At 43.7% G+C, this 72089-nt stretch overlaps 1 protein-coding gene across 1 annotated transcript; it reads right to left on the reverse strand.

The window, feature by feature from the left end:
- Positions 1-8182: 8182 nt before the first annotated feature.
- LOC147679682 (uncharacterized) lies at positions 8183-33765 on the reverse strand. Its single transcript, XM_086942464.1, has 4 exons — positions 33465-33765; positions 11187-11288; positions 9950-10081; positions 8183-8619 (listed from the first exon to the last, which is right to left on the reverse strand). Exons 1-4 carry the CDS (start codon positions 33763-33765, stop codon positions 8183-8185), a joined length of 972 nt encoding a protein of 323 aa, XP_086798590.1.
- Positions 33766-72089: the final 38324 nt, after the last annotated feature.

Consider the following 72089-nt stretch of genomic DNA (forward strand, 5'->3'; position numbering starts at 1 on the left):
GATGATGTCGGCGAGGAGGCAATGGAAATGGAATCATTAGATTTGGAGTTAAGTAGTACACCAAAACCTACCGCTTCCATATTTCTTCGCAAGAAGGTACCCACCTCGTCCTCGACCTCAATTCGTGGTGGTGAAAGTGCAAAACGTACTGAAGTTCGGCAATCCACATCCTCCACTTCATCTGTCATTAGCAGCAGGACCACCACCACCAGTATCGCCACCTCCTCCGGCCCCCGAAGACATTTCAAGTCTCCAGTTTGGGACTTATTTAGTGTTTGCCCCAAAAAGGAAAACGTAGCCATTTGTAGCCTTTGTAAGCTTCGATTTAGTCGTGGTAAGCTTGGTTCTAACTATGGTACCGGAGGCCAGAGAGGTCATCTTGAGAGAAGGCACGCTGTCCAATGGTTTCCGCACCTAGAGGCGGTCAAGAAAGCCGGAATTGCACGTAATGAAAACGTTGATTTGTCATCTGCTGATGACGAGGAGGTAGAAGAAGACGATTCAAACACTTCACTTACACCCAGTTCCCATGTCAGCAGCACACCCCATGGGAGCCACACTAAGAGTGTGGGAGAGAGTGAGACATCAATGCGGAAAAGTTCATCAGCGAGCGTAACTGGGTCGAAGAGATCATCATCATCCCGTAAATCATTGGTCCAGGGCAACATTAAAAAGATGTTGTTTACAGAAGCGCAATATGAACGCAACCACCCAATGACCCGTCTGTATAACACTAAGCTGGCTAAAATGCTAGCTCTGGACCTTCTCCCTTTTTCTTTTGTAGAAGGGGTTGGTTTTCTAGAATTAGTGACAGCGCTCTGCCCTAAATGGAAGGTTCCTAGCAGGTTCTATTTTGCCCGAGTTGCGGTTCCAGCACTACATGAAGATGTTCTGAAGGTGATTGGGGCAGCTTTGCAGAAGAGTGCTGTTCACACTATACATCTGACAACAGACATGTGGACCAGTGGCGCAGGCGCTGATTACATGTGCATCACTGCACACTGGGTCTCTTTTTCAGCGGCTAAAGCAAAGCTAAACTCAGGTGTTGACACTAACATTGTTTTTAAAGGTGCTCGGAAACATGCAACACTAGCCATGTTTGGTTTGGAGAAACGTCACACAGCAGAAAACATTTTGGATGTCTTTAACACAAAGGTCCTTAACTGTCTGTCCCCACTAAAACGCAAGGTTGGTTATGTTTCCACGGACAATGGCTCCAATATAGTTAAGGCCATGAGGGACGGTTACTATTTCAGAGTGCCGTGTTTGGCGCACTGTATAAACCTGGTTGTCCAAAAATTCTTGGGTAATAAACGCAGTGCAGCGTACAGTGTATTGGAGAACTGCCGAAAAATTTGCAAGCATTTCAGGCATTCTTTTAAGGCCCGGAAGCAGCTGAGGAGCATGCTATATCAATGTCAAATGCCAGTGAAAGCACTCATCCAGGAGGTGGTAACACGTTGGAACTCAACCTTCTACATGCTTGAGCGTCTGTATGAGCAGTATACGCAACTCGATCAATATTTCTTGAAAGAGGGTATAGAGGAGCTGAGGATGGGTGGGCCGCAATGGAACATAGTTGAAAGCCTAACACGCATGCTTCGTCCTTTTGAGGTCTTCACGCGTGCAGTCAGCAAGGAGGACTCTAATTTGGGAAAAGCTATCCCATTGTTGTACATGCTGGAGGACCAACTGAAGGAGGTGTGTTCTGTGTTTGGAAAAGATGACAAAAAGAAAGACTCTTTGCTTCTGGCTGAGCAATTATTAGAGCTCCTACAAGGTGATGAACGTCTTAAAAAGATCCACTCAGAACAGCATTACATTTGTGCTACTATTCTGGATCCACGCTACAAAAAGGCGCTGGCAGGCAGAGCATTCTTTCCTTTTGGTGATGAAGATGTTACAAAGTACAAACGTTGGCTAGCCTTGTCAGCCAAGAAGTTTGAAACAGAACGGCTGGAAATTGAAGGAAATGGCAGTACATCAGCAGGCCATCCCCAGTCAAAACAATCCACTTCTGCACCTGTGGCTGTGGCACAAGTGACCTCTCAGCCGTTAAAGACACCGGCAACCGGATCATCTGCACGAAAGACAACAGAAACATTGGAGGCTGAAGAGGATTGGCTAGCTCTGCGTGGGTTTGGTTCTCAAAAGGTCAGAGGCACAGCAAGAGCTACGCAAAGTGGAGGAACCTTGGAGGAGGACCTTGAGTCGATGGTGAAGGACTATCTGAATGACTTCACAGAGGTCTATGTTAATTCTGACCCATTGGCGTATTGGCATGGGAAAAAAGAATTGTGGCCACAGCTCACCAACCTGGCTTTAAACTACTTGTCTTGCCCACTCGCAAGTGTGTCTTCTGAACGGGTTTTCAGTGCGGCTGGTGGGATTGTAACTCCCAAACGGAGCCGCCTCTCGCCCAAAAATGTGGAGAGGTTAACAATGATCAAGATGAATCAGCACCTCATACCACCAGATATAAGAGTACGAGAGAGCGTGCCGGATGAAGAGGAGGTGGCCAGCAACATAGATGAGGGAATTTCTACTCTGTCAGGTGGCACTGACCTCACCCTGGCTGAATTCGCAGAGTATGATGACGAAGCCTTATTCTTATTCCTGGACCGTGATACCGACTTCGAGCCCTGAAAATGAGACAACGAATCAATAACTTTCTTTTTCATCCTTATTCACTTTTATTCCTGTGTGTCTGTCTTTCTTTGTTGTGCACAGTTAATATAATTCAAACTTTAATCAGATAATCACAAAAACAAGCCCATCAGCAGAACTGTCTTCACTTGTTTGCTAATTTATTTGAAGGTGCCGCAGTCTGCATTCCTCAGGTTCACAAGTTCAGAAGAACATGCTCCTCTATCCTCCAGACTCCTATTTCCATCAAAGCAGAGGGCTGGTTTACGCCCAATGAAGAAAGACTCAGCACTTGTGGGGGTGTTGTTCTACCTCTTTGCAGGTGAGTTGACGGGTCTGGGGCCATTGCTGGGAAGCACTAAAAGTGGTTTGGACCAAATCCGAGGCGGAAAATTTTTTGTGTTTTTGATGACTTGCTTGCCTTTGAGGTGCTCTTAGGGGGGGTTCCGTCTGTTTGTGGGTGAGTTTCGTGGTCTGAGAGCATTGCTGGGACACTCTAATCTTGATTGCATTTGCTTTTCAGGAAATCCGTCGTGCCAACCCCGACTTATGGCCTAGCTACGCAGCGCGTTTGGACCGAAGGCCCAGAAATATTGCAAGTATGAGATTTTGCTTTTGACCTGTTTGGGGGTGTTATGCTTCTTGGCGGGTGGGTTGCCGGGTCTTGGGGCATTCCTGGGAAGGTCTAATACCGGGTAGAAGTGGTTGGGACAAAATCCAGGCCGATTTTTTTTTTGGCTATTTCTGACATTTTGCTCTATGTAGCGTTTTCGGGGGCCTGTTTGGGGGGCTTCCTGGTGTTTGCGGGTGAGTTTCGTGGTCTGGGAGCACTGCTGGGACACTCTAATCTTGATTGCATTTGCTTTTCAGGAAATCCGTCGTGCCAACCCCGACTTATGGCCTAGCTACGCAGCGCGTTTGGACCGAAGGCCCAGAAATATTGCAAGTATGAGATTTTGCTTTTGGCCTGTTTGGGGGTGTTATGCTTCTTGGTGGGTGGGTTGACGGGTCTTGGGGCATTCCTGGGAAGGTCTAATACCGGGTAGAAGTGGTTGGGACAAAATCCAGGCCGATTTTTTTTTGGCTATTTCTGACATTTTGCTCTATGTAGCGTTTTCGGGGGCCTGTTTGGGGGGCTTCCTGGTGTTTGTGGGTGAGTTTCGTGGTCTGGGAGCACTGCTGGCTATATATACTTTACTTTGCAAGAGGTTTGAAGCAAATCCATGGTGGCAGAGGGGACTTTGGGCCTAGCTGCAGAGCGCGCGCGGAGTGATTTGGGAAATTTGTGAAAAATTGACTAAGTCCCCATTTTTGTACTTTTGCTCTTTGGCTGTTTGGGGGTCTTCTACTCGTTTTCTCCTGGGTTGACGGCGCTGGGGCCATTGCTGGGAAGCTCTAATACCGGATAAAAGTGTTTTGGACCAAATCCCAGGCGGAATTTTTTTTGTGTTTTTGATGACTTGCTTGCCTTTGAGGTGCTCTTAGGGGGGGTTCCGTCTGTTTGCGGGTGAGTTTCGTGGTCTGGGAGCACTGCTGGGACACTCTAATCTTGATTGCATTTGCTTTTCAGGAAATCCGTCGTGCCAACCCCGACTTATGGCCTAGCTACGCAGCGCGTTTGGACCGAAGGCCCAGAAATATTGCAAGTATGAGATTTTGCTTTTGGCCTGTTTGGGGGTGTTACGCTTCTTGGCGGGTGGGTTGCCGGGTCTTGGGGCATTCCTGGGAAGGTCTAATACCGGGTAGAAGTGGTTGGGACAAAATCCAGGCCGATTTTTTTTTTGGCTATTTCTGACATTTTGCTCTATGTAGCGTTTTCGGGGGCCTGTTTGGGGGGCTTCCTGGTGTTTGCGGGTGAGTTTCGTGGTCTGGGAGCACTGCTGGGACACTCTAATCTTGATTGCATTTGCTTTTCAGGAAATCCGTCGTGCCAACCCCGACTTATGGCCTAGCTACGCAGCGCGTTTGGACCGAAGGCCCAGAAATATTGCAAGTATGAGATTTTGCTTTTGGCCTGTTTGGGGGTGTTACGCTTCTTGGCGGGTGGGTTGACGGGTCTTGGGGCATTCCTGGGAAGGTCTAATACCGGGTAGAAGTGGTTGGGACAAAATCCGCCCGGAAAAGCCTTTAGTTTTGGCACTTTTTGTAACTTAGGGTTCGTTAGGGTTAGCCCTAGCAGCAGGATTGCATGTGTTTCGGGGTGTTCTAGATTTTTCAAACTGAGTTCTGGGGTCTTAGAGCACTCGTGAGAATGTGTAATTTTGGTTGCAAGTCATTTGAAGAAAATCCATGGTGGGAAAGGGGGGATTTGGCATAGTTAAAGAAAGCCTTTGCCACTATTCTTAACTTAGGGTTCGTTAGGGTTAGCAGTATTTCTATTGCATGTGTTTGAGTGGGGGGGATTTCGAGTCTTGGAGCGATGCTGGCTATGGCTACTTTTGCTTGTTTGCTTGCAAGTGGTTTGAATGCAATCCACGGTGGGTAATGGGTAATTAGGGTACTTCGGCCTACTTTTACTTTCAAAGTAAGTTTTGTCACCAGTTTTCTGCTAGGCCTCGTTTTTTGAGATTTGATTGGGGGTCTTCTACATTTTTGCGACTGGCTTTAGTAAGGGTCTGGGTGGGAGCACTGCTAGGAAGATCTAATTTTGTTCTAAAACACAGTTTACAGTACACCTAGCTTGAGGGGCAAGATCCGCTACATTAATTTGCCCATACTTATTTATCCTTCAAAAGGTGACTCAGAGTACGCACTTTCAAAAACATTGTACTGTCTACTAGGAAAAACAAATTGTGACTTTTTGCACTCCACAGCCTACATACCTTATATTTATTTATCAGTGGTGTTGTAATATTATATCACTTCCTGTTTTTCGTTGAATAATTACAGGCCGGGTTTCAGTCTCTGCAATGGGGAAAAAAGGATGGAGTCAGGCTTCACAGTAGCGAGCCACAATTCAGCATCAGGCAGGCAGTGGACAGGGTGTCTTCTGGTGACCAACATCGATGGACGAAGCGTCGGCTGCAATGGAGGAGTGCCGCTAATAGGAGGATTTTTTTTCTGCGGGCAACTTACTTACCACTTCCAACAGGACCACTACAACCACATAGATACAGTATCCCTTGCCTTTTTCTCTGACTGTGACTGCATTTCTTGGCTCTCTCTCGGCTTCTACATTGATCCCTTAACACATCACTTAGTCCACTCCACTATCACATCTGCACCACACATAGTCATTTGTAAGTGCTCCTACGTAATTCGCAAGTCGCAGCACGCCCCAGCCCGTAGAGGACTGGGATGGCCCCAATGATGAAGCATGTCACCAAGGGGCAACCCTGGTGAGTGAGGGGACACCTAGAAAAAAAGCAATTTCTCCTTTTCTATCTACTATACCTTCTGTCAGGTTACGCAGCCCCTAAGCGCCTACCGTACTATGAAACTACATTTCCCATGAGTAGGCGGGAGACTTGCAGACTATTTAGTGAGACTATATGAGAGTACCCTTGTATGTTAGGACAGCACTTCACTGATGCCTGTCTTGTCTTCTGTTACAGGTATCCTTTCCCTGCTGACCCTACCTTTACCCATCCCACATTTTTTATTTTAGTTTGTTATTTTTCTCCCCCGCCTAATGCCTCGAACACCCTGTGTTTACACTTCTGGGTGTTGGTGACATTTGGAGGTGGAACCATATTTGCATCAACTGGATCACGGGGAGTAAACCTGACACCTTCCAGACCAACCCCATTGAGTGTTTTTGTGAATGGATTTATAGTGACCAGCAAGGCTCTCGGGTATCTGGCTACAGAGACCTTATGTTGAATATCGTTATCAATAATTCCACACAGGCCCTGTACTGTCGCATTCTTTCTTCCACAGTTGTCGAATGTACTACTTACTTTTCACTGACATGCATGCAGTAGTGCATGCACTTTCAAAGACTGATGGATAGGTTTGTACCCAAAGAATTGTTTATGTTCCATTGTTTGTGTATGCTGTGCTTTTTTTTTACAGGGTGTCTTCTGGTGACCAACATCGATGGACGAAGCGTCGGCTGCAATGGAGGAGTGCCGCTAAAAGGAGGATTTTTTTTCTGCAGGCAACTTACTTACCACTTCCAACAGGACCACTACAACCACATAGATACAGTATCCCTTGCCTTTTTCTCTGACTGTGACTGCATTTCTTGGATCTCTCTCTGCTTCTAAATTGATCCCTTAACACATCACTTAGTCCACTCCACTATCACATCTGCACCACACATAGTCATTTGTAAGTGCTCCTACGTAATTCGCAAGTCGCAGCACGCCCCAGCCCGTAGAGGACTGGGATGGCCCCAATGATGAAGCATGTCACCAAGGGGCAACCCTGGTGAGTGAGGGGACACCTAGAAAAAAAGCAATTTCTCCTTTTCTATCTACTATACCTTCCAGACCAACCCCATTGAGTGTTGTTGTGAATGGATTTATAGTGACCAGCAAGGCTCTCAGGTATCTGGCTACAGAGACCTTATGTTGAATATAGTTATCAATATTTCCACCCACGCCCTGTACTGTCGCATTCTTTCTTCCACAGTTGTCGAAAGTACTACTTACTTTTAACTGACATGCATGCAGTAGTGTATGCACTTTCAAAGATTGATGGATAGGTTTGTACCCAAAGATTTGTTTATGTTCACAATTGTTCGTCCATGCTGTGCTACTTTTTCTTGTCTCCCAAAACCTTTCCCAAAAACCCCCGTACCCATCCATTTTTCAAACCCTAACCCTCTTCCCCCGGGCTGTGTGGTTTTGATTGATGTGTGACTAAATTACAGCAATAAATCCACACACTTGCTGGGGAGGATAAGGTGATAGCAACAGGCTGGTGAAGAAATCCGAGGATATATTCTTACTCTGCTTGACAAAGACCCATGGCTAATGTCAAAGAACTTCAACCGAATTAGTTATACTTTAACATTTGTTAGGCTACAACGTGGCACTGTTCTAGTGTACTTCTGTCACCTGCTATATTCTGTATTGTACCTTTGTATTGCTCAGGAGGACAAACCAGATTTCATTTTCTTTTTTTTCATAGGCAAGCAACTGCCACTGTGTCACACCACTAGTACCACCGCTATGAGGAAATTTTATCCGCCCAGGATTGCCAACCTTATTTTCTGTTTCCCGTGGAGCCAGCCCTGGGCCTAGCCCTACTTGCAAACAGAAATTACAGGTAAGATAGGCGTTTGGTTGGAGGTAGTATAATGGAGTATTAGGAGAGACGAGAGATTTGATTGACGGTAGTACTACTAAAGTCCTAGGACTATTCAGGAAAACAAACTTACTGTTATGTTAAACCCCCACCCACCAGACTCAAAAGCAGTAAAAAACAGGTATGGTCAGATAAAGTTTCAAAAAGTATATTTTTATAGCCCTAACAAAAGAATCTCCCGCAAGACCCTCCCTAACCCCAACGATTGTCCTTCAAAAGTCCCCAAAAATCACAACTCCCAATTCCCACCCCCCAAAAGTCTCTAAAAAAGGGGCAAGGGACACTATGGCAGGGTGCTGTTGGAATTAGCAGCCAGGGCATCATGCTCCTTGCGGAGGGTGGCAAGTTCGAAGCGGAGGCCCTCCACCACGTTCTTATAATTATGGACCTCCTGCTCCAGGTAGGACAGTCTGAGGGATAAGCGGCGCCGGTGTGCCTTGCAAATCCTGTGAGGGGCAGCTGCTTTCTTTGCTGCTGGGCGGTGGTGTTTGGCTTTGGTAGCCCGGCTCCGTACCGCTGGAGCACTGCGCTGGCTGGCAGCCCGCACGGAGGAGGATGCAGCTGTCCCAGTGGACGTTGTTGTTGTTCCAGACTGCGTCTCCTCCTCCTCCAGGGCCACCAGCCGCCGATATTCAGCAACAGTGGCATCCAGCCTCCGTTGCCGGGCCATTCGAGCCAGCTCCTTCCTCCTTGATGGTGTCTTGGATTTGGAAGGAGCAACTACATGAAAAAAGAAAGACATAGTCTGTAACCAATGCTCCTTAAGATTAACACAAAATGATTGAGCAGAAAGTTTTCACAGTACAAGTAGCAAATTGAAAGCACAGTGCATAACTATTGAGAACAGTATCTATGTAACCTCCGACTTCTTCATCCTTGCTCTAACATTAGTGGGAGTTTAAGGAACAAATTCTACGAGCACTATGGACTTCTATTACAGTCGACTATGACAGTACACCACTCTTATTCTTCTTCTTCTCTCTTGTTTAGGAAAATTGGTATGTTATCTTATGCAAGCCGGCATAATGCCAGCGCAGTGAACTTGCACCCGAGAAAAACAGACGCACACCATGGTGAGTGAGACAGACTTGCGTTACTGTACCGGTCCAGTACATGCAGGTGGTGAAGCTCTTACTTTTCTATTACGGGTGGCACTGAGAATACTCTGTTAAAAGGGCTACTGCTTAATTAATTTAGCTTTCACCCTACTGTGCAAATGAGTATTAGAAAAGGAAAATGAAGAAGCTAAATTATCTGATTATCTATCACTTCACATGGGATGTATTTGATGACATATGGGATGACTTTAGGTGCTTTGCTTATTATTGAGTGAACAGTGATACCCCCACACATGAATGACGTACTACTACTAAACTAAAGTTATTAAGGGAGGTAGGGAGTGTCCACCGTAATAACTGGATATATGCTGTGCTTGCAGTGGCAATACAAACTACTGCTACTATTCATGGTAGTCTTTGGACAACGTTACAACTTCTTTTCCTTGCCTTTCCTACACTGGAACGGACGTGCGGGTGCGGTGTTACATGCTCTTCAAAGTAACACTTAGTTCATCCAGTGACCGTCTACTCTCTCTAGATTCACATATGCTATCTAAGAGTCAGATAGTACCATGAATGATCCAGGCATCCATCCATTCAAAGTATATTGCACACATACAGTTTCTGTCTCACCCACCCAGGCTGTTCTCCTTCCACCCATCCTTGCTTCATCATTCACCCAGCCATGCACCATACCATTTTCTTACCTTCCCAGCCACCTCGGGGACCAAGCAAACACATATCATTCTTCTTTGCCAGTCATCATTACATTTCTCGTGCTTCCACACTTACTTACACCCTTCTTTCGCTTTTCGTTCATCCCATCCATCAAGTTCACCTCAGATCTGATTGGGATTCTTCTCGCCAAAAACTTCACAGCTAAGTCGAAGTACATTTAGAGGAGGCTACTACCTGCTTTTTTTATAATACACCCGTGCAGAAAGCACACTCTGCAGTCTTCAATCTCAATGAGTAAGGAATGTATAGCTTACCTCTGCCCGCCACCACCGTTTGAACCCTCACAGGCATGTCCTTTTCCGGCACTTGCACCGCCTCCTCCCCAGAGTTGTCCTCCTCGTCCAATGCCACCACCTCCGCGCTGGCCCCGTCTCCAGATGTTCCACCTACAAAGTACATTTAATAATGTTAGAATACACCACTCACTACTATATAATATTTGGTCTAGGAGGAAGAAAGAAATGTGAAAAAAAGTGTACAATTTAATAATTTTTGACTGTGTACTCTAGAGTAAAAATGTCCCTTTTTCCAGGGAAGGCTGTTGTCTTGCTGCACTTTTTGGCACAACTGATGAATGTTTGCTTTTTACTTTTTAACACGCACCACTTTTTCTCCTAACAGACAGAACCTTGACTTCTAAGAACACGAGCAGGATCAAGTTCAAACCAGGTGAGAGCTCGGCTCGACCACAAGAAATGTGTCCAATTAATCGTCAGCACTAAGCACTTTTCCATTTTCAGTTACACGTTCACTTTTATGACAAACTTGAATTTAATAAATGTGTTTACTTTTAATAAAGCTTTTAAACTTAAATAGACTCTGTGGTTTTTGGTCCTCCAGACTAGAGTGGATGAGCTAAAGGTTTTCGAATTTTTGCAAGCATGAGTCCGTGCCTCTGCCATCGGTGACTTTGGGAGCTAAATGACTCTGCCACACTATCTAGTCAGTAAGGAGATTGGGGGTTCAACTACAAAGTCTGTTATCACTGAGGTATGTGGAAAGTCTAACAGTTACAGCACCTATTATAATTGATAAGCTAAGCGATGCATTATTTAGTGTCCATAGTTCTGTTTGTGCAGATTTGTCCCTGCAACAGTAGTAGAATGGATTGTCCTCCTATCCAAACCAAAAGTAAAGTAGTATCTTATTATTTCTTGGTGGTGGTCATTCACCTTTTTATTGTTGGCAATGGTCAAAGCATAAACATTTAGAATACTTGAAAAGACATTATGGACAATCCCAGAGGACTACACTCAGTGCATAGAGCTATTGCTGACTAGAATGGGAGTCCAATGGAAATGCCAAATGTGCAATCTTAGTTAGCTACACAGACAGACTAATAAGAATAATCTAGTAATACCACACGGAGTCATAGTCGAGGCAGGATAAGAATTTAGATCCTGTCTACAAGAAGATCAAAGACGATTTAGAAAAAATCGAATGAGGAACGCTAGGAAAAAATAAGTACTCTATATTAAAATTAAAACTTACTGGGGCCAGCAAAGGAGCCCTCGACTGCCCGGTCCTGGCCTGCATCGACAACAGCACCCTCCTCCTCCTCCTCCTGTGTCCTCCTCTTGCCCCTGGGGGAAGCTGATGTACAACATGAAAGAAAGAAAAACAGAAAACATGGATGATATTTCTCAACCAAATCAAACATTTAAAAAAGAACTAACAAAGTAACAAAATATTTTTGCGAAATAGCAAATAGGGAACGACTCCACGGGATATATTATTGACCAATCTCATGTGGTCGACTACGTCATTACTTTAGTATTGCTTGATTTGCGGACCGTCGAATTGGAAACTACCCTATGTAACTCACTAAACAAAGTACTAAAAAGGTTTGCCTAGGATTGGCAGGCAGCAGTCCGCAGCACGCAAAGTGACAGCCAAAGTCCATCGTGATTGAAGATCAGCGACAACACTAAAGTTTCCTACTACATTCACCAGTCATTAAAATACTCAAACTATTAATCCACCACCACTATTTCTTCTTATCGCCATGTGTACAAAGGAAGGACTGGACTTGAGTCTGTAGGGGCTGATTTATAAGGCCCTTGCGGCTCTTTTGCTCCATTGTTGCGTGACTTTTGTGACGCAGCGACAGCACAAAAGAGGCGCAATGGTGCGGCGTATATTAACAACGTGACGCATCTGGGAGATGCATCACGTTGTAAAGCCCTGCGCCAATAGGGGTGTTCCGGCGCAAGGGAGGGCGTTCCTGCGCAGGAACGCATCCTAAAAGTGGCTGAGGGAAATCTACAAGATTTCAATCAGTCACTTTGAGGACAATGATGCGTGACTCAAACCCTGCGCCTGCTTGAAGCAGACGTACGGCTTGACGCAGCATTGGGGAGATAGGGCACCCCAGAGAATTGATGGAGCTGCACCATCGTTGCGACGCAACTCCAGCAATGCGCCACCTTTACGGCACAGATGCGTAACGCTTTGGTGACGTTTTGGGCCCATGGCGCGCCGCATTGTAAATACGGCGCACCATGGGTGATGGTGGCGTGACGCACAATTACTGGCGCATCCCTGCAACTTTGCAGGGATGCGCCGGTAATTAAAAATCTGAACCTTAGTGTGTAGCATTGCGCAGTTCTTTCAACTACACTCATACATAATTTCACAGGCCAATGAAATGAACACAAAATCTAAAACAAATAAGCATAGTAGCAACACTACTGAGAAGGAGAGCAGTGTACCTGAAATGCACAGAAGATTTTGAAATAAAATGTACCTACAATGTAATGAGCAGCATTATTGCTCTTGGTAAAAAACAAAAATTCGCAATATAATAACACAGCAGGAGAAAACATAGTAGTAAAGACATAGCTACTACTACTCACCAAGCCCGGGGATCTCAAGGCCAAGGAGGTCGAGCAGATCTCGCTCACGGGTCAGGACATCCGTCCAGCGGTGGGTGGCCTGGTTGTAGGTGCGCCAGACCCGAGAGTGGTGGTAAATGGCCTGGCACACCTTTTCCCACCGCTTCCGGCGCTCCCGGGCCCCGTACCCGGCACTGATCTTGCCGCCTCCCATGATGGTCCTGGGGAGGCGGCGCTGAACATAAAAAATGAGTTGAGCCACCTCCTCCGGGGTAAAGATCTCCCGTGGCATCACTAGCTCCCCCCTCAAACGCCCGCACGGGAGCCGGACACGGGGTGCGGGACCCTTCCCCTTCTCGGGATGCTTCCCGGCTCCCTTCACCATGGTCTGGGCGGAAAGGAATAAAGAAAATAGAATAGGGAAGAGAAGAAAAGAAAAGAGTTTACAAAAGTAGTTTAAAATTAACCAAAAGTAGCAGTAAACACAAAAATATAGGGCTAGAAAAATAGAGGGATAGATAATAAGTAAAAAAGATAAAAAAAAACTTCAAACAAGCAAAGGATGGCAGAGATTGACAGAGGATACAAAGACCATGCCCAGAACCATAGCAATGAATGAGAAACAAGATGGCCGCGCCCGTTCACGACCGCGCGGGTAAGTTCGCGCGAGATTTTCCTTGCGAACACGCGCGAGACTGTACTGGCAAGCCGCGGACTTTGCGAGATTACACTTCGCACCCGGAAACGGAAATACGTCAGGCAAACAAGATGGCTGCGCCCTTGAACGACCGCGAGGGTAACTTCGCGTCTTGCGCTACGAGCGGCTCGCAAAAACGCACAAAACCTTGCCAACTAACACGCCGCAAAAAAAACAAATAGCATATTCGCACGAATTTGCGGCTTCCGAATCCGATCTTGCGCGTGTTCGCACCCCGCGAACCCCGCGAAATTGCAGAAAAACGAGTTTTTCAAAAGTGAAAGCACTCGGCAGGGGCAAGAGTTCAAACTCATCATTAGTAACAATTCCCGGTAGTGCTTCCTGACTGGGGCCCCTCCAGAATTCAGTTGCTAGTTGCAACAATTGTATGACCCTGCTCTGACCCTCACAGCAGGCTCATACAATAGCTACAAGTAGGCCACAAAGAAGGTCCTGGGGAAAAAAAATGCACTGCAACAGAAAGCAAAATTACAGATAAGGAAGCAGGTGCCAGACTGGAATTTTAAAACAGTGACACATTAATAAACTAACCCCAAATTAATTCATCTCAGTTGAAGCAGGGCTGGTGTGCTTGCTTTTCCCCCCCATAATCTACAGTAATGATGAACCAGAGGGTGGCATTGATGTAACAGAGGGTTGCAGTGGTGAAACAGAGGGTGCTGGGAACCTGTGATGATGAACCAGACGTAGAAACAACATAATTCGCGACCGTTGCGCGACGAAATGTAAGTTCGCAATTGCGAACTGGTACGAAACCCTCGCGAACTGGCAGAAATCCTTGCGAACACAAAAAAAAAAAAAATTCCGCAAATTCGCAAGAATTCGCGGATTTTGCGGATTGCGAGATCGCAAATCCGCAAAATTCGCGAACGCGAGATTCGCAAAATTCGCCCATGCTTAGTGGAAACAAATCCGGAAAGTCGACCACTCTGAGCTGTTTCGACATAACTGGTCACAACTCGATGGCATAGACAGACAGCGAGAACCCGGACAAAAGCCTTTGAAAGCCATTTTAGACCTCCCGGATAAAATCGTACAGAAATTAAAAACCCTGATCCCAGAAAAGAAAGTGGACTGGTCGATAGTAACGGCTTGTCGCCAGAAACCTCAGGAGGATGTATCGGAATACTTCTCCCGGTTTGAAACGGTGTTCTCCGATTACAGCGGCCAGGACCTGACCACTGCAACCGGACACCATCTGTTTGTCCAGAATTACGTTAAGGGTTTATCACCGGAGGTCTCGCAGAAACTGCAGGCCAGCGAAAGTAGTTGGGCAGCCTCCAAACCTACGGCTATCCTCCAGATGGCCCAATATTATGAACATCAGAAAAACGAAAACGATAGGACAACAGAGAGAAAGAAGAAAGATTTAAAAGAGAGGGTGATGATAGCTCAACTGCAAGGGGTGACTCTGGGACGAGACCAATACCGGGGAAACCATCAGATGAACGTCCCTAAAACTGCACCTCCCAAAGACCGTACTTCGACTCCCCACATTGGACGTACAGACATTAGAGAGGACCAGTGTGCTTTCTGTAAAGGAACGGGCCACTGGAAATCTCAGTGCCCAGTTCTTTTGGAACTCATCAGAAATAGAGATCCTAGAGATACAGCAAGCGACCCAAGAAATAGGGGACCACAGCTAGGGCCCCCAAACAACGCAACTAATGATAGATCAAGTAGGCCAAACACATTTGATCGACCCCGACAGAACCAATGCCAGCAATCTGACTACGATGATGTTCATGACTTTGCATAGGACTGCCTAGGGCAAGGGAGGGATCCAGTCGAGCTCCATGTTGACCAGCAAGGCCCTTATGTCACTGCTAAGGTCTTGGGTACAAAGTCACCATTCCTGGTAGATACTGGCGCAACACGTAGTGCATTATCTAAACGACTGATTCCAAGGGCACCCTTGTCTGGCTCACTAATAACATTGACAGGTTTCGATGGAACGCCCTCCACTAACCCTTTGTCCGCCCCGATCCTCTTTGACTTAGAAAACAACACCACTGACACTACGTTTTTGCTTTCCTCCAACAGCCCTGACGCAATTATGGGACTTGACTTATTGAAACACTTCCGAGCAACGATTAGATGTTCCCAAGATGGAGTCCGAGTTTTCCTTTACGACAATCCTGTTCTGCTTAGACATTGCCCTCCCAGACACATGTTTTCCATCACCGACGCTGACACTTCCCTGCTTGACACTCTGCCTCCGTATCTGTGGGCCAAAACGGATTCGGATGTAGGGCGCATGATGATTGACCCAGTGCACATTACTGTTCGACCAGATGCAACACTCCCAAAACTTCCACAATATCGGATATCGCCCGAGGGCGAGAAGGCATTGGTAGAAATCATCCAATCACTGATAGACGCAGGAGTGGTAGAGGAAGTGATTAGCAACGTTTGCAACAGCCCAATCTTGCCCATCATTAAGAAACAGGGAGAAGGAGATGAGAAAGCATACCGCTTCATCATTGACCTTCGAGAGATCAACAAAGTGGTGGTACCCCAGTACCCTGTGGTCTCGGACATTACCACCATCCTGACTTTGATTCCCTCCACTGCCACCACCTTCACTGTCATTGACCTCAAAAACGCATTCTTTTCCATCCCCATCCACCCAGACAGCCGATATCTCTTCGGTTTCACCCTAAAAGCCCGCTCGTATAGGTTCTGCCGAGCACCCCAGGGCTACACAGAAAGCCCTAGCATCTACAGCCAAGCCCTCAAGAGACAACTGGATCAAGTCCAGTTACCCGATGGAGTGGTGTTAGTGCAATATGTCGATGACATCCTCTTGGCAGCCGACACCACTCCACTAGCTGTCACAGCCACCATTCAACTCCTGCACTTCCTTGCAGAAAATGGCCACAAGGTCTCTAAGAAGAAGTTGCAATTCTGCCAACCCCAGGTCACTTACCTAGGCCACCTTTTGTCCAAAGACGGAAGGAAACTGACTCCTGACCGAATCCAAACCATTCTCGACACCCCCATCCCTAGGACCCAGAAACAGGTCCGCTCCCTACTAGGCCTCACCTCCTTCTGCCGACAGTGGTTACCCAACTTTAGCCTCGTAGTAAAACCACTGCTTTCACTGCTAGCTAAGGATATCCCTTTCCCACTCCCTTGGACCCCTGAGTGTCAGGCTTCCTTCATGCAACTACGAGATGCCCTTTGCTCGGCCCCTGTGTTGGGTACCCCCGATTACACAAAGCCCTTCTCCCTTTACACTCACGAAAGGGAGGGGTGCGCCTTATCTGTCCTGACCCAGTCCATCGGCTCAAAGCAACGACCATGCGCTTACTTCTCAGCCACCCTTGATCCTGTAGCCAGAGCCCTGCCTGCTTGCCTTCGAGCCGTAGCTGCTGCTGCGATCTCTATCCGACAGAGTGAGGGGATCGTGCTCTCGAATTCCCTCACAGTACTGGTACCCCATGCAGTTGACACCCTCCTAAACCAAACCAAAACGCAACACCTGACGAGTGCACGACTGACTGGATACGAACTGACTCTGCTCGCACCCCACATCACTCTGAAGAGATGCACCACACTGAACCCAGCAACCCTGCTGCCCTTACCAGAAAACGATCCCAATGTGCACCCTGTACACGACTGTGTGACCCTCACAGACGAACAGACCAGAAGTAGGGTTGACCTCAGAGACACGGCCTTTCCCGACCCCGACGGAGAGCTGTGGGTGGACGGTTCTTGCATCAAACTCCCCGATGGCACCACTTCAGCTGCCTACGCAGTCACCACGGCTCGAACTGTAGTCGAGACAGCCCGCATAACGCAACGATCTGCCCAGGCAGCGGAACTGATTGCCCTGACACGGGCCTGTATTCTAGCAGCAGGAACCACAGCAAACATTTACACCGACAGCCAGTATGCCTTTGGGGTGGTTCACCATTTTGGGCTCCTTTGGAGGGAGAGGGGATTCTTGACCTCACACGGCACCCCCATTTTGCACGGGGATCTAGTCTCCGCCTTGATCGAAGCCGTCCTTCTCCCCAAAAAGCTTGCAGTCATCAAATGCCAGGCACACAAAAGGGTGACAGACATTATTGGACAGGGAAATGCACTAGCCGACATCACTGCCCGAACGACAGCTGAAAATAGGACGACAACACGCATGTACGCGACCAGGTCACAAGCAGAAAAATGGTCTGACGCTAGGGACACTATTAGAGACATTCAAATGGCTAGCACACAACACGAACTGACTGAATGGACACGGGTGGGATTGAAAGATGACGAAGGCTGCTGGCGGACAAAAGACACAAACAAATGGTTGCTACCTGACTCGTATCTGATTCCCATACTGACTATGGCACACTCCCCTGCCCACATAGGATCAGCCCCCATGATTGAACTTGTCTCCAGAGTTTGGCACAATGATAAGATCACAGAGTCCGCCAAGCGCCTGGTCCAACAATGCTTGATATGCCTGCAACACAATCCCGGGAAAGGAACTGTAGTACCCCGGGGAGGGTTTGGGGTCCCAAATCACCCGTTTGAAGTCCTGCAGATGGACTACATCCAACTAGACAGATGTCAAGGCCTGAAATATGTACTTGTTGTGGTATGCGCATTTAGCAAATGGGTGGAAGCATACCCAACCCGTGACAACACTGCTATGGTCACAGCAAAAGTACTGTTAAAGGAGTTTTTCCCCCGTTACGGCCTTTGTCGAATTTTGTGGAGCGACAATGGCCCCCACTTCGTAGCCGAAGTTATCCAACTCATTTTGAAGGGGTTGGGTGTAAAACAAAAGTTCCACGCAGTCTTCCACCCCCAATCTGCCGGACTAGTTGAACGACATAACGCCACACTGAAACTAAAATTGGCCAAAATAGTGGCTACCACAGGACTGAAATGGCCAGACGCACTCCCCCTGGCATTGCTCTCAATGCGTTCCACCCCTACCAAACACCACTTGACACCATACGAGGTTGTATTCGGCCGGCCTATGAATGTCTGGTCTGCACCGAAACCAACTTCTATTCATGACGTCCCGGACGTCCTAATGTCTGATTACTTATGCCAGTTGACTAAAACACTGTCTGTTATCCATCAACAGGTGCTGCATGCCATCCCTGACACTTCCAGGGGTCCCGGACACACCATCCAGCCTGGGGATTTCGTCCTGATCCGGAACTTCCAGCGCGCCAAGAGTCTGGAACCCCGGTGGACGGGCCCCTGGCAAGTCCTCATCACCACCCGAACAGCACTTCGAGTGGAGGGAAAACGCAACTGGCTGCATGCACACCACTGTAAGAAGGTCTCCTCGACCCTGACCTCGACCGAAAACATCGACAACCAAGAAGAGCTCCTGAACAAGGACCGACCATCACTAACCTGCTATCCTGATACCGAAACGCTTGAACTTTCAAAATTCTCTGATCCCACTGTGCCATCGAGAGAAGGGTATTTCCTGCGTCGAAAGGAGGGAGCCTCGGCTAAGTAGACCACGGACTGAGTTAAATCTCAGAACGGTGACCTAAACACTACCAAGGGTTACCCGGAGAGAAGCAAAACAAAATCTGTGGTTCTGCCCGCTACCGAGCACCTTGAAGATGATGGAAGCGCCAGATAAGAAGATGATGGAAGCACCAAATAAGAAGATGATGAAGGCAACAGGAAATACCCACCACAGAAACCCAAAAGCAGACAGACTCCACAGCTCAAAGACAATTGCACTCTTCATCACAATCCTTTTCTGCTTTCTCCTCATGACCACACTCTGGATTGTGGAAGAAAATGCACCTGCTCACGAAACATTCCTGACCACTGCTCAGCCTACCACCATGAAGGAACATTATCTGATTTCGCTCTCTCCCCAACTCAGAGAGAGGCGAAAGGAATTTTGGAATAACTCTTTCGTACAACTACTTCACCAGCACAACCTCGCCACCAATGCCACCAACTGCTGGATCTGTGGGTTGCTACCCCACGCCACTGGACACTCGATACCATTCATCCCTTCACCTTTCTCAGTTCACGGCTCCTGTCTTGCTTGGCTGATGCTTCTGCAAGAAAGCTTTAAGGACAATGCCACCTCCAGCAAAACCGTAACGCATTTCTACCACGGGGTCTGGCGGAACAGAACAAAGACACACTTCTGCCCACAGACCACCAACAAAACAATCCACTTGGACATCCCGGCTAAAGAACAAATCGAAATGCAAGTGTTCAATAATCCAACCAGAACCACCTTCTCCTACCTGCGAAAACGAACGGCTGCCACTCTGACTGTGGCCCTGTCAGTCATCAACGTCACCGGCCACATGTGCATGGAAGGGCTTGGGACTCAGCTGGTAGGCCACAGTGCTTGCCGGTTTTCCAGAACTCTGGACTCCACCGACCCACCTTCCTTTGTGGCATCTCCAAACACGTATTTCATCTGCGGCACGAAGGCTTACACCTGGCTCCCCAAAGGCTGGGGGGGCACTTGTTTCATTTCCTTCATCCTTCCTCCGACATATGTGGCACCAGCAAATCATCACAGACAAAAACGAGCCAAAGACATTGAACAAGCCGACTCAACAGGAGCGCAGTTCCTCGATGCTATGAAGGGACTTGTCCCCCTCTGGGGCCCGATGGCGAACAGCCGTGCCATCCGACATCTGACTCAAGCAGTTGAGACGACAATGAACATCACGGCTGGTATCCTTGCTAACAACACCGCTGAACTTCAAGCGGTCCGCTTGGTGGCCCTCCAGAACCGCCTTGTCCTGGATGTGGTTCTTGCGGATCGAGGTGGAGCATGCCGCATTATTGGGTCCAGCTGCTGTACGTACATACCGGACAACTCACCCTCAGTGTACAAAGCCATCGAACATCTTCATAGGCTCTCTTCGGAAGTCCACCAAGAACAAGAAGAATGGTCGCTTGGTGGTTGGTTCTGGAGCACCGTTAAGAACTGGGGCTGGAGACTATTCACCATTATCCTGATTCCTATAGTTGTAATATGCGGTCTATGCTTAGGAATTCAATGTCTGCCACCTCTGTGTACATTATGCGTAAATTGTATTTGCCCTAAGACTGTGGACTTTGGGAACGAACATATGAGAGCAATATATGATGCCGAGGTTAGGAATTTGATGAAGATTGACATTGAGTAAGCAAGTTGGCTAAGATATGTTGAAAAGGGAGGACTGTTAAAGATTAGACTGCAAACGTCAACATTATCGGCGCCATCTTGCCCCTTTCGAGCCCATTCGTGCGCGTAAGCAGCAGCCATTTTGAGCATCACGGTCTCCCGGCCCCTCGCTGATAGCCAGCGCGTCTCTCTCTCTCTCTCTCCTAACCTCGCAAACATCCCCCGCACGTTGACAACCCCCGCTCTCTCATGCCTTGGGTCATAAACCCCTCGTCAGCGCAGCTCCGCCACAGAATCCCATCCTGTTCCCAGCGCGACACCTCCCTTCATTCCTTTCATGGTCTCAGATCCTTTTGATGCAAACCCCCTTTTCTTGTGTCCCCGTTTGTCTTCCTTATTCCCAGGCCGCCACCTGGCCCTGCGGATACTGTTTATTACCCCGTACAGTAGGAAGCTTCCCCTCCCCATCAAAAGACCCTCGAGCCGATCAAAGCCCCCACCCTATGAGATCCGATCAACCCCATGCATTCCGTGAATCGGCGGAATGCCCTGCTGCGTGACAATCATCACCTGTTGTGACCGGGGTGGGGAATTCAACTGTAAATGTATGTGGGAACGGGCCTGTAGGGGAGATTCCGAGGATGTTCTTTCAAAATATCAAAGTGTTGCGAGAATGTGTTACGTGCAATAAAGGTCATAAACCCTAGTATAAGAGGCCAGGCCTCAGAAATATGGTTAGAGCACCTCGTGATGATACTTGCTGTCTGAATTGATGTGTTCTCCTCCGGAGAGAATAAAATCCTCGTTTCCTGCCTTCCAGTCTCCAGCGCCTGCTTCTTCGTTGATTAATATTGGTGGGTCATAGAGGCGACACCGCCGGGCAACATAAAAGGGTCTTTGGTTACTGGTTGTCTTTGAACCCCTTTTTACACTTCATTGTCATTTTCATTTGCTGCCTTCTAATTCGGTAGCGCAAGCAGTCTACAAATCATCTACTTTCTGCAGAAGCACACAACAAGTACTAATTGCCTCAAATTTATTAAGGCTATTAAGCTTCTTTTACTGTGATTGAGGTACTATTTTTTTGCTTCCCACTTCTCCCGCTCCCATCTCTCCCCTAATCCATGTTGTTTCTTTACCCCCAACTGCCCAGTCCATGTTTCATCCAAAGTCCCTACTTCTCTCCCTCTCCACTCCATCCCTTTTTCTTCTCTCCCCACCCATCCCTGTTTCATCTCTTGCCCACTCATTCTCTTCACTCTTTCTTCTTCCAAACCTGCCGCAGTATGGTTTCTTTTACAACAGTCCCTGTTTCTTCTCCACCCTCCCAACAGACAAGAAAAGAAAAACACTATGACACAGCCAGTGCTGACCCCTTCATATCGCGTTTTTAACACACTACTCTAACCACACGCCCGGCCATTTACCACCTCCACTCCGTTGCAAAAAGCCAATAACTCGCCAATAGATGAGACCTATTGGCTGAACCAATGCTTGTTTTTTAATGACCATTATATCACTATGAGCTAGATGTACTAAGCTACTTTGCAGTAATAAAGGGTACGATTTGTCCAATCAGAGCCTTTGCAACTGCAAAATAGTTTTTGGGTATGTTCCAAACCCAAATAAGGATCCAGTAATTTGTGACCGAAACACAATACATGTTACTGAATGACTATTTTGATTTGTAAGTACATAAACAATCGCTATTTGGGAGGAGCATATTTAGGATGTCTCTTCCAAGCAACGATTCTCTGTGGGATGTATTAATGTTTGTTGACCGAAATCCAGTCACAAAACATTAACATTTTGCGGACTACAAAGGTTGTAGCAACCCCTTCTTAAATGGAAAGGGAGTAGGCAGTGGTCCAAGGAGCATCTTAGGCAGCAAGCAAAGGGACCAATGCTTACTCCTAAGCGAGTCCGAACATGTCCTCTGCAGGCAAGGATGTGGGATCCTCACTTCCTCAGTGCTCAGACTTATCCCACATCCTTGACTGCAGAGGACGTGTTCGGACTCACGTCACGTGCCTCCATTAGGTGATTCCAAGGACTCAAATTACTCCGGAATTCCTCGTAGTGAGGAAGATCTGTGTCTTATCCCACATTCTACCCGCCGATCCCGGCTCCCAATTCCTCTAGCTCACATTCTTGTTGTCCTGATGACGATCTATAACAAATGAGATCGAAACGCTGTTGACGTCTTTCTACAACCAAAACTCCTTCATTACATTGAATTAATTGGAGTTTTGTTTATAGTTGTCACAGTGATGTATTTTTAAGTGTCAGCAACGCCTCACTTCAAGCACTTTCACTATTTCTGTGTGAGGACCTGAACTAACCCATGTAATTAAGTGATTCTCCATTTATGACATTAATAAATGTGAAATCATTTCAACCTTGTGTCCCTCCATATACTGCGCAGCAAGTACTTATTTATTATTTGTGTTGCTCCCTTGACCTATGCATATTTGAGTAATTGTAGTCTAGGCTACCCGAGGACCTAGTTGGCCTCTTCATTACCATTCTATGTCTCTACTTTATAGATTACCCCCGGTCTGACTATTAGGGTCCCCTTGTTTTTTTATTTATAAAGAATAACAAACAGACAAAATAACAACAACTTTTTAATTCCAACAGACCCTTATTTTAGCATGAGCTAACTGTTTTATGAAATGATAAAAGAAAATATAACATTTTCAAGGACAAAGGAGCATCAGTATTAGGAGCAGGTTATATATGCAGTATCAGGGATGGAGGCTGCAAGGAAAGATGTAGTCTCAAAAATACTTTTATCAATGTGCATCAAATCGTCAATATCCTTTTGTATCATAATCGCAGTATTAGTATGATGAATTGGTATTTTCTGTTTGGGAGTGAGGATATTGACACAATAGGAACAACAAGCTGGGAGACATTGAGCGCAGAGGCAACATGTAAAGAAGATACCAACCACCACAGGCAAGAAATTGAGGCTCTTCCAACCCCAGGATGTTAGCGTATTCCAAAACCACCCCTACAGAGACAAGTACCTGTTTCGTGGTGTATCTCAGCTGATATTAAATAAAATTTGTATATAGCTGTATAAACATTGGGAGCGTTAGGAGGTATATAAACACAACAGTTGCTGCCTATGACATGACAGGCCCCTCCCCGAACTGCAAGGATAACGTCTAGCATCATCCTGTTCTGCAAGTTGACTAATCTCGTAGCTTGGAGCTTAGCAGTGATATTTGTCATTACCCCAGCAGTTGTATCGATAACCCATTCAACAACTCTTGTTAACTGACGAACTTGAAGGCTATTAGCCAGGGGTACCCAAAAAGGTAGTAGGCCCTTCATAACATCTCCAAATTGTTGTGCAGTGGTGTCTGTCGGATCTATATCCTTTGTGTCAACAAACCTTTGGCTCGGGTCAGGAAGGTACTTTGCAGCTGATGAATTTTATGATAATTAGATGGGGCAACATATACAGTGGAAAGAAAGAAGGAGAGATAACATGTACCTAACCATCCTCTCAGGAGCCAGGCGTGAGCTTGTGACCCACAAACAAAATAAACATTATGGGGGAAGATCAAAGGCAGAGTATTAGTTGTATTTAGCTTGTAGGTGAAATTGCATTTACTCTTCCCAACTTTATCTCCCTGGTCCTCTGGACACAAAATCTAGCTGTCGAATTGCCCACCGACACAGGTATTGGCTTATCTTTAGAAATATTTCGACCTTGGCAGGATTGGATGTACTCAGAAATATTAAACCATTGGAAATCAGCCATCTCCTTTCGAAACCAGTTATTATCCTTCACCCTATGGTACGTTTTCAAACATGACTTTGAGGACAGTGTCCCTAGAGTTTCTTGTCCTGCTGGCCCTAGAGGGGTAAACCCTTATATAAGCATAAATATTCATTTGCAGTGTGAGAATCAATGAATCATACCCAAAGTACAAAGTTCATATTGGAAATACACCAGTCAAAACAATTTGTACCAACGCTCACAGCTGCTAGTATATGACAGCGGCATAGACAACAAATTGTTGCTCTTATGAGTGACCAAAGAGAGCAACCCACAAACCCAACAGTTAGTTGTATTAGATACATTATGAACATGATTCAACATTTGTATCAATACATAGTCAGTGTAGGACAGCCTATGCGTTTCTTTGTGTGGAGCTAGAGTAACAAAAATGTGCTCAGGGGGAGCTGGAGTTTTGCCAACCAAGGAATGTACAAGAAATGTATCCTCTAAAAACCAGGATATTCCAAATATTGTTGCTAGTGCAATCACAACAATTAATATGCAAATAATTTTACTCTTTGTCAACCAACCCCTTGTTAAACGTGGTGGTGTAAATAGCTGTTCCTCCTCTACAATAGGCTGACCAAAAGGATGCGTAATTAAGCAAGGAAGGAAATGCAACAAAAATGATAGTAAAGGTAAGTGTTCCCAGTGTCCGTCAGTGCCTCACTGGTACAGGCTCCTATTGTTCATCAATACGTTGGCGCTCTTGAGCACCGGCGGTGGAGCTTGCTCTGTCCTAAGGTCTTGATGTATCCCATGCCAATTAGGATAATGTACCACCCTCCAAGGGAGTACGTACATTCGATCCTGTCTAATGTCAAAACAGTGCACAAATCTCACTTCATCCTAAACTAACTCTGTTGGTACTACAGCAAAGTTCATCCTAAATTGCACAGTCCATCCCTGTCGAATCAGACTTCTCCTTTTGTGAACTATTCTTCAGCTGAGGACGTAGATTGTACCTGGTGACTTCAGGCACAGAGAGATCAGCGAAAAGGTGTTCCTGAATAGCTCATATCTCCGGTGGAACTGCTGCATTCAGCACTTCATTATTTTCTGCATCTGTTTGGGTACAAGTCAGCCTGGCATCCCTAAAGGGGATGAACTCAGGCACCTTCTCGCACTCAGAGTCCCCTATGCCATCCCTCACCCATTGGTCATAGGGCAAGGGTAAAGGTATCCTGCGGCAGTGGGTAGCGTGCACCCAGTTCTATCGGCCAGCGACCTTCACATCGGTATGTGTAGTCAGGAGAACCTGTCCTGGTCCCTTCAAATGCAGCTCCAAACTCTTCTTCCTCTGAAAATTACAGATCAGGATGAAATCACCAGGCTGAATGTTATGTCTGGGCCCCTCTGATGTGGTACGCAGGTCTTCCCGGACCTGTTGGTGAATAGAAGGCAGATTTTCAGTTAACTGGTAAAGGTAGTCAATCAATAATGGATATTCAATAACTGAGAACTGCCGAGGACTCTGGACACTCAAGACATTTTCCAGGCATCCAAACATGACCTCGTACAGAGACAATCCTGTCCTACAATGTGCTGTTGCTCTTGTCGGCAAAAGAGCTACTAGTAAAGCATCTGGCCACTGTAACCCTGTCTTCTCCTGAATCTTTGCCAATTTCAGTTTGAGAGTACCATTGTACTTCTCAACAAAACCTGCCGACTGTGGGTGGTTCGCAGCATGAAACTTCTGTTTTATGTGCAAACCATCACAGATTAACTGAATAACCTTGACATTAAAATGTCTTCAGTTATCACTACAAATCAAATGGGGCAAGCAGAAACGAAGAAAAAACTCCTTCAGGAGTACCTTTTGCAGTGAAAACGGCTGTGCTGTCTTTAGTGGTATGTGCCTTAACCCATTGCTGAATGCACAGACAACCACGAACACATACTTCAAGTTATTTACCCTATCTAACTCAATATAATCCATCTGAAGGACCTCAAAAGGGAAAGTTGGTGGTGCAAAATTGCCGGGTGGGGTAGGAGTACCTTTTCCTGAATTGTGCATCATACACACCATACAATATTTCACTAAATGTGCAGCAGTCTTTGAAATTTTATCATTCTGCCATACAGGATCAACCAACTTGCATATAGCCTTAGCACTAAAATGGGCTGGGTCATGAGACATTGTGACTAGAGGAAGAACATATTCACCTGTCAACATTCATCTCTGCTTCCCTGACTTATCAATCAAACATCCCTGATCGTTCAATTGTGTTGTACTTTCTTGCCACATTGCTAATGCCTCTATTGTGGCCTCACTTTGTACCTCCTTCATGTTCTCAAGTGTATCTTCAAACATGGTGACTTCAGGCACACACCTAGCGGGACCAGCTACAAACATTCTTTTCATTTTGGTCTGGGCTGTTTCCGTAGCTGTTTGATCTGTTAAAGCATTTCCCCAACCTACATGATCAGTGACTTTCCGGTGAGCACTGCACTTCACTATTGGCAATTGCTTAGTGAGTGACAAAGCAGACAAAATCCCCAATATAAGGTGCCCATGTTAAATCTTGGCACACTGCGAAGTAAGAAACCCTCTCTCTGCCCAGAGTCGCCCGAAGTTGTGAGAGACTCCAAAGGCATACTGACTGTCAGTATAAATATTGACAACCAGTCCCTCACTAAATTTGCAAGCTCATATTAGGGCAACGAGCTCTGCAGCTTGGGCCGACTGATCGGAAACTAGTGATGTCTCAACTACTGTACACAGCATAGTAATAGCATATGTAACAGTTGTAGTGCCATCTGGTATTATAAAACAAGAGCCATCGACATATAGTTCCCCTTGATGGTCAGATAAGGAAGCATCAGTCAAGTCTACCCATCCCTTTGTCTCTTTCTCTGTCTGGAAGATACAATCATGTGTATCAATTTCATCACTCTCAGGAGGGAGCACAGTAACGTGGCTGGATTCAGAGTGGCACATCGTTTGATCGTGATGTCTTTTGCGTACAAGAATAATTCATAGCCAGTCAGACATGCACTGGTGAGGTGCTGTGGCTTTGTTTAATTTAAAAGTGTTTACGCAGCATGGGGTACCATGACTGTGATCTCAGTATCAAGTACGAGTCCAACTGATTGCCTTTTTGAGACAGTCCCAGACGCCCTTAGATAACTCGGGAGGGCTCATGCGACAGGATGAAGCACAGCAGACAAATAAGTACTCGGCCATTGCTTATCTCCAAACTTTTGTGTTAAAACAGAAAGAGCGCAACCAGCCATCTCATGAACATAAAATACAAAGGATTTGGCGTAGTTAGGGGTATCAAGCACTGGAGCTGAACAAAGCACAGTTTTTAATTGCTCAAAAGACTTCTGACATTCAGACGTCCATGGTAAAGGCACATGCACTTCTTTTGTGGTTAATGCTTAATTAGTAGGGAATAGTTAGGTATCCACTGACGACAGTAAGAGGTGATACCCATAAAGGCACGCACATCTTTCTGAGTCTGTATGAATGGGCATTTTAACAATGGTACTGATACGCTCCTAGGTCAATCTCCTACACTCCTGTAACAGTAGGTAACCTAAATAGGTGACCTTCTGTTGACAATACTGAAATTTAGAAATAGAAACGTTATGTCTGTGGTGTGCCAAATGTAACAACAACTTAACTATACTGTCCCTACAGCCTTGTTCTGTATCTGAAGCGATGAGCAAGTCATCAACATACTGTAGCAATACATTGCCTGTGGGGAGCGACAAGGAATCCAACTGACCTTTCAAACCTGACTATAGATACTCAGACTCTCTGTGTAGCCTTGAGGAGCTTGACAGAAACTAAAACTTCTACCAGCTAGGGTGAATCCAAACAGACATCTGCCATCAGGATGAATAGGAATACTGAAGAATGCATTTTTCAAATCAATGACAGAATAGAATTTAGCAGAAGAGGGAATCATTGTCAAAAGAGTGGTGATGTCAGGAACCACGGTAAACTGGGGAATCACTATTTTATTAACTTCACGCAAATTGATCACAAAATGATAAACATATTCATGGTCAACAGAGGAACCTGGGGGCATCCTTTTAAAAATCAGAAGAATAGGGCTATGGCAAATATATGCAGTGGCCTCCTCAACTACTCCCTTCCCAATAAAATCCTGCATGATCTGCAATAAGGCTTGCTCTTCTGCCTGCGGTATTTTAGATTGAGGGATACAACGTAAAATGGCACCATCCTTAACGCATATCAAAACAGGAGATATCTGAAACAATCCCAAAACCTGTTGCCCACAGAGTGGGTGGCACATTTTTAAATTCAACAGGAAGGGGAGCATCTGGCGCAAGATGGTGGGCGAGACCTGCTGCGTTCTCCTGGAACTTAACTCTCCCCCTGGTTGGCGCGCAGCCCCTACCCCGGGTTCTGCAATAATCCAAGAGGTTATGGCACGTTAGACATAACCTTATCCCCTCTTACTGCATGGCGTTGATTTCTAGACTCGAATTTGTGCGAGCGGGACTTACCGCCAAACTGCTCTGGGTGTGGCGCACTGCAGCTTGCTCCTGTCCTCAATCGGTTCCGTTCATGCTCAGTCCGATTCATCGGAGCAATCCTCTAGCGGCCCACGGCAGCTTAGTTCCAACCGCTAGTATGCCCCGAAGCCGACAGTAAAGGGAGCCGCGACTGCATCGAAAACCCGCTGCTCCACATGGAATGCTGCTGACACGGAGGGAAAAGATCGCCCGGCTGTCTCCGGTGGGGCCAACCGAAAAGGTGATAGCATCGGGCGCATTGAAATCGGCGCCTCCATCTGCTTTGACACCGAGGAAAGGGCAGACACTCCCGGACCTGTTTAACCGGCGGACCCTTAAGGAGAAAGGCCCTGCTATTCCCAGTAATGCAGAAACTGTTGAGAAGCTGCAGGACTCATTGAAAGGAGCGAAAGTTACTGCCCGTAAGGAGGGGGAGGCAGCTTCTGTTACTCTGTTGCCATAACTGCACCAATTGTTACATCCCTCACAAGTAACTCTGGATTTAATGGCTAACAGTGTGGCAGATTCTAACAGCTCTGATACCCGTAAGTTGGATGTCCATTCTGATTCCCCCCTAATTAATTTTCCGTAATTCCCGTTATATTATTTTATTATTTTTTATTTTATTTTATTTTTGTGTTTTATAGAGCGCGAACATGACCCGTGAGGGTATCAGAGCGCTTTACACGGTATACATTGTTGAGCAAACAAAGGATTAAGGTGCAGGGACAAATAGATCAAACATTACACGGTATACAATGTTGAGCAAAAAGATTAAGGTGCAGGGACAAACAGATCCACGAATGGTTGCACTCATTGTCATAGACAGAAACAAAAGCAAGGTTCCAAATGTATTTGTCGTGGGTAGCTTTTGATATGTGAGGCGGTAGTCTTAGATTAGTCCCACTCAATGAGGAGGTTCTGGGCAGACCTTAGGCGAAGAATTTACCCATGAGGAAGGTTTTCGTCTCAGTTTTGAAGCGTGCTAAAAGAGGGATTTTTCTGATGGAGGGTGGAAGAGAGTTCCAGATTCGTGGTGCTGCTCCGGTGAACGCCCTGTTATAAGTTCTTTTTTTTTTGAAGGAGGCAGGTTGAAGCAGTAGGTTTCCGGCAGACCTGGAGTTTCTGCTTCCTCCGGATATCACTAATTTCTGTGCCAGATAAGCAGGGGAGTTTGTGTAAAGCGCCTTGTGTACAGTGCAAGCCAGTTTCAACTGGATTCTGGCCTCCAGGGGGAGCCAGTTCAGCGCTTTCATGTGTGGAGCGATGTTGTCAAACTTCCTGGTACCTGTGAGTAGTCTGGCAGCCGCGTTGAGGCACGCTTTTAGAGGTGCTAAGGAGGTCTTAGGTAATCCTGTGAGGGTAGAACAGCCGTATTCCAGTCTGGAGATGACAAGTGCTTGAACTGCAGTTTTTAAGTCTGGTGCATCGATGAAAGGTTTCAGCTTCCAGAGGTAGCTCAGGTGGAATCTGGCTGCTTTGGCCATTGAGTTAATGTGGTCTCTCATATTGAGGTTACTGTCGAGGATAATGCCCAGGGATTTGGCAGAGTCCACAATGGTCGGTGTGCAATTCAGGGCTGTGATGGCCTTAATCCACATCTGTATCTCCGGGTTGGTTTTAGATGGGGAGATTAGGAGAAATTCAGTTTTCTTTGCATTTAGTTTGAGTTGGTTATTGGCTAGCCAGTGGACAGTTAATTTCAGGGTCTCGTTCAGGGAGATGATCTCATTGAGCGAGGAGATGTTGATGTATAATTGGGTGTCGTCCGCATACATATGGTAGGAGATGTTGGCGGAGCGAAGAACTTCGGTGAGTGGCTCAAGGTAAAGGTTGAAAAGGGTAGGGGAGAGGGTTGAGCCTTGAGGGACTCCGACTGTGACCGGGGTGGGAGCTGATAGATTGCCGTTGATGAGGAATCTCTGGGAACGATTGTGGAGGAAGGATCTGAACCATTCTAGTACCACGCCATCCAGGCCCATCCTGAGTTTGAGGCGTTCAAGTAGTTTTTCATGGTTGACCGTATCGAAGGCAGAGGATAGATCAAGAAGGATTAGAAGGCAGGTTTTGCCTTGGTCTAGGGCTTGGAGGGCATCGTCCACGATGTGCAGCATAGCAGTTCCGGTGCTGTGCCCTGGTCTAAATCCAGATTGGAAGTCATCTAGTAGGTGGAAGTTGTTAATATGCTGGCTTAGTTGCTGTTGAACACACTTCTCTAATACTTTGGCTAGTAGCGGGATATTGGAGATAGGTCTAAAATTGTCAGGAGAGGCAGGGTCAAGTGACGGTTTTTTTAAGATGGGGAGAACTTGGCCAGCTTTCAAAGGGTCCGGGATCAAGCCCTGCTGGAGAGAGGCGTTGATAATTGCAGTCCAACAGGGGACGATGGATTGGGAGGCGGTGGTGAGGCAGTTGGAAGGAAGCGGATCATTGAAGTGATTGTTTGGTTTTAAGCTAGAGAGAATTTTTGAGATGGAGTCTTCATTATAGTATTTGAAGTCCGTCCAGCGGGCTTTGTTTTTAGGGGAGGCCATAGAGGTAGGAGTGGAAGGGTGTGGCAGAGCAGGAGGGGGTTTGGCGCAGTTGGTAGTACTAAGTTCAATTCCTAATGCCGTGATTTTATCAGCGAAGAAGGAAGAGAATTCGTCTGCAGATATTAACGATTTGGGGGATTCTTTAGTTGTTTTAGCCAGTTTGTTAGATTGGAATTTGACCAGTTCAAAAAGCTTTTGGGGTCTGTTCTTGGCGTTCCCTAATTCCGATCTGAAGTACTCTTTTTTGCAGTTGATGATGTGCTTGTTGTAGGCATTTCTCGCCTGGCGCAGCAGTTTTAGATGCACTGCTGAGGGGTGTTGTCTCCAACTTCTTTCAAACTGACGGAGGGCTCTCCTCTCCATGTTGAGGGAGCCAGTGAACCAAGGGTTTCTGTCCTTGATTTGAGTTCTTTTAAGTTTTAGAGGGGCAAGGTCGTCTAGAATGTTCGAGATGGATGATGCGTAGTGCTCGTTGAGATCGCTAACCTTGGTTATGTGCAGGGGTGGGGGTAGGTCGGATCTGCATCGAGCCTCGAATTTCCCAAAGTCAAGGTTCTTAGTGTCTCTGGTCCATCGCTTGGGAATCACCGGTTGAGACGTCTTTGTCTTGCGAATCCCGGGCAAAATGAAGGATATGGAGTGATGGTCAGACCAGTCACAGGGGTCTATGGAGATAAGCTTGACAGCGGACTCCTTAGAAATGATCCAGTCAAGGATGGCTCCTTTTGAGTGGGTTGGCATAGAGCAGGCTTGGGTCATGGCTTGGTCATTTAACAGGTCTTTTATGGCATTGACGTAGGGATCTTTAGCGTCATTCCAATGCAAGTTGAAGTCACCCAGGAAGATTTCTGTGGCATTGGAGGAAATCTTTGTAGTCATGATTTCCAGAAGGTGATCAGTGAAAGCATCGTTAGGACCTGGTGGGTGGTAAAAGATGTGCAAGTTACAGAGGTGTACTGAATTGTTGCAGACAGAGAGTGCGAGGTATTCACAGGAGTCTGAGATGTCCTTTGCGAGTTCAGTGATAAGCAAGGAGGATCGATAGATGCAGGCTATGCCTCCTCCTTTCTTATTAGCATGTCTATCCAGTCTGGCGATGTTGTAGTTTGGCGGGACTAGTATATCCAGGCAAGGCGAAGAGTATTCCTTTAGCCAGGATTCAGTTAAAATGGCTAGGTCTAGGTTTTTGTCCAGAACGAGGTCGGCGATGTCAGCGGCGTGTTTAACTGCTGACCGGCAGTTTATTAAAAGACCAGATAAGGGGGTGTCGGAGGGAGAGTCAGGAGTCTGGACAGATAGAGCTACAGGCGCCAGATTGCTTTTTACCACATTTCTGTTGTGGAGGGTAGCTGGCCTGTTTGGGTTAATGGTGACCGTGCTGATGGGGTGTTCGGGCCGGGTGGTTGATGGACAGGGGATGGCTGGGGTAGAGTTGTGGTCCTGGAGGATGGCTAGGATTTCATTTCCAGTGAGGTCAAGATGGTTAGGGGAGGCGGTGGGTGCGTTATAAGTGAGGGAGAGAGCTTGGGATTCCTCCTCAGAGAGTGGGCAAGGTTGTTTGCGTGGGCGAAGGTGTCTTAGGGGTAGCGGGAGAGGGTGCTTGGCAGGTTCGGTGTTGGGTGAGGGGGAAGTATGCGGTGACTTCAGGTTAGCTAGTGAGGTCTCGGCACTGTGAAGGAGGTTCATCAGATCCAGGATGGAGCAGTGAATGCTCTGGGTGAGTTTGGTCGCTCTGGAGTGCAGAGTTTCAAGATTGGTATAGTCAAGGGGTATGAAGGGATAGGGGTTCGAGTTGACCAAATCAGTTGAAGGGGCATGTGACAGTGGTAGGGCATTGGCTGGAGCAGGCTCCATGTTCTTTGGAGAAGGAGTGTCAAGCTCTGTATTTTGGTGGGGGGCTGGCGGGGAGGAGGTCTGGTGTCTAGGGGTGGTTCCATTATAGGTGCCTGGGTCGGGGTGATCAGGGGTAGGGGGGGTTAAGGGGCTGGCACTCAGTGGAGCGGGGGACATTGGGAGGGTATCAGTGTTCTCGGTAGAGAGGGGCACTGGATGGGAGGAGATCGCAGGTGTGGGGGAAGTGCAGATGCCAGGGACAGGAGATATGGTAGGGTGGAGTGGGAGAGCCGAAGTGGAGACCCTTGGGGGACTGGTAAATGGCTGGCTGGATCTGTTAGGGACAGGAGGCATGATAGGGGGGATTGGGTGCGCCGAGGTGGGGACCCTTATATGATTAGTAGGTGGGTGTATGGGTCTGTTAGGGTGACGTGATGGTGGGTCATTGGTACCAGTATTAGATATCCAGTTGGAGTTGTTCACGTAGTTTCTGAGCAGGGGGAAGAGGTCAGAGAATTTGTGGAGATTGTAGGTTGAGGCTTGGATTAGCACAATGCCGTTTTTGTAGAGGGTAATGGTGAGGTCAGCTCGCAAAGTTGGGGAGGGTGCTATTGTGAGCTTAGTGCCATGTGGAATGTTCTTGGTTAAGCGAATGTTGAGAAGTTGCGCAAGGGTTTTTCGCCAGGAGGCGGTTCTTCTAGAGTGGAAGATGAGGTCATTGATAATTGTGCCGCTGTCCGCGCAGTATCGCATGTCGGATATGAGCGTCTCAGGGTGTCTTTTTAGGGTAGCGTGCTTGAATGATTTAGTGGCAGTTTTAGAGAGGTTTGGGGGGTAGATAATAGTATAGGAATTGTCCCCAGACACGGATAGGTCAGGACTCGACATGGTTGATTGGAGGAGGCACTGGTAGTCGGTAGAGAGAGAGGGTCTCCAGCTACCAGGGCGGGATGGAGCTCGAGCGGCAGAATAGGTTGCTTGACAGTCATAGAGGGATGGGTCAGGATTGGCTTTAGTAGAAGGTCAGTCAAATGTATTGTAGGCAAGGGGGGGCGTTGTTCATAGTGACAATTGCATCAACCCTAGTTTGCCCACTGTGACCTGTTCCAGGTGAGTTTTCTGTGCTTTAATACACGCTGCTTCCTGATTAGGGTTAGTTAAGCATACTTTTTGAATGCACAGCTGCACAAGCATCGTCTTGTGGTTTACTTTTTAAATGCACAGCTGCATTAGCATCATTTTGTGGCACATCACTCCATTCAAAGATGGCCGAAGTTGTTTTTGTCCCCTTCTTTCTTTCTGTTTTTTGTTGAGTCCACTTTTAGTGTCAGTTCCTGCAGGGTCTTTTCACTTTTTTATTTTCTGTGTTTGTTGAGTCCTCTTTCAGTGTCAGTTCCTGCAGGGTCCCCTCCACGAAAGTCGAATGTGCTTTGCTGATAAATAAAGCAGAGTGAGGAATTTAACCTGCTAAATAGGAGTTTTAGATCTGGACATCCGGTGCCCCCTTCTCCGTGGTCAGGGAAAACATCAGCAGATCAAAGTAGTTGATCTCTTGCGTCAATCGACTTGTGGGGCAACGCGGGCGCCATTTTTAGGTCAGGCATGAGGGAACTACGCTCCGCAGGGTCCTCTGCTGCAAGGTCTTCCACGATAATATCAGTTTTCCGCAGTTATAGGGCAGGCATAGGTCGGCATAACGCCAGGGGCTCACACGCGCAGGCAAGTGTGGCCCGACTCGACGACAGGTCCGAGGGCCGATGTGGGGAAAAATGCCTCCGGTGTCCGCTCCACTTCCGCTACCCCAGTCTCGATGGACTCGGTCGATGTGGCCTGCCCAGCACCGTAGTCTGTGATCGTAGGGGGCCCAGAAAGCCAAGTAGCCTGCAGCGGGGTTGCGGCGGCGGGGGGGGGTGGGCGGGGGGGGGGTACGGAAACGGACTCACCACTGTCTCAGGGCAGGGTGCACATCCTCAGTCCGGTCCCCCCCACAGGCAGTGAGTGCTGGATTCGGCGATCGGCTAGGGGTCCGTCCGTCCGTGGTATTGAGTGCAGGATTCAGCGATCGCCTGGAGGCATCCGACAGCAGTGGGACGTCCGGTGGATTCGTTAAATGGCCAGCGCGTCTGGACAATGGCCGATGGTCCAGCTTGAGGTGAGAGGGGTCCTTGCAGCTGGGCTGCGCAGGGCTGCGGTGTCAAATCTGCGCTGTTTAGATGTATCAAAATGCAGGATGGCAGCAGGGCGAAGAAGGGTGATGGATGGCAGGGTTGTCCAGGGATATTGACCGATAAGGTTATCCCTAACCCGGAGCTCAGTGGAGGAGCTCTCGTCCGGAGGCCATCTTGCCTGTCCATATTACTGTTGGGCAGCCATGATACAGCATTTTGGCTCACCTTTAGTGGGCGATAAGATTGATATTCCTTTGTGCATTAGCCCATCCATTTATGATGGTGTACAGACAAAATATCGACTCCAAAATATCGACTGGACATAATATCGAGTTTTAAATATAGACTGGACATAATATCGACTGGACATAATATCGACTACAAAAATATCGTTTTTCAGGTAAGTGAAGTAATATCGACTGTATAAAATATAGATAGCAAAAATATCGAATTTTTAATAATATATAATATTTTATAGTGTATTTTTATGTAATAATATGTGTGAATAGTGTGTATTAATGTTATAAAATATTTTATTAAATGAATTTTGTTTTTATAATAATTGCGTAATGTAATTCTGTAGCGGGTTGTGGGTTTATAGGGGAATAGGGTGGGAAGTAATTTAATAATAATTAATTAATTAATATATGTTTGTTAATATTTTTAATTAATAATTAATTGATAATTAATTAATATTAATTAGTTAATTAATTAATATAATTTTGAACATATTTTGTATTAGTAATTAATTGTTAATTAATTATTTGTAATTAGTTAATTACATTAATTAGAGTAAATTTTTAATATATTTAATTTTGTGTTTTTTTTAAGTAATTAATTTGGAAAAAATAATATTAATTATTAAAATAATTACAGCTAATGTTCTAATATATTTACTTTATTGTTATTGTTAATTAATAATTAATTGGTAATTAAATAATATTGATACATTTTGGGTAAAGGAGCATTTTTAGGGTTCAGGGTCAGTTTTCAGTTTTAGGGTAAAGGGGTATTTTTGGGGTTCAGGGTCAGTTTTCAGTTTTAGGGTAAAGGGGTATTTTTGGGGTTCAGGGTCAGTTTTCAGTTCATGGGTAAAGGGGTATTTTTAGGGTTCAGGGTCAGTTTTCAGTTCATGGGTAAAGGGGTATTTTTAGGGTTCAGGGTCAGTTTTCAGTTCATGGGTAAAGGGGTATTTTTAGGGTTCAGGGTCAGTTTTCAGTTCTTGGGTAAAGGGGTATTTTTAGGGTTCAGGGTCAGTTTTCAGTTTTTGGGTAAAGGGGCATTTTTAGGGTTCAGGGTCAGTTTTGGGTTTTTGGGTAAAGGGTTATTTTTAGGGTTCAGGGTCAGTTTGGGGTTTTTGGGTAAAGGGGTATTTTTAGGGTTCAGGGTCAACTAATAAGATTGTAAAAAAATATTTTTATTATTTTCATTTATTATTTAATTATTATAATTTAATTTAAGTAGTTTTAAGTATATTTCAGTAATTTAAATTTAATATTAATTTAATTTAACACTGTTTTTAATAAAGTCGATATTTTTTACATCTATATTATTGTTAACGATATTTTGTACTCGATATTTTTGTACTTACCTGTTTGTAGATACAAACTCGATATTTTGACTGTCGATATTTTGTCCACGATATTCTGGCAAGTCGATATTGTGTCCGTCGATATTATTTCAGTGATCCATTTATGATATAGCGCTTGGCGACGCTGCCAAGGGAGTCCCAACGCGTGTTTTAGAACCAAGTTAGTTTAAGAAAACTAAATTCAAGATCTGTTGGGCTCTGTTTTCTTTATGGCAGAAAATTCGTTCTCGCCTCGCTATTTCAAAGCTCTATTTCTACATCCCATTTAGTGCATTGGGTCTGTTACAACCAATATTTCAGGATGGGATAATGATCAAATTGAGTTCTATAGGTTTGAAGGAAATTAGTGATCTTGCCCATGATGGTCAGATGGCTTCTTTTTCCTTCCTTAAGGATAAGTTTCATTTGAAGTCTAATCATTTTTTCAAATATTTGCAGGTTAGGAGCTTTCTGGATAAACATCTCTGTAGAAACTTTAGTATGTATGATAAGATACGCTCCTCGAACTAATTAGGAAAAAACCTAGAATAGGTGTCCTCTATCAATATCTCTTGTCTGAGCTTCCGGATGATCTGGAAGCTCAAAATATTAAGTGGGCTGATAAATTTGGTGTCCCAATAGTAGATCTGAGATTTCCGCTTGAATTAGCTAGATCTGTCCTAGTCTCCGGCACCTTGCGTACCCAAAGCTATATGGCAATGTTCAACTTGTACCACACTCCTGCCAAGATAGCTAGTTGGGGAGGTGCTAGAGGGGCTAGAGGGGACTCCTGTTCTAGATGTAAACTCTTCTCTGCGGATGCAATTCATATGTTCTATGCATGCCCTGACTTGAGTCTATTCCTGAAGGAAATTGAGGTCTTGATTAATCAGGTACTTAAAATTCAGGTTAAGATCTCAACGGAGCTAATTATAACAGGCTACGAATACTCAAGTGCTGCTGAAAGAACAAGATATACCCAATCATTTCTGTTTATTGCAATGGCTATGATCAGATTATGTATAACATCGCAGTTGTTAAGTTCAGAGGCTCCTACTTTTAGTCATTGGAAAGCTAGGATGCTCACATGGTATAAACTAGAATCATCTGTTCATCTGTTGAGGGGGAGGAGAAGGTGCCTAGTGGCTTCTAATAACTGGGCCCCCTTTGAGAATTGGCTCTTGCACTAAAATTAATTTCTTTTGATGTATCTAATTTCTTTTCTCTCCTTGTTATCCATTGATTTGCAATTCCAACCTGATTTGTGTATTTTCTCTTTCGATTCATGTTTTGTATATTCATCTAATGTGTTTCCTCAAACTCAATATCTTATTTTATTGCCTCCTGATGCACTTTTTGTTTTCTTTTTGAAAATAATAAATAAAGTAAAAAAAAAAAAAAGAAAGGGGAGCATCTTTGGACAGACACTGCTTAGCGCACACTACATCTGGACCCATTGTCATATAGACACTTTCTAGGGAATAATAAATTGTAGCATGCATCTTTTTTAATAAAGCCAAACCCATCAAATTCTCACAACAATCAAATGTTAGCAAAAATGGCGAATCCACGATGAAAGGACCAATGGTCAATTCAAGAGATTTTGAAATTGGGCCTATGACCGGTACACCAGAAAAACCTATTGAATCATTATTATCGCCGGACATAGCCGCCCCAGGGACCATATTTCGAGAAACAGAACTTTTTGTTGCACCTGTGTCCACCAAAAATTCCTTAGTTGAACCTTGTAATTCTGCTGTTACATAAGGACTATGCTGGTCTACAGGTATCGGAACTGGTCTCCCACTCTGTCCCTGGCTACCCTAGCTGTAAGGCATTCCTGTCACTTCATCCACATCATAATCATTGTGTTAATACTGTCCATCCTGAGGGTCATCAAAGTAATGTTTATCAAAAAGGATGCAGCGATTTGAGCCCTGCTGCCCCACCAGTTCCACAACCCCTTCCACAAGAACCTCATCCCTTAGGGACCGCCACCTTCGGAAAAAGCACAGGACCCATGCTACACCAATGTCCCTCCTTTTTTAAATATGCACACTGATTCGGACCCAAGGGCGAAGTGTACGGCTACCTACTAGTACGTGGAAGCTTTCGGGCCAAACCCACCACGTCCTCTACTATTCCCTCGAAAAGCCTGTTGCAACGACACCTTTGTCTTCAAATCCTTATGCTTTTTCTCAGTCCTCTCCTTTTCCTCATTATCCCTACGCTCATAGTACTGTTTTAAATTCCAAGTAACAGAAGGGGAAGAGGGGGACCAGGTGCTTTTGGAAGCCTGCAATTGAGTTGCAATCTCAGGAAGCATATTAGCAATCAAATCTATTAACAAGCAACTGAACACCTCCCTCAACAGTCAGATCCTGCCCACTGTAATCCAGGAATATATCTTCAAACTGAGTGAAAAAATCAGACACACTTTCATCCTTCTTTTGTCGACAAGCCGTTAACTTATCCCAATCAACCTTCCTCGGTGGAATAAGAGAATGCATTAAGGTAATAATACGGCCAGGCAAAGCAAGTATCTCTGCTTTAGACTTATCTCCCGGCTTCCGTTCCTGATCCCATACTTTAATTTGGTCCCATGTGCCCCACAACTCTGCAACATGGTCTTGAGTATGCACCTATCTCCAAATATAAACCTGAACAATACCAACAAATATTTCAATATCAGCTAGGGTCATCACAGTGGAGGTTGCTGCTTCTGTCAATTCTTTATGATAGGCAGTAGTATTCTTCCTAGGATTAGGCAAATGAGTCTTAAGGGACGGAGTGTAAAACAATTGTTCCTGAAAACAAGCCGCTTCTCTGGCCTTTATGTCATTACTACATCCATCTTGCACTTCTGGTAATTCTGGAAGGTATATTGGATAAACTTCCCGCATTGAAAACTGAGTCATTGTCTTCGGACTGTTCTCATGCAATCTTCCCCTATAGGCTATGACATTACTGAAAACTTGTTCTGGGCTCAAGTTACTAACATATGCATCATCTCTACTATCATGTGAACTTTTAGGCGCTTCTGATTCAAAACACTACTGCCAAAGACCAATCAAAGTAGCCGACATGCGCTTAAGAGCAGGCTGCTGTATAAAGGGCTCAAAATCTTGTATTGTTCCCCAAACATCCTTCACACTGTAAATGGGATTACGAGCCCACTGAGTAGCCTGATTAGCTATTACCCTTTTCTCTTCATCTGCCACTTCCGATCGTACTAACAGCCCCATAGGTTCCTTAAATTTCATTCAGTCTCTATCCTTAAATCCACGTGCTGGTGTTCCACTACTCAGTAATGTCGGGAAATGGAAAAACAGAGTAGGAGTAGCAACAGAAGTAACAGGCACTAACGTCACTGCTGCAGGTGTAAGAGCTGGCAAAAAGGACGCTGAAACAATAGGTGTGGCAGGAGTACTAACAATCATATTTGCCACAGACGGCAAGGACAAAGAAAAGACAGGAGGTGCTGCAGCCAAAGCAGTCTGATCAACAGTAGCAGGAGCAGAAACATCAGAGACAGAAGAAACTGGTGTCTGGGACTGTGAGGGAATAGCGGGATACATCCTCTGTGGGACATATAGAGGTGGGGGTCTAGTATCTAACAATTCTACCACAAAAGTATCATTTTCATCTTGGGCCACATAAGATTTATCAATCTGTAATCAAAAACTTCTATTTTCACATTCAACACCCATCTCCTGCTTTTCCTTATCATATGCTAGGGCCTTCTGAGTCATCGTCTGCATTCTCCAATTCCGGGCCTGTTTCTCTGCTTTAATTCGCCTCTGTTTAGCTGCTTTTTGAATCAAGCATAGACTGTCTACTTCTTTTCTTAATCAACTGTTCTGGTAAATACTTGATATTTTGCTATTCAAAAGTGCCTGTCAAAGGCCACTGCAACTCGGCATTGTCCCTTGTATATTTGTGACATTGCGTACTAAACATAATAAGGCCAAGGCCATGCTTTACATACATATTTAAAGTCGGAGTGCCTTCTGGAGGCGCTGGCTGACTTTCCTCCAGTCGAACATCAGCAAAATGACAACAACAGCACAAAGAAACCAGTTTACTTATTCCAGGCATTCACAAAAGAAAACAAATTCACTACTTATGCCTGGCAAAGTATTTACTCAAAATAGGTCCTCAGACCGTACCAAATACAAACCAAAATGGTACCATATCCACAAAGAACCAAACCAAACTCACATGATGTATGCAGATGAAACAAATTCATTCTCCACTGCTGACTCTTCAGACCAAACCGTCAGATCCAAGGGGTTCGCCGTTCAGTACCCCGGTTGGGATGACTGCTGGGCAAGGCACCATCCGGCGGGACACAAGGGGCAGCTGAGAGTGCAGGAACTCTCTCGTTCAGGGATCGCTGGTCTGTCCGTCCAACCCAACGATGGCCTCGACCTCCCCACCCATCCTCAGGAGGGTATGGGGTTGGAGTTTCTGTTTGTGCGCCAACTGAAGGAAGTGACCCAATTAGGGTCATCCGGGTAACCCGTGACCACCTCTCAGCCTTCCATACAAATGAAGAGTCTGTCAGAAAGAAGAGAATACAAACCAAATATATTTATTGAGATACACTCGAGTGGAGCCCAGTCTGCCCAGTCTCTTAAGATTGCTGCAGAGGGACTGACATCAGCAGCATTTTCCAGCAGATGCAGCTAAACAAAGAAGTACAGAAAGATAGGTTTTGATTCTGAGGCCGGACACACACTATCTCCTACCTAAGGTCACTTTATCCGTGCCACCACTAGACTAGTGGGAGAAGGCCTCTATCTAGTGGCAAAGGTATGTGCTTATAAGAATAGTGTATTCATTAGCAAAGCAAGGCCCAACCTTGGAGAAATGAAACTTATCACAGGCTGTTTCTCAGCAGAAAATAAGGATTTGTTTCGATCATGGTTCAGAAATGGCGGGCAAACATAAAAATGGTGCTTAGAATGCTAATTTACATAAAATAATACACAGACAAAATAACGAAAACATTTTCATTCCAACACACCAAGCCCTTAGTTTATGTTCTCCAAACAATGTGCAGATCCTACGGATTAGTAGGAACTACGCAGCAGACTGAGTTCCCTTCTGTGTAAGGTGAAATACCCCTGGCTCTTTTATGGAGATTAGCGCATCAAGCGGCACCTTGGCAAAAGGTCCTACTGTCTGACTCATCCTCATCACTTGGTCTATTTCTTGTCTGGCAACTGCCTTGTTCTGGCATAAGGACTGCTGGCGTTTGCAAATGGGGACACTCATAGAGCTGTGTGCTGGAATTCTGAAATGGTACCTGAAACTCTCATACAGAATTTGGGCACTTGATTGTTGCTATATTTGTTTAGCCAAAGGGTCAACACTTGTAGGTTCACCAGAAAATGTGCTTTTGTAAAATGAGGCTCATCTTCTCTGTTTCTGATGCCCTTTGTCCCACCCCTTCTCGCAACACTTAAACTCTGAGTGAGTGGGTATACCACAAAAAGAGCAGTTGTGCTTAAACTTACATGTGCCTGTGGGCCTGCTACATGTCTTACAATAAGCCCATCATGTCACTCTGCTGCCCCTCCCACTCTCCATGTTGCGTGCAAGCTGATTTTGATAGCAAGACAACTGTGGACCTAGTTCTGGGAATTTCTCAACTAATATAGCATGAAAAAATGTGAACCCCTTGACCCAATTCACTAAAGTTTCCTTCACAATGGTTGTGCGCTGTGTGAGGGAACAAACCCTAATGTATGAGAAACCTTTGCAGCACGTACGCATAGATTCATCAAGCAAAAATCTGATCGCAAAGGGGCAGATTCTCAGAATCTGCCCCTTTGCGACCGGTATTTTTGTATTTGAGATGCATCATCCCAAATGCAAAAATCACAATTTAAGAAATCGCCAAATTGAGATTACTTAAATTGCTATTGCAATTAAGAAATCTCAAATTGAGATTCCTTAAATGCAATGCATTAAAGTTTAAAAAAATAGCGATTTCGCTAATAGGGCTCGTAAATTACCATGAAGTTGAACTTCATGGTAATTTGCAAAAACTTTGAAAAATGCACTGAATATATGTGCACAGATGAATTTCAGGGGTGCAACAGGGTGTCCATTGGACACCCCTGCACCCTTGAAATCGCATTCTCAATTTGTGATTCGCTAATTGCGATTCGCAAATTGAGAATGTCTTTTCATTCATTCCTATGGGCCTCTAGGCCTATAGGAATGAATGGGGAGGTATTCCTTAATTGTGACTCGCAATTTGCGAGTCGCAATCAAGGAATTTTAAGAAATCGCTATTTTTTTTAGTGATTTCTTCATGTATTGCATTTTGCTATTCCTTAATAGCGAATTGTTATTTTTCGCTATTAAGGAATAACAAAATGAGTTCTTGATGCATCTGGGGGCATGCCTCTTCCCTTGCTGGGATCTCCAACATCAGGCCAAATATTTCAACACATGTACCCTTCTAGATCTAGTTTTTTATCTCCGCTGATAAATGCCTTCCCAACTGACCATGTCCCGACTGCACAGACTCTAGCCCCATATTGGGCAATGGGAAAATGGTACCTGATATGGCAGCCTACGTGGTCAAAGGTTTATGGCATACAACCAAACATCATGGTAGTTTTGGGGAGGAGGTTTCTGCAGGGAGAAAATGCATTCTCTACGGAGAAAGAAAAAAAGAAAGGAAATACATGTGCAACTTCACAGCACGACTGCCTCTCTCCATTGCATAAGTACACTGCAGTGCAATTCTGCATTGTACAAATAGCAACATATAAAATGTCACGCCTTTTGTTATTAGACAATCTTCTTGCAGACCAATTGGAAGTCTGAAAGGTTATATTAATGAATTAAATGTAATATCCTGTGAGGCACAGGTTCAGCCAGTCAGGCGTTACCCTAGAAAGTTGAGATGGGGCATACTCAATAAGCAAAAGCAAGACACATTTATATTGTATTTTTCGTGTGACAATAGAACCATATAACATAGTAAAACAAAGAGAACATACAGATGTCCGAGAACTGAGATCACGAGAAATGATGAAGTAGACCTTTAGTTACAAGAATGTAAACATTTATGGCAGACAAGCTAATAAACACTTTCTCATCTAAGACGTAGACCGGCACTTCCTTAATCTGTTAGCATAGGCATAAATCATGGCTGAAGCAAATTGTGTTCATGTTAATGAAATGGCGATGTGTGCACCATTATTATGTCACATGTTGCCAGTGGTATGCCTGGAACGCTTTCACCGTTTCCTCTTTCCAGGTGTACGGCTGGCAATCTCATGAATGGCAAACATTAATTAAATCTATACGCATTTGCAGGAGTATTACTATGAGCCAAAATGTACTGCATGTTTTGTGAGTTGCGTACTAAGTTTTATTGCGCACTTGGGTGACCTAATTTATAAATTATGATCACCAGTAAAAAAACAAATGTTTATAACTCATATGGTCCCAGAGTTATGATCCTCAACAGCATTAGCATATATAGGAAGCTACCAGGTTCTGGAAATAATGAGTCAATATGAACCTCTAGGCAGACGTTCTGAAGGCTTGGAGAATACATAGTTAACAATGTTTCCAAAGTTATGACTTTGGGTCTTCGTGTATTCAACAGGCCAGTGTTACCTTTATTGTTACAGGAGTTGACACTGTTACAGTAGCTGACACAGATACAGTTATTTTTAAATGTAGCACTAAGTTAAAGTGAGATACTTTGAATGCAGCCGTAGGCCAGGCACATTAACGTTGAGGATAACAGTGGGCGAAACACAATTCACTTGTACACTTATCTACCAATTGCAATAACTTTTTCTGATTCACTAAGGGTGCTTCGGGGTGTAATTAGGGTTAATGCATACAATAAAATAAATTTAGCCCATACCTCGGAACCTACTAGTCATGAAATATACTTTCCTTCTCCTCGGGAGTCATTGAAGCTTAGACCACTATTCCATATGGGGCCGCATTCCAGCTATTCAAAGTCAATAATTCATCCTCCTGAGGTATCCCAAAAGCATCTGTGGCTTTTTCATCTTGGTTAAGTGCTGCATGAGGAAGGGTGAGGTCTTCCTATCTGCCAATTGACGTTATTTGTGACTATTAGATCTGGTTAAAAGGCTGGTGGGTGTAGACAGTTGCAGTCCTGTAACATACTCATATCACACATCAAGGAGTCAATGCATTTGGTGCAACACCCGACTAAGCGAAGCATGTGTCCTTTCAAAGTGGGAGACAAGAAAACATTCTTCAAAAGAGAAAGAACACTGGGAACATCCTTACTAAATTGATGATGCAGAGTGACTGTGCCTAACAGGCGAGGCCACTGTTCATGTTGGGTTCCTTCATTTGCCATCCTCCGTAGTCATCTTGCAAACCTCCAGTGGTCAGTTCTCCATTGCACACTACTCTACCTGTCCCTCTCTTTTAGAAGCTCTGTTTTTGATTGTTAACAAACTGGTTCTGGGCTAATGCGGGTGTTCTCTTTTGACTGTGAATCGCTCTTTGCAGGGAGGCACCTTAGGCAGGCAGGTCAGGTATGCAATGGCCGAGGAGACATTTGCCCACATTGGTCCTGGCTTGAGAGGAGAGCATACAGGTCACTGTACAGAAAGACACTGGTCTGGTCCAGGCAGTTCCTCAGGGAGAATCATTGAAAGGGCAGGAGGTGCCCAGTACTCAGGCTATCCATTGGAACAGGACATTGATCCAACTCTGAATGAAAGCAGTATATTGTGGTAAGTTAAGGAAGTGAGCAGTTTTACAAGCTCTTTCCTAAGCATACTTGTAGAGGCTGATATTAATACATATTCTGAGCCAAGCTGGATATCAGAAAATCAACTTAATTTCTACCTTGTAAGATACTGCCAATTTCCAGAGTGGAAGAAGACCAAATACACAGTCTGGCATTTAGATGGAGAGCTACAATTCTGCAGACATGCAGTTTAATCATGGACCCAGTCCATAAATCAGAGCCATTTTACCAAATATCTAGGTGTATGATCAAGGTCTGTTATGTTAGATAACATGCAATTTACAACAAAGGCCAGTAGAAGACATTTGAGAGTACTAAGAATCACCAACATCTTTGTCTCAGACAAACTCTGCAGCAGTGTGAGCAGCAATAGCACAGACAGAAACTCCAAGAAAGGGTATATTTCACTCTTTCCCCACTCAAGTTGTCATGCGCCCGAGTTAGGCCCATGTAGCAACGCTGCACGTTTTCTTACATTGTCCTCTCACGGCACAATAACATTTTTGATGTGACCGTTTGCACATACTTGTGTGTGTGTGACAATGTTGGATTAGTTTCTCTGAAACTATTTTGCTTACTTCATCTGGCTTCTTGCAACATTATCATGATGCCTTGAGCACTGAGTACAAGGCCTTTGTGCACGATGTACAAATGTCATTCTATCTTCATCCATGGGGCGACTGGGAATGCTAATCTGCATTTACATCGCAAGGATGCTTTTTATTATAAATAAAGAAGCATTTCAGGGGGTTAGCAGAGGAGAGACTTCCACTGACATTGAAAGGTCCCGCATGCTGAGGCTTTGTTAAGCAGCTTTCTTAACATCCCCATAAGGACATTCAGTTTGTGACCAAGACATTGTCCTACATTCTTTCCCACCAGGTAATGGGGTTTGATCATCCTGTGGGGGGATTCTTGGCTATGCAATTACATACAATCTAGTCACACATAGAGTAGGGATTGCACAGTAAGAGCACATCTGAGTACTACCTTCTTTTATATGCCTGCATATATACATTGTTGGAGCACCATGGTAGAACTTTATCTGCTATTCACTATTTTGGTGTTTGTAATCACTTTCATATGCATCCGTCTACTGATTATCACAGCAAATGTATTCTATACAATATTCACAATAGTTCAATAAATATATTGAAAATGTCCCATTGTGTATTTTCTTTATACTTCTCTGAGAGCAAGAGTACATTAGTGAATGAGCGAAAAAGGTTCTAGGTCTATTACCATGATCCCTGATGGGGTGGGCCTATCATGTTCAGTGGTTGCCAGGAACCATTCGCTCCTTGTTTGGGTTAGGGGAGCTTATTTTGGCACTGTGAGCTAGCTGGTCTCTAGGTCAACATATAATATCGAGGTGCCTGGAATTAATTTAAGCACCTCTCCAAAGGTTTATGTTGTCCACACATGTACAGATCCTATGGATTAGTGGGAACTACACCAGCGGAGGCTCCTTCACTAATGCGGAAGAGAGTTGCCCTACTGCGTTGGAAGAGGCGTGGCGCAGCGGCCAGGGTGCCTGACTCCGGATCACAGGGTTCACGGTTCAATCTGGCGGCAGGTTAGCCCAGCACCATGTGCCTTTGGGAAATAGCTTGCTTAATCTTCCCGACTGCCCTCAGCACCAGGACACTGCCGTCGGAGGTAGCTGTGCGCTTTACAAATGCTGGCATTTACATAGCTTGTTTCCTTCCCAGTGTAAGAATTGGCTTTTGTAGTTTGGTTTGCCCTGTTCCCATCATGCACTGGGACAGGAACAGACTAATTTGCATACAGCCAGGTTCTGAAACTGGGATGGTGCAGTGAGCTAAAAAACGGTGTTGGATCTAGCCCTGATCTCTTGACTGGGTGAGAGTATTCTGTTTAATTCAGAGACTCTGTCCCTCACCACCCCTTGTTGTAAATATTTTTGTCCACCCTAAGCGTGGAAGGGTATGCTCAGATGTGAGTCCCTTGCTCATTGCACCATCAGGATTCAAGCAAGCCGGGCCGAAGAGGCTGAAATGCCAGAAACCGGTCCCCGGTAGCTTGTTTCCTTCCCAGTGTAAGAATTGGCTTTTGTAGTTTGGTTTGCCCTGTTCCCATCATGCACTGGGACAGGAACAGACTAATTTGCATACAGCCAGGTTCTGAAACTGGGATGGTGCAGTGAGCTAAAAAACGGTGTTGGATCTAGCCCTGATCTCTTGACTGGGTGAGAGTATTCTGTTTAATTCAGAGACTCTGTCCCTCACCACCCCTTGTTGTAAATATTTTTGTCCACCCTAAGCGTGGAAGGCTATGCTCAGATGTGAGTCCCTTGCTCATTGCACCATCAGGATTCAAGCAAGCCGGGCCGAAGAGGCTGAAATGCCAGAAACCGGTCCCCGGTAGCTTGTTTCCTTCCCAGTGTAAGAATTGGCTTTTGTAGTTTGGTTTGCCCTGTTCCCATCATGCACTGGGACAGGAACAGACTAATTTGCATACAGCCAGGTTCTGAAACTGGGATGGTGCAGTGAGCTAAAAAACGGTGTTGGATCTAGCCCTGATCTCTTGACTGGGTGAGAGTATTCTGTTTAATTCAGAGACTCTGTCCCTCACCACCCCTTGTTGTAAATATTTTTGTCCACCCTAAGCGTGGAAGGGTATGCTCAGATGTGAGTCCCTTGCTCATTGCACCATCAGGATTCAAGCAAGCCGGGCCGAAGAGGCTGAAATGCCAGAAACCGGTCCCCGGTAGCTTGTTTCCTTCCCAGTGTAAGAATTGGCTTTTGTAGTTTGGTTTGCCCTGTTCCCATCATGCACTGGGACAGGAACAGACTAATTTGCATACAGCCAGGTTCTGAAACTGGGATGGTGCAGTGAGCTAAAAAACGGTGTTGGATCTAGCCCTGATCTCTTGACTGGGTGAGAGTATTCTGTTTAATTCAGAGACTCTGTCCCTCACCACCCCTTGTTGTAAATATTTTTGTCCACCCTAAGCGTGGAAGGGTATGCTCAGATGTGAGTCCCTTGCTCATTGCACCATCAGGATTCAAGCAAGCCGGGCCGAAGAGGCTGAAATGCCAGAAACCGGTCCCCGGTAGCTTGTTTCCTTCCCAGTGTAAGAATTGGCTTTTGTAGTTTGGTTTGCCCTGTTCCCATCATGCACTGGGACAGGAACAGACTAATTTGCATACAGCCAGGTTCTGAAACTGGGATGGTGCAGTGAGCTAAAAAACGGTGTTGGATCTAGCCCTGATCTCTTGACTGGGTGAGAGTATTCTGTTTAATTCAGAGACTCTGTCCCTCACCACCCCTTGTTGTAAATATTTTTGTCCACCCTAAGCGTGGAAGGGTATGCTCAGATGTGAGTCCCTTGCTCATTGCACCATCAGGATTCAAGCAAGCCGGGCCGAAGAGGCTGAAATGCCAGAAACCGGTCCCCGGTAGCTTGTTTCCTTCCCAGTGTAAGAATTGGCTTTTGTAGTTTGGTTTGCCCTGTTCCCATCATGCACTGGGACAGGAACAGACTAATTTGCATACAGCCAGGTTCTGAAACTGGGATGGTGCAGTGAGCTAAAAAACGGTGTTGGATCTAGCCCTGATCTCTTGACTGGGTGAGAGTATTCTGTTTAATTCAGAGACTCTGTCCCTCACCACCCCTTGTTGTAAATATTTTTGTCCACCCTAAGCGTGGAAGGGTATGCTCAGATGTGAGTCCCTTGCTCATTGCACCATCAGGATTCAAGCAAGCCGGGCCGAAGAGGCTGAAATGCCAGAAACCGGTCCCCGGTAGCTTGTTTCCTTCCCAGTGTAAGAATTGGCTTTTGTAGTTTGGTTTGCCCTGTTCCCATCATGCACTGGGACAGGAACAGACTAATTTGCATACAGCCAGGTTCTGAAACTGGGATGGTGCAGTGAGCTAAAAAACGGTGTTGGATCTAGCCCTGATCTCTTGACTGGGTGAGAGTATTCTGTTTAATTCAGAGACTCTGTCCCTCACCAGCCCTTGTTGTAAATATTTACATTTTAAAGCAGTAAAAGAATGGAAAAACTAAAACGATAATAACACAATGTTGTTATGATTTCATTTTGTCCTCCTGCTGATGCAGCTTTCCGTGAAAGGGCTGCAGAGCAGGCAAGGAGCAGTAGCACCCTCTTAAGTGAGGAATGACTGTTTGGTCGGCCCTCTCGGGCCAGCCAAACTATCATGCACACTTTTCCTGTTCTACGTCCAGGCTGCATTTCAGCCCGCATGGAGAACATGCCCAGGCCCCCAGTCCCTAGCTGAGCGCCAAACGACTGCACTCAGACAAATCCCAACACTGCATTGCAGTGTTGTGATTGGTCAGGGGAGCCTGGGTGCTTACCAATCTCAATGTTGAATTGCAGCATTGCAATTGGTCACGGGAGCCTGTCTGCCTGCTTCATGTTTCATTCCCGTTTCGAGGCGAGGCGAGATAACAGAGAGACTCGGCTGTAAGGTACATTTTTTTCTTTTTTTTTAATATCCCCTTAGCCCCATGCCCTCTCTACCCCTAACCCCCACCCTCAATCCATGCTGGCTGCTACTGAACTACACACCAAAATTAATCTGGTCTAGAAATTGCAACAGGTTGAACACTCCTGAGCTGATTGCAATGTGGCTCACAGTGTAAGTATCCTCTAAAAGTGGCCCACACTTTTCAAAACTTTTCAGTTTGTCGCTAACCTGGCTATACCACTCTTTATATCTTCCAGCCCATATGGATCTGCTCAAAGTTTGCCATGCCAAAACTAAACCAGAAAAACATTTTCTGACCTCATCATAAATATATGAATACGCAGTCACTATTGCTGTCTATCTCTCTCTCTCTCTGTATGTGTGTGTGTGTATATATATATATGCATTAATATATTTATGATGAGGTCAGAGTTTCAATTGAAAAAGTTTTTCTAGTTTCTCTCTGTATGTGTGTGTGTGTATATATATATATATGTATATATATATCTATCTATATATATATTCACAGAAAAAACCATAGGTTATAGACCATATATAGTTAGGAATTTGCATTTACAAAACCTTGAAAATTCAGTGAAAAAACCATAGGTTATAGACCATATATAGTTAGGGATTTGCATTTACAAAACCTTATTTTACTCGCATAAAACCATTGAAATTCCATATATAGTTAGTTGCGCTAACTATATATCGCGCACCCGCAATCCACTGCTGATGATGTCACATATTACATCATTCATGACATGGTCAGTGACATCACTGATGACATCACTGATGACATCTCAAATGACATCACTGATGACATCTCAAATGACATCACTGATGACATCACTGATGACATCTCATTTGACATTACTGATCACATCACTGATGATATCATTCATGTGATAATACGATGAACCTCTTCAGACTCTAATATAACCTTAGATACAATCAGTGTAAACAGACACTCACAGACTGTCACTCATCCATGGAGTTACTCACACACCTAGTCAGTAATGCAAAGAATCAATCACACCTCCATTTCCTCAACTATACAGTTATACAAACTTTACTTATTCAAACATATACTAACACATATTTACTCTCTTATACAATCCCTGATACAAGTTCACAATGATCCATACAGCCACTCACACATTCACTGGCTCTTATGCACAGTTATTTATATATGTCAACTCTCACATGTACTGTGTTTTACATATGTACTTACTTTGACATGTAGCACTGAGATATCCATTCACTCACCAATACACTCATGCACACAGTCAACCGCCCATACAGCTGTTTCCACATGCACTTTTGAAACCATACATCTAGTGAATCAACTGCTCACACATCTATGCACAGAGTCATACACCTCCCAGCCACCCACACACACACTCAGTCTCCCATACAAATACTTGGGCAACCAATCAATAACCCATATAGTTACTCATATAGCTACTTATCAACACATGCAGCAGTTTACAGAACAACAGACATAATGATGCACAAATTAAGACAGTTTAGTCACTAACCCATGCACTCAGTGAGACATATTTAATCACTCACTCATACAGTCAGTCATGCACCTACTAAATCCTTCATCCAGACACTTATACATCCACTCATTCTTCAATATGTAAGACATATTTACACTTTACAGAAACATACAGTCACTGGATGTTGTCATCAGTGATGTCATCAGTGATGTCACTGACCATGTCATGAATGATGTAATATGTGACATCATCAGCAGTGGATTGCGGGTGCGCGATATATAGTTAGCGCAACTAACTATATATGGAATTTCAATGGTTTTATGCGAGTAAAATAAGGTTTTGTAAATGCAAATCCCTAACTATATATGGTCTATAACCTATGGTTTTTTCACTGAATTTTCAAGGTTTTGTAAATGCAAATTCCTAACTATATATGGTCTATAACCTATGGTTTTTTCTGTGAATTTCATTGTTTTTTTAAAAGCTAACATCTGTAACTGTAAAATGTATTCTTCTTTAAATCTTAAAATATATTTTAGATGTTTATTAATAATTTTTTTTTAAATATTTTTTTTCCTTCGCTTCTAGTTCGCGAACCGGGAAGCTTTCCGTTAGCTCATCTTGATGCCGCGACCTAGTCCGCGAACCGGTCAACGTTACGTTAGCGGAACTGTGACGCGTCGCGGAAGCGCGACGTATCACGTTGTCGCGTAATACGTCTAATGACGCGCCGCGTTAGCGCTCCCGGAAGTGCTCCGGACCGCGAACCGGAAGCGATCCAGGACGCGGCGCGCACCGCGTAACGTAAGCGGAACAGGTCATGTGACTTGTTTATCAAACTTTTCATTGGTTCATTTCACTTTTGGTTTCCAAATGATGTATGACTAGGTCATGTGACCTAAAAATAACACTTTTCATTGGTTCAGAACTTTTGCTTTTCCCAAATCATGTAAACCCCTCCTTATTTCCTCACTCTGACTTTCATCTTGGTGAGAGAAAGACCATTTACCTACAATTGAGCAATGGCTTCTGTACTTGCTGCAGCTGGTGGACCCCCACCACCACCTCAACCTCCTCATAAGAAGAGAGGACCACCCAGTCAATTTATCTCTAACAGAGAGGAGGAAGAGGAGGAAGAAGAAGAAGAGGATCCACATCAACAACAATTTATCCCAGAGTTGCCCCGTGTTTCAAAGAGAAAAACTAGTTTCATCTGGCAGTTTTTTTCCATCCCTCCAGGGGAGAAGAAGGTGAATGCGAAATATGCCACCTGCCTCATCTGTGATTACAGATTGTCAAGAGGCACAGAGAAGAAATATAGTATGGGCAACTATACTATGCACCAACATATGACCAGGTGGCATCCCTTGAACTACAGCCGGGCTGAGTTAAGGGACCTACAAGACAATCCCCCGACAACTCCTGTGGCCAGATCTACCTCATCAATGTCTTTGTCAGGAAGAGAGGCACAGGAAACTGTGCCAAATATTCAACCAAATTTCCAACATATGAGGTTTACTTGTATATATTGCGGTGCAATGTTGTCGTATGGGAACATGAGCATCAACTTGATTAATATGGTGTTCGAAAACCATAAGTGCCCTAATGCACCCAAGAAGTAATTTTTTTTGTTGCTCCTGTTGAGCCGTTTTCAATGCCTGTTTTTTTGTTGTTTCCCCTCCATAAAAAACACAAAAAAAACATAAAACTGTTCTAAAAATACAAAAAAATCAAAAAATGTTCAGAAAAAAAAATATATATATATAAAACAACAAAAACAAAAAAAAAAAGTTCTTTTCAGAACTACCTCCCCTTTCAAATAAAATTGCTAGAATGTTTATCACTCTGGCAAGCTCTATTTCTTTTGGTTCGCTTCAAGTTCGCTGACCGGTTCGCGAACTTTAAGCGAACTAAAAAAATATTTTTTAAAAAAAAGAAGAGTTAGTATAAGGGAAGTAAACAGAGAATAATGTAAAAAGAAAGACAGCTATAGAGAGTAAATGAGAGATAGTGTCAGTGACATCATCAGCAGTGCATTGCGGGTAAAGAGTAGAAAACATTTACCTTATAATTCTTGTTACCTTTTTAAAATATTTTTTCATACTTTCAATCTGTGAAACAGAGAACAAACATTTCCAAAAATATTAAAACATGTACTTAAAAATTAGAAAAGACAAGGGAAAAGGTTCAAGAACAAACAGTTTTTCAACAACTTTGACATTTACAGAAGTCTCTGCTTCTCTACGTCCCCTACACAATCCTAAATATATATATTTTACAAAAAACTGTATCTTGATGTTGAATAACTGAGGCCTATTTTGGAACATGGTGCTTTTTTTGCACTGCTAATGTCTCACAATAGTGATGCAAATGCAGCGCAAAAAAGATGTAAAGCCATCATAAAATTGTGTCTAACATTTTAAATGATTGTTTTAGGATGCAAATAAGATGTGTACTTTCAAGAGCTTTCTTTGAGGTGAGGCCTATTTCTTTTTTTTTTTAAAAAAAACAGTACCCAGAAGTACAGCACTGTAAGCATTAAAATTGACACTTACAGAAAATCAGCTTCTCCATATCTACCTCACATTTCTAAATGTATATCATAAGTACAAAAAGCATAACATTAATTATACATGTTAAATGGTTTATTTTTGCTGTTCTCAGAATGTATCAAATTTCACTTAAATCAGTGACTTGAAGATATTCATCATGTAACAGCGGGGAAAAAAAAAACACAATCAAAATGACTGTGTTTAAAAAACCCATACAACCTAAGAAATCTGATTTCAAAACTCCTTAAAATTAACTTACTTTCAATGACGTCGAAGGATCTCCTATGAACAGCATCCACTCTGTTGTGCTATAAATATTTTCAGCCCGCCACTTTCTGAAAGAAAACCTCCATCGATACGAAAAATATGTTACATAGAAAAAAAGACTTCTCTCATTCTATCACATGTTTCCACTAGGCCAAATCATGTTGCCGCGATTCGCAAGTCTTGTAATTCTTCCAATCAAATCCCGACATTTTCTATTTTCGCAACTTGCAAAAAGAAAACATTTGAGATTATTTTCACAATCCTGGACTACTATTATCTTACTCTTCTTTGTCACTCATGTTCTCCTTTTCCTATGACACTGATACTGCTTACTATGAAGCAGACTTACTTGCATCAGGTTTATATAGTTGGATTTTACAAAATAACATTATAATTAAAAGTTTTGGACCAATAATCTAGACAGCATTGCAGACTTACATTCCCTCAACTTGATGAACCTTTTCCAATTCTTCACAGGAAATCTCGAGATTCTTTCTTTAAAATTTTGGTTTTAAAAACACCAGGTAAGAATTTTTAAGGTCAAACGGCAATTTTTTTTTGAAACTTACAACGGAATCATTGCAGAATGACCAGCCGTTTCGAGACTTTAAATAAGCTGTATAATGTCCTGAAGTTGTTGAAGGACCATCGTGATAGATAATTGCTACAGTTACAAAAGTCCTTCCTGATATTGAAAGCTGAGAAGCCACAACATTTTTTATTAAAGTTGACAATTTTGATCCATCAGGCCTACATCGTTGCATCATTAAAATGACATACTGTCCATATCTACGTATAAGTAATGTTGACATCATTTCAGATTTACATTGGCTACACTCCATGTTGTGATCCGCTGCATTTACTAGCTTATTAAAGGAGACTGATTTACTGTCTGGCAAAGTTAAATATATAAATCTTTCTGAGTCTACACTAGTAGTACTTGATACCCTACAATTCTCGCAGTCATGCTGCCATTGATAAGAAAGCCCAAACAGGTGATCTACATCTACACCCTCAACTTGCAATATATCAAGCATATACATTAAAAACTCCTGACAATCTTGCTGATTATTTTCAGAGAAGTCTGTTTGACCTGAACATTCATCTAACAGATAACGAACTTCAGACACACTTTCTACTTTTGTTCGATCAGTGCTACATTTCTCGAAAACAGAATTCAACAAACTGCATAAAATTTGTTCTGAATTCAACAGAATCTGTTCTTTTACACTCTCTAGTGAAAAGAGAACATTAACCACTACATTTGCATAGCAGTTGACACCAGAACTGTTTTCAAATTGAAAACCAACAACATCTTCAACAGAATCCACTTTCTTTCTGCTAACAATTTTCGGTTCATTGACTTTTAGTCTTTTTGCAACAACCTCCCTACTATTACTGCTATTTCTACGTTTGCGGCCTACCACACGTTTCTCAAACAAAGGATATTGAGGCAAATGTGGCGCATACTCGCTTCTTAACCTATTGTATTCCTTAACACAATCTAGATCCGCACAAATGTTTGTGACATCACAGTCAATCAAGTACAATCCCGATAAAGTTCTAACTCGTGACAATGCCACATATGCCATACCCTCCTTGAACACAGAACTGCCAATATTCACCAATGCACAGTCTACACTTAAACCTTGCGATTTATGGATTGTCACCGCATATGCCAAGCAAACAGGAAACTGTTTACGGCGAACATATAAATCTTTAACAAGCAAAAACTTAGCAGAACAACGACCAATTTGCTGTACTTCCTCAATGCCATCAAATTTAATTCTTAAAAATTCTATTCCATCTCTATTTCTGTATTTCTCAAAATCAACAACATTACCCATTGATCCATTTACCAGACCTCTTTCTACATGTAAATTCCTTCTCAAAATAATTCGGCAATTTAAACACACATTCAAAGTCTTTTCAAAACCCGCTGTTTTAGATATAGTCTTCTCTAATGAATCCAATTTTGATTTCAAATTGTCTGACAAAATAATTGTTGATCCCATATGCTCTAATTTGTCGATAGCTTCAAGTTTCACAATCTCTTGCTTTTCTAAATTCAACATTTTGTTGTTGAAGATGGCACATTCTGCAAGAGTTGGCATGAGACATATCCCGGATTTCTTCTCAGTAATTTTCTGAAAAATATTCTCAGGCACAATCTCTTGTTTGGGATATAAATTTGACAGTAATCGTGCATTTAAAGCTTCTTTCCCATGCTCAGTCACTTTTCCAATTCTAATATCTTGTAGAATATTCTTGTAATCTTCATCCTTTGCCTGACGCATATTTTGATGCAGTTCTGCATAATTGAAGTTTAACCATATATTGACGTTGCCAATGCTCCCTAGGCACTTCCTGGTATCTTCATGCGTGAGTATTTTGAACACAGGTTGACCTTTTACTGGTGTCAGCTGCAGAAGATCTCCGAAAACAATGATGTGTTTCCCACCAAATAACACATCATATTCAGTTTTAAGTACTTCTTGCATTCTCAAATGCACAAAGGCAAGCATGACATTGGAAACCATGCTTACTTCGTCAATGATAAGTAGTTTCATTTTCCTCAAGACTCTTGAAACTTCACAGCAAGCATCTCCAGATAACTTGTTGTATTGTAATTTGTTGTCATGCTCCACCGGCAGCATCAGTAGACGATGCAAAGTAATACCTTTAATGTTATGTGCTGCCAGTCCAGTAGGAGCGGTGACAACACAAGACAGCGATGACTCAGCCCTTTCCTGCAAATAACAAGAGATTGCTTTAATGAGGAAACTTTTTCCAGTTCCCGCTTCTCCACTCACGTACAGTCGGACAGGCTTCAACGATGTACATGAGCACTTGTTCTTCTCATGACTTAATCCGTGCTCAATTTCCTTGGTAACTTCATCATATATTTTCCTCTGCTCAATGTTGAGTTGTTTTTCCAAGTCTTCTAAGTTAACTGAATCCTCCTGAGCATGTGCCATGGCTCTTTCCACTTCATTCATAGCAGTGGCAGCTTCATTTTCGATAATAGGTCCTCCAAGTGGATCTTGACTCAATGAAACAGAACTCTGACTGTCCTGAGAACTGTCTCTGGCAATCTCGGCTGCAATCGTTGCTTCCTGCTCAATTTCCAAAGTTAGCATTTCTTGATATTTAGAAAAAGCAGGACATTCTATGGACTCCTTGGCTGCATTGAAAGAGTCTTCGTAACAGAGGAAATCTCCAAGCAGTTCCTCTTCTGCACGCCAAGGCTTGAAAAGTTGCAAAAGTGCTAAATAAAAAAACTCCTTTTTTTCTGGAGATTCACCACTCAATTTTCGATGGTTTACTAATTGGCATTTTCTTTGCTTGACCAGGCATCCCTCACTTCCAATTACAGCATACACTCCTTTCTCAATATCTTCTTTGATGTTCCTCTTGAATATATAATTTTGGAGAACCTCATATAGACAAACATTCTCAAGGTGACTGCTTCGATTTGGATAATATGTATCCAACATGTTGGTCTTCAAAATGTCGGTACTGTTTGGTTCCTTTTCTGCCAAATACTCAATTTCCCGGACAGGTTTTAGAACTCGATTTCGCGTTGCAGCAAGACCAAGACTCGCCCAAACGAGACTCCTGGATTTGGCATAGAGACTTGCTGAAGACAATCGGTCAGAACATTCGTAAGCTCCGATTTCTCGATGCGACAACATCTTCAGACTGAAACTGTACAACTTCTTGCTGAGGCTCTTTTCATGGGAAATGTCCTCCCACATATCCTTCAGTTCGGTCTTTTCTTTTTTGGTGATGTAAGATGTCACATACCGAGCCACAGCCATACAGTTGTCAGCCACAAACTGTATATCCATGTTAGCATTCCACATGGACAAAATCACTGGGTTGTAGTCATTGATGTACTTGGACTCTTCGTTCCTTTTCAAATTGTATGTATTCTTGGGTGATTTTCTCGTCACATTATGTCGCAGCGAAGACATCAAACTGTTCACTCTTCCTTTAGAAATCACCGGTCGTGGAAAGTTGAAACGACATTTGGTGTAGAACTTGTCCTTGTTTCTGAATTTACGACGACAGTACTTTCCACAACGATGGCTTTGGAAACGTAGAACTTGTTCTCTTAGACTTTTCTTCTCCGTTGCGTTTGGAACAGCACACGTAGAATACTGTTCGATGAAATTCATCACTAACTCATCCGGATCTGTTCCAAATTTAGGTGCATCCTTGATCCACAACAACATATGTATATGAGGGGCACCTCTTGCTTGGTACTCCTTTCTCCAGAAGAAATCCAACACCTCTCCAAGAGGTGGATTCTTTTTATTTGTGATGAAAGACATCATAGCTTCAAATCTATGATTGAAGTACCTGCATACATTCACTGGATCCAAAGAACACAGTTCTCCAGGTGTCTTGAATTCAATGTTTTCAATATTTCCATTTGCCTCTCGTAGAAATTCAAGTAAGTCTTCCCAGCCATACTCGGCACAGCTCAGAGTGAGGAACCATGTTGGAGTTCCTAAGTTCCTCAGCATACATTTTAAATCACCATGACGACGGTACCAGTACTCATTAGTACCACGCTGACACGCCATGAGATTAATTAAGTGAGAATCCAAAATACTGTCTTGGACATTGACTTTATGCATAAAGTCACTTGCCGAGATGTTTCGCATCTGTATACCACTTTTTAAGATGTGGTTCACTGCATATGACAGTCCAGACAGATCGCTTTCAAACAGGAGATGAAACAAATAGGGAATGCATTGCCGAAACCTGGGATCTTCTGCATACAATCGTAAAGTCCGGTATTCAGACGCAGGAATTTGATGAGGTCGCTCATCATATCTTCCTCCTTGACCTGTGGGAAATAGCTGTGGGAAACACCGAGCTTCCAAACTTTCCTCCCAAACACTAATGGGACTCCCTTTGGCTTGTTTCATTTGAAAAAAACTCAATAGCATTCCCCATGACTTCCTTGGAATGCAAAGGATGAACACTATAATGTTCATATATTTCTTCACTTTTAGAGGTCTCTACTTTCTCAATTTGGCCAGCACACAAATCGCTATCCTCTTCATCACTTACTTCCTCTTCTGCAACATATACATTCTTATAGTACTTATTATTTTTCTTCAAATACACTGTTGCCTTTTTGACTTTCCTAACATCCACTAAATCTTGCCATATTTTCTTATTCTTTGTCGGAACCCCATTAACCAAGATAACCAGAGGTTCCTCTTCCACTTTTTCTATTCCAATTGTGTTAATGTTTTTGTTCAAATCTAGAGGCAAATAAACAACTCTTCCCTTTAATCCTCTCTGTAAATCTGCTGGAGGCAACTTCCCTGTCTTTGGCTCCATTCTTACAATAGCCTGAAAGGGATGGATACTTTGAATCAAAATAGATTCATAAGTATTTAAATCCTTCAATTCAGAAGGAATCTCAACCAATTCCAGATTATTATGAACTGCCCTAGCAGGCATCTGGTTTTGGTTTAATTTATTACAACAATAAGTACACACACGTTGATCCGATTCCAAATCAAAATAATTCTCTACCATCAAGTATGTGGCAAAATCCTTCCATTCACTATTATTTTCCCTTTCACTTTTTGCATATAAATCCACTACCTTAGTCTGATTCTTATAATAAGTGCGTCGACAACATAAACAAGTGAAATTAGGCCTCTCACTTGATTTCATCTGAAACGTGGCAATTTCCTTCTGAAAATTATCTGTACTGGAAACCTGTACATTATCTTCCACATTACCCTCTACTACAGGGTCAATTTGAACATTCTCATCTTTACTACCAAAGTAACAAAACTCAATTTCTTCACAAATATTCTTCACATCTATTTCAGAACCATGCAAAAGAGCAGCACATAATTGTTTAAGCATAATTGCTGGACTCTTAGCATAATACAACATTCTCACTAATTTTCTCACTTTATTATGATGCACTGCTAGCATCCTGAAATGATGAAAAACACTCTGGCATACTCTCCTGGAAAGACAAGCCAGTGAATGACCACGCAAACCTGTCATTTGTCTCACTCTGCAAGGATCTAAATCTTGCAACAACTTCATTTTCTGCTTCAAACTTTTCTTATTAAATGTCCGTATAAAATCAGAAAGCAAATTGATGGAAACCTGTCGCACACTGCAAATAGAACTACACTTCCAAATGTACACAGGATCCTTAGGACGTCTTCCTAAAACCTCATCACTTAGCGCCTCTTCTGTCTCTGTTGTCACAAGTTGTTCTTTTTCAACTGGACAACCATCCTTCACTTCATAAGCTCGACCACTGATGTCAACTGCATGCACCAAATCATTATCCTGAAAATAAGTCTCCTCATTAAAAAATGCCTCAGAACTTGAACTATGCATCCATTCTCCGGAAAAAACTTCACAAAAGTTAGTACGATTTACTACTCTCTTCCATCTACTTTTTGTTTTGAAATCAGAAATTACCTTGCTTAGTTTCCTAAATCTATTGATTACCAAAATAAACAACTTTCGCTTAATTTCAAAAGCATGATCAATAATTTTCTCTACATTTTTCTTCTTCTTATAAAATGCTGCTTTCTGTTGGCCTTTCTTTTTAATATTTTTCAATAAATTAACTAATATCCTATTACGGAACATTCGATTTCGAATGTCCCTAAACTGTTGTTTCCTTCTACTATCATGCACAGAGTTATCTCTTCCTCTACCAGTAACATTTGTGATGGGTCTCTCCTTTCCATTTAAATTACTTTTCTTTTTGTGAACTAAAACATTTTTTTGAGCAAAACTTTTTTTACTACAAATATTTCTTAAGAATGATTTCGTGCTCTTACCCGGACCTTTCTTGGTGTTTTGACAAGTATTTGGGGAAGAGGACTGCTGCAATAAAACATCATCCTGCTGTCTTTGACGTTTTCTAGCCTTTCTTATTCTACTTTTGGAAGGCATTTTACAAACTATGAAAGAATCTGCAGTTGAATCTGTGGAAAAATATAATATAAAATGTTATTAACCACTATTACCAAACAGTAAATAAATAACAGTCATCTAAAACTTAATGCCGTACTAATTATTTAACATAGCAAATATTTTCCACCAGCACTGCATCACAAAAATGACACTCAATGGTACAAAACAGGCATACAACACTCATAAATCACTCCCTAATATTTTAAATCATTAATTCAGGATGACGATAAGATGTAGCCTATCTAAAGATTTGTTTAGGCCCAGATCTTTAGACTGGGGTGAATGTGTGTCATTGATCCACATTCAGTCCATCACCTGTTTTGTTTATTTGAGGTGAGGCCAACACATGGTTGCAGATAAGATTATCACTGAAAAAAACCAAGGTAAAAAAACATGTGAAGGCCTACCAATGAAGTAAATCATTAAATGAAAACCAATACATTTCTGGATATATGCACTACTAGTGCTTCATAAGATGTTTTGGGTCATATTTATAAGGCATTTGATTGTCTAGTATGCTATTTTACGTTCTTCATGGTGCAAATTTATTGTAAATACGCTCCCACCTGCGGTTGGCAAATTTAGATTTTGATTATGGGAGTTAGACAGGCATGTTAATAATTTCCCAAAAATGGTGTATAACCCCAAACAACCTTTGAAGCAAATGCTCTTAGCCATGTTATCCACCTCCCATTGGATAACATGGCTAAGAACTGCTCGCAAATGCGAAAAAAAACGGCCGCAATACATGAATATCGCAGAAAAGTCAGCGATATTCATGCATTTTCCAGCAAATGCTCTTAGCCATGTTATCCACTTCCTATTAAATAACATGGCTAAGAACTGCTCAGGGCCCCATGAGGAACGCTTTCCATTTAAAAAGGGAAAAATAACATCAAAGACACTAAAATGCCTTCTAAATATGACCCCAAACAACCTATGAAGCTCTAACAGTACATATCCTGAAATTTAATTGATTTCAAAATTCGTTTTTAAACACAGCATATAAATCAATTGTATACCTGCATTCATGAAGAAATCACTAAAAATGTCCTTGAGACACATGAAAGTGTTTTCTGGAATGCCCTAGCACCATTTTTGAGACACTATTAACATGGCTAGGTAACTCCCATAATCAAAATCTAAATTTGCCAAGCGCAAGTGGGAGCGTATTTACAAGACACTTGCCCCAAGAGGAACGCTTTCCATTTAAAAAGGTAAACATAACATCGCAGAAAAGTCAGCGATATTCATGCATTTTCCAGCAAATGCTCTTAGCCATGTTATCCACTTCCTATTAAATAACATGGCTAAGAACTGCTCAGGGCCCCATGAGGAACGCTTTCCATTTAAAAAGGGAAAAATAACATCAAAGACACTAAAATGCCTTCTAAATATGACCCCAAACAACCTATGAAGCTCTAACAGTACATATCCTGAAATTTAATTGATTTCAAAATTCGTTTTTAAACACAGCATATAAATCAATTGTATACCTGCATTCATGAAGAAATGACTAAAAATGTCCTTGAGACACATGAAAGTGTTTTCTGGAATGCCCTAGCACCATTTTTGAGACACTATTAACATGGCTAGGTAACTCCCATAATCAAAATCTAAATTTGCCAAGCGCAAGTGGGAGCGTATTTACAAGACACTTGCCCCAAGAGGAACGCTTTCCATTTAAAAAGGTAAACATAACATCAAAGACACTAAAATGCCTTCTAAATATGGCCCCAAACAACCTATGAAGCTCTAAAAGTACATATCAAGAAATGTAATTGTTTATCACAAATGCGATTAAAAACAGCCGCAATGCATGAATATCGCTGAAAAGTCAACGATATTCATGCATTATCCAGCAAATGCTCTTAGCCATGTTATCCACCTCCCATTGGATAACATGGCTAAGAACTGCTCGCAAATGCGAAAAAAAACGGCCGCAATACATGAATATCGCAGAAAAGTCAGCGATATTCATGCATTTTCCAGCAAATGCTCTTAGCCATGTTATCCACTTCCTATTAAATAACATGGCTAAGAACTGCTCAGGACCCCATGAGGAACGCTTTCCATTTAAAAAGGGAAAAATAACATCAAAGACACTAAAATGCCTTCTAAATATGACCCCAAACAACCTATGAAGCTCTAACAGTACATATCCTGAAATTTAATTGATTTCAAAATTCGTTTTTAAACACAGCATATAAATCAATTGTATACCTGCATTCATGAACAAATGACTAAAAATGTCCTTGAGACACATGAAAGTGTTTTCTGGAATGCCCTAGCACCATTTTTGAGACACTATTAACATGGCTAGGTAACTCCCATAATCAAAATCTAAATTTGCCAAGCGCAAGTGGGAGCGTATTTACAAGACACTTGCCCCAAGAGGAACGCTTTCCATTTAAAAAGGTAAACATAACATTGCAGAAAAGTCAGCGATATTCATGCATTTTCCAGCAAATGCTCTTAGCCATGTTATCCACTTCCTATTAAATAACATGGCTAAGCACTGCTCAGGGCCCCATGAGGAACGCTTTCCATTTAAAAAGGGAAAAATAACATCAAAGACACTAAAATGCCTTCTAAATATGACCCCAAACAACCTATGAAGCTCTAACAGTACATATCCTGAAATTTAATTGATTTCAAAATTCGTTTTTAAACACAGCATATAAATCAATTTTATACCTGCATTCATGAAGAAATGACTAAAAATGTCCTTGAGACACATGAAAGTGTTTTCTGCAATTCCCTAGCACCATTTTTGGGACACTATTAACATGGCTAGGTAACTCCCATAATCAAAATCTAAATTTGCCAAGCACAAGTGGGAGCGTATTTACAAGACACTTGCCCCATGAGGAACACTTTACATTTTAAAAGGAAAACATAACATCTTAGACACTCAAATACCTTATAAATATGGCTCAAAACAACCTATGAAGCTCTAGCAGTACATATCCAGAAATGTAATTGATTTCTTAAATCGTTTTTAAAAGCAACATATCTGTTTCAGCTTACATAACAGACCATGGAATGGGCTCCATGTACCACAATAACTTGTGTTACTGCATGCCAGAATGTTACACCAAATATGCAGTTACAATTTCTCTATGAAACTAATTCTATTACTATATCACTAGAGACAAAACCACATTTTAAAAACACAGCTTTCTTCATCATTTTCTCCTTAAATCATACTATTCTCTATCTAAATTAAATACATTTTTTCTCACCTTAGCAAATATTTTTTGAGTTTTCAAAACAGTCTAAGAAATACACCAAATTGTCTTCAGCAGAAGAAAAAGGATGCACTCCAAAGGCTGCAGCTATTGAAAGCACAGAAATACAGATATTCATTTCACATATCTCTCATATTAGCCAATCATACCTCTTCCCTCACTTTTTTCAAATCAAAACCCTTCCCCCCTCTGCCCTGTCTGCCTTGTTTCCATAGCAACCACCTCCTGGAAGACCTCTCATGTTTGCAAATTCACACAACAATGTTTCAATTGAACTCTGAACTCTCAGTGCACCTGCGTATCCAGTGCAATCTTTCATTAAATGTTTCTTCCTTGACCATTCAAATTACATCTTTCAAAGAACACATCCATGCACCCTAACTTTCTGTTTTCAGAAATGGAAATGCACCAATCACTGCTAATGATTCATTAGCATTGAAAACCACAGTTTTTTTTCTTTAGAAACTCCTACTGTTTCAACTGCCCTTTCATTACCACACTTCATCTGACTGCAGAACAACCTTCTCCCACCATGTTTAAGGTCTGGATTGTTGGACATAGTTACATCCACTGGGCTCAAAGGTATGCTGAAAACAGAAATTTACCTAACCTCAATTTACAAGATGTGGAAATTAAGTGGTTGGGCCAAAGAGGATTAAAATGTCACCAATTGATACCATTGGTGAAAACCTTTATGCATTTGCCAAAACCTGACCTGTTAATTGTGCACTGTGGAGGTAATGATTTGGGCACTTTGACTGGGGTAGGTCTGGAAATGCTTTTAAAGGACACCTTTGAGCAATTAATGGCACTTTTTCCTCAAACTGCCTTGGTATATTCCAATATATGCCAAAGACAGAAATGGAGGTGGTCCAACCAATTTTGTCCACAAATTGAGAAAGCGAGGAAGCATGTAAACAAATCTGTTTCAGCTTTCATGAGAGACCATGGAATGGGCTCTCTGTACAACAATAACTTGCGTTACTACATGCAAGATATCTACAGAGGAGATGGAGTTCACTTCTCAGATGAGGGCAACAGAATTTTCATTCTGAATTTAAGACTGTGCATTGGTACCTACTTATAAGTACCTAAATGTACCATAAACCCAAAAGCTCTTCTCAGAGCTACCCTTCATCTGATCACTCACAATTATTATTTTTTTCTAACTTTTTTCATTAATTTTCCACAAAATTCGCTCCCCGGGGCGCTACCCGGTTCGCGAACCGAAAGCTAACCTCGCGGAATTTTTAAAAAAAATGTTTTTTTCCGCACATATAAACCTCCTCAGCCACCCTCAGAAAACCTAGAGGGTCAAGGTAAGTCTACCATGACCCCTTCTACCCATTCTAAACATTATTTGTCCTCCATCTTGTATCTTAATGCGACCGAAACACAAAATGGTGGACTCCCGTGACGCTTAAGGTTCGCGAACCGGGCCGCTTCCCGGAAAGCGGTCCAAAAAAAAGGTGGGAAAGTAATTTACAGAAAAACGACTAGAGTCACTCTCACCAAATATAGATTAGCTCATACTACATAACAATCCCTTTCATTTTCACAAATTTGATTGAAATTCCATTTAGCCATGAAGCCTGTAGACCTCTCTAAGTACCGTGAGGTAAATTACTTCACAAAACACATCTGAAGTGTTGGAATTGACAACCAATGAAAATGTTACTTTCATTTTCTACTTTTATTACCTGACATTTGATTGGTTATATACCTGAATATATATAAAGGAAGAGAAGGAAACACAGCCATTTTGACTACTACTTGTTGTTGTATATATCATTTAGAATATCACTAATAACATCAACTTGTTTCTAAAGGTAAGTTGTTATTTTTAAAACTGAAGTATATTGTGCACTATAAGTAAATATGGTAAACTTTTTCAGATAGTTATATACTATCCCTCTGTAAGAGTTAGACATTGAGAAAGGCTTCTTTATTATAATTATGGACTGATTTAGGTTTCTGTGGTATAATTATGAATTTACTTAGGCTTCTTCACAGGCACTTTTTAATAGTACTACTTCACGCCTGAAACCATACAGTGCCCATAGATTACTTCTCTGTTATAAACTCACAAGTGCCTGTCTGAACTTAAACCCAACAGTGCCCTATCTCTACTGATATATTTATTTTTTATGCAAATTACAGCAATAAAATGGAAGGTGAGCAAAATGTTTCCTTCGAAATTGTTCTGGAGAACAACACAGAAAAAGTTATTGAGGACAATGATGACTCAAATTTCATGGATGAATCACGGGACCATGAATTAGTTCAATGTGTAGAATCTGTGGATCATTTACTGCATTATGATGACGGTCAAATGTTGGAACTTATGTTCACTGAACAAGAACACATATCAGACAGTGAAATGCTAGACGTTGTATTAAATTTTGAAAAACAATCCGAAAAATAAAATTGTATGTAATATTAAAAAATTGTTTGAGTCTTTAATCATTTTTATATGTAATTCATAAACTAGTTAAATGTTAGAAATGTTATTAAATTTTGAAACACAATCACAATAATAAATAATTGCTTAAAAAATAAAAAAATTAAAAAATAATCAACAAAACCAACAAATAATTAACATACAGTATTAGAAAAGTCTTTCATTCTTTTATCCATAAAGTTCGCTGCCCAGAACGCTTTCCGGTTCGCGAACTTGGCGCTTACCACGCAAAAAAAAAATTTTTTTTTTTTTTTTTTGACCCTCCTAGGCCCTTTTAAAACCTCCACATAAAACCTAGGGGGTCAACGAGGATCTACTATGCCCCCTTATGGTAATTTCCCCCTTTGTTTTGGCCTCCTCTTGTCTCTCGATCCTACCGAGAGACAAGATGGCGGCCGCTCCGAACTGTTTAGAATGTTGACAGACACCGGGGCCAATCAGCTTCGCATCGCAAAGTTCCGATACGCGAAAGGTTCGCTAACCGGATCGCTGCCCGGAGCGCTGTTACAGATATATATCTTGATTTAAACGTTAATTTCTCAAAATCCACTGAAGCACATATATTGAGACCTAGCAAAGGCACATCGGGCTAACAGTCCCTACAATTTTGCCAAGTTTCGTGAAAATCCATTCAGCCGTTCGGGCTAAAAGTGAGTCCAACCGCCCTATGGAAATTAACATGGGAAAAACGCGTTTTGGGACCCCCCTTTTTTCTCGGCCCCCCCTTGACGAACCCCCCCCAAATTTCCAGGAGCTGCTCAGAAACAAAATGTGCCATTTTCCTGAAAATTTCAGCCGATTCTGTCCACAAACGCCAAAGTTATTAGACATAGAATTTTCAGAAATCCCATAGGGAAAAAATCCTAACTATATATACCTACTGGCGACCGCCAGTAGGTAATATATATATATATATATATATATATCTATATATATATATATATATATATATATAGATATATATATATATATATATATATAGATATATATATATCTATATATATATATATATATATATATATATATATATATATATATATATATATATATATATATACACACACAACACACACACACATACAGAGAGAGTATACATACAGTTGGAAAAAGGCACGAAGCCGAAACGTGTCCTGTTTGTTTTTCTCTGTGAATAAAGTAAAGTACAGAGTTTCACCCCCAACAGAGTGCAGTCTCTTTACTTGCCTTGGTTCGTGAGGTTTGGAGCTTTGATATTTACGTGGTACCACCCCCACAAATTTGGATCGGTTCCTGTTCCGGAGTGCTCACTGCAACTACTGGTGAACCGGAGCTGTAACTTGAGTCGCGCAGCAGCACCTCCGTATGAATCTCTAAAAACAAAGCAAGATAGAACGACGGGGACGGGTGAGTCGGAGGACACACAACCCCACGTTTTATTTTTCTCTTGAGTGATAATCATGCTGCATACTCCGATTGTTTGGATTTATCCATTCAATGGCTGGGACGCTTCTGGGGGGTGATTGTACAAAATTGACATAGTCGGATGCACTAAGCATAAGACCAGTATGTTTTCCGATGAGGCACGCCAAGAAGCCGCAATTGGCATTTTCAAAGTAGGCCTGATTCAGCAAGGTGCAAGGCGCTGTGAGTGATGCGACAAACAGTGCACAAGGAACTTTAAAATCACAATTTGGGAAACATGAATGCCTATTTGAATGCGAGATACGTAAATGGTGGGAGGCCACCTCCCTTCAGAATTACATGGAGGTGCAACGTATCCCGGGTGCCTTACGTATCTACACTATCCCTGCCTACAAGAACGGATACCCAAAATTATTGGATGAATGGTTGGCGTATACTACTGATGTATCTGTGGGGATGCTGAAAATATTAATAAAGCTTGCATGGAGTGATAGAGACAAGTGCCTAAAGGAGATAGAAGAATTGGAAGCCCTTATCTTGCAAGACCAAGATTCAAAGTCCAGAGATGAAATGAGAGAAGCAATGAAGAAACGCCTCTTCGAGTATGAAGAAAAGATTAAAGATTAAACAATGGAAACACACCAAGTTCAATAGAGATGTCCATGATTACGAGCAGGGCAGAGTCCTCACATTTGCCCATAAATTTGATTCTCCACATAGAACTCTCAGAAGCAGAGCAAAGAGAGACCTCAGAGTCAGACATACCACTGACAATGAGCAATCTGGGGAGGACAGAACTGGTCCACAAGCAAAATTACCAGCAAGATCCCTTTTTAGGTCGAGCGACCTATCTCAATGCGCACATGCGCATTGAGAGCGGGAGCTCGATATAAAGGGGCTTAAACAGATGTTTAACTAGCTGGCAATTTGGTGCTGTGCCCGTGAAATGCTCGTGCACAGCATCAAATCGCCAGCCATCTGCCATCTGTTCCCCAGCAGCTCCGCCCCACAAGCTTCCCCCAGCGTGCGCTCTGGCTCAGTCGAGCCGCACTTCTCCCACACCTCTCACACACAAGTGAAGCTTCACTTCAAAGGCCCCCGCATTTACATTTCACTCGTCTCTTGTATTCTCTCACTCGCACGCTCAAACACACACACATTTACTCTTAGCCTCCGTGGCACTCTCGTTCTCCCTTTTGCATGCACATTTTTTTTTGCTCTCAGCTTTCATTACTCTCTCTGCTGTTCCCCTTCTTTTACTCTTTTTCTTTCAGTCACTCTTTCATGACTGTCTCTGTTTCTCTCTCATATTATGCCCCTCTCTCTCTCTCGCTCTGTTTTTCTCTCTCAAACACACACGTACACGCTCAGAAAGATGCTTGTAAGCACACGTGTAACTGCAGCCTGGACAACGAAAAACTTCTGAGTGTGGCCAGACTATGCAAACTTTGTACAAGTGCAGTGAATTTTGCATGAGCTTTTTTTGCATCGACCTTCTAAGTGCAAATATAATATTTTCACAGATGGATGGCTGCACAAAACGGGCTTCTGCAGTAATCGGTGCAAATGTGTTTGCATTGCTCATTCTGTGCAGATTTTGGTGCAAGCATTGCAGTGCACGAGTGCCATGGTACTATGTTGGTTGTTCAAGGGTAGATGGGTTCAGATCTTCGTTTCGGTCTGCCCTTTAGTTTTCACAACAAAGCAAAGACAACCCTGAAAATGTCCATGAAGTATAAAACATCTTAATGTAAATTGTCCGGCAAATTCCCACTGAACACCACCACATCCACCATCACCACCACATCCACCACCACATCCACCCCATCCACCACCACCACCGCATCCACCACAACCACATCCACCGCATCCACCACCGCATCCACCACCACATCCACCACCACATCCAACATCACCACCACATCCACCACCACATCCACATCCACCATCACCTCCACATCCACCATGACATCCACCGCCACATCCACCACCCCATCCACCACCACCACCGCATCCACCACCACCACTGCATCCACCACCACATCCACCGCCACCACATCCACAGCATCCACCACCGCATCCACCACCACATCCACCACCACATCCACCACACCCACCACCACTACATCCACCACCCCATCCACCACCACCACCACCCCATCCACCACCACCACCACATCCACCACCACCCACATCCACTAACACCACCACCACCACCACCCCATCCACCATCACCACCACATCCACCACTGCATCCACCATCACCACATCCACCACCACCGCATCCACCACCACATCCACCATCACCACCACATCCACCATCACATCCACCACCACCGCCACATCCACCATCACCTCCACATCCACCATGACATCCACTATGACATCCGCCACGACATCCACCACCACCACCCCATCCACCACCACCACCGCATCCACCACCACCACCGCATCCACCATCACCACATCCACCACCACCGCATCCACCATCAACACCACATCCACCATCACATCCACCATCACATCCACCACCACATCCACCACCACATCCACCACCGCCACATCCACCACCGCCACATCCACCACCGCCACATCCACCACCGCCACATCCACCACCGCCACATCCACCACATCCACCACCACATCCACCACACCCACCACCACTACATCCACCACCCCATCCACCACCACCACCACCCCATCCACCACCACCACCACATCCACCACCACCCCATCCACCAACACCACCCCATCCACCATCACCACCACATCCACCACTGCATCCACCATCACCACATCCACCACCACCGCATCCACCACCACATCCACCATCACCACCAAATCCACCATCACCTCCACATCCACCATGACATCCACCATGACATCCACCACGACATCCACCACCACCATCACCCCATCCACCACCACCACCACCCCATCCACCACCACCACCGCATCCACCACCACCACCGCATCCACCATCACCACATCCACCACCACCGCATCCACCATCAACACCACATCCACCACCACATCCACCACCACATCCACCACCACCACATCCACCACCGCCACATCCACCACCGCCACATCCACCACCGCCACATCCACCACCGCCACATCCACCACCACCGCCCATCCACCACCACTTCCACCACCACCGCATCCACCACCACCACATCCACCACCACCACCACATCCACCGCATCCACCACCACTACCACATCCACCACCACATCCACCACCACCACCGCATCCACCACCGCATCCACCACCACATCCACCATCACCACCACATCCACCATCACATCCACCACCACCACCACATCCACCATCACATCCACCACCACCACCACATCCACCATCACATCCACCATCACCTCCACATCCACCAAGACATCCACATCCACCACCACCATCCACCACATCCACCACCACCCCATCCACCACCACCCCATCCACCACCACCACTACCCCATCCACCACCGCTTCCACCACCACCACCGCATCCACCATCACCACATCCATCACCACCGCATCCACCACCACATCCACCGCATCAACACCACATCCACTACCACATCCACTACCACATCCACCACCACATCCACCACCACATCCACCACCACATCCACCACCACATCCACCATCACATACACCATCACCACATCCACCACCACATCCACCAC

The sequence above is a fragment of the Lissotriton vulgaris genome, chromosome 11 (genome assembly GCF_964263255.1).
Source record: "Lissotriton vulgaris chromosome 11, aLisVul1.2, whole genome shotgun sequence".
NCBI classification, from domain to species: Eukaryota; Metazoa; Chordata; class Amphibia; order Caudata; family Salamandridae; genus Lissotriton; species Lissotriton vulgaris.

Excerpts from the sequence above, each read along its gene's own strand:
- LOC147679682 (XM_086942464.1), bottom strand. The coding sequence starts at position 33,765 with ATGCGATACTGCGCGGACAGCGGCACAATTATCAATGACCTCATCTTC. Across the intron at positions 11,289-33,464 it reads CAACTGGATATCTAATACTG|CTTCCCCCAGGGGCAAGAGG; the intron begins GTACCAATGACC and ends GTTGTACATCAG. Across the intron at positions 10,082-11,186 it reads GGGCTCCTTTGCTGGCCCCA|GTGGAACATCTGGAGACGGG; the intron begins GTAAGTTTTAAT and ends TGTACTTTGTAG.